Source organism: Saccostrea cucullata, unplaced genomic scaffold, assembly GCF_032062105.1.
Source record: "Saccostrea cucullata isolate Sc308-1 unplaced genomic scaffold, CSIRO_AGI_Scuc_v1 ctg930, whole genome shotgun sequence".
Taxonomy (NCBI): domain Eukaryota; kingdom Metazoa; phylum Mollusca; class Bivalvia; order Ostreida; family Ostreidae; genus Saccostrea; species Saccostrea cuccullata.
In genome coordinates, this window is record NW_026926945.1 from 123,055 (window position 1) to 195,143 (window position 72,089).

General features: G+C 32.1%; 4 protein-coding genes across 4 annotated transcripts; 1 reads left to right on the forward strand and 3 right to left on the reverse strand.

Annotated features, from left to right (window-relative positions):
* Positions 1 to 2,508: 2,508 nt before the first annotated feature.
* Positions 2,509 to 3,299, reverse strand: LOC134272969 (uncharacterized). The gene has a single exon (XM_062755137.1). It carries the CDS (start codon positions 3,263 to 3,265, stop codon positions 2,570 to 2,572), a length of 696 nt encoding a protein of 231 aa, XP_062611121.1. The 5' UTR covers positions 3,266 to 3,299; the 3' UTR covers positions 2,509 to 2,569.
* An 18,432-nt stretch (positions 3,300 to 21,731) lies between these two features.
* LOC134272970 (uncharacterized) lies at positions 21,732 to 22,634 on the reverse strand. Its single transcript, XM_062755138.1, has one exon. It carries the CDS (start codon positions 22,532 to 22,534, stop codon positions 21,875 to 21,877), a length of 660 nt encoding a protein of 219 aa, XP_062611122.1. The 5' UTR covers positions 22,535 to 22,634; the 3' UTR covers positions 21,732 to 21,874.
* Positions 22,635 to 41,850: 19,216 nt separating this feature from the next.
* Positions 41,851 to 42,649, reverse strand: LOC134272971 (uncharacterized). Its single transcript, XM_062755140.1, has one exon. It carries the CDS (start codon positions 42,574 to 42,576, stop codon positions 41,944 to 41,946), a length of 633 nt encoding a protein of 210 aa, XP_062611124.1. The 5' UTR covers positions 42,577 to 42,649; the 3' UTR covers positions 41,851 to 41,943.
* A 16,730-nt stretch (positions 42,650 to 59,379) lies between these two features.
* Positions 59,380 to 60,463, forward strand: LOC134272972 (uncharacterized). The gene has a single exon (XM_062755141.1). It carries the CDS (start codon positions 59,587 to 59,589, stop codon positions 60,235 to 60,237), a length of 651 nt encoding a protein of 216 aa, XP_062611125.1. The 5' UTR covers positions 59,380 to 59,586; the 3' UTR covers positions 60,238 to 60,463.
* The last annotated feature ends 11,626 nt before the right edge of the window (positions 60,464 to 72,089 follow it).

The following is a 72,089-nucleotide window of genomic DNA, read 5'->3' on the forward strand; positions in this document are numbered from 1 at the left end:
TCAATTAATTTTCAAATGTCAATTTTAAATCTTCGGAAATCTATCCTTCAAAATGAAACTGTCCAGATCTTTTTAATCATCAGTTTGAGCTCATACTACATGTAGATCATGAAGGACCAGAGTCTAAATAACTGTACTGACATGGCCTATTTAAACTTTACTTTAAGGATGTTTTTGTTCATTATCAAACATGACTCAGTGTTTATATTAGGTGGTTTTAGAAGACATGCAGACAGACAAATCGGCACAAAAAAATGCAGAAAGAGAAGGTGGACAAAATACACATGGAGTGTAATGATATGTTACACAAATAAATACAAAAAAAGTTTTGTTTTCATAAATCAGAAATAAATCTCATGGATTTATGTTTATGTAGATAACAAATGAATAAAGTAATCCAGAGGAAATGCAAAAAATAGAAATTTCGTAAAATGAGTGCCAATATTTCCATTCACAATTATACAGAAATATATCACTAAAATAACTTATTGAAACTTCAAAATATACAATAAAATATATTGAGATTACAAACAGTATTCAATCTCAGAGAAATCCATTAAACAATATAAATTTGGAAGCAGAGCAAATACGGACCTCCGAAACATCACAGGGGGGATCAGGTGCTATGGAGGAGTGAGCATCCCTTACTGACCGGTCACACCCGCCGTGTGCTCCTTGTCATGATTGGGAAATAACAGAAAAATCCATCGACAATACAGTGTGTTATTAATGGTCTACTAATTTTTTTTTATAAAAATACGTCAGTAAACATTGACTTAATGATAAATTGTATTTGCTGACAAGGTCATTGTATCGACCATAGAACTTACGAAATGATGACTTTGAACGAGACTGCTGATATTCTTGCTTCATCAACTTGCTGTCAATAATTATCTCGTTTTAGAAATTGTTCATACGTAGAGCATGCTCATGCGTATCGAATAAACTGAGGTATATATACTCCGTAATGAAGGTGATAAAGGTATATTGCTGCATAAGTAAAGGAAGTTGACGATAGAAAAGTTAAAGTTATCACGTTTATCATATAGCTTGGTTGTTAGATTACAATTAACGTCTTTTTCAAGTAAAATATCCAAGTATTAAACAGATGTGTTAGACTCTGTGGTATCTTTTATCTCAAGCTCACCAATATATATCTTATCGACGTAGGAATGGAAATTACCATTGTTACCAATTGACAATACGTCGTCGATATACCAGTATCTAAATGCCGAGTTGAAGGAAACAGAATGTGTTTTCTTCTTTTCACTCATAAGATTTTGCACAAATTCTGTTTCATATGAATATAAAAATAGGTCTGCTAATAACGGAGCGCAATTGGTACCCATTTGAATTCCCATTGATTGTTGGAATACCTGGTCTCCAAAATCCACATATTAGATATTGAAAATCAGAAACTCAAGCATCTCTTTGATGTTAATTTCAGAGTACTTGTGTGCAATCAGAATGTGTTTTAACAAAATAATTTTGCAAATGACCAATGACCAGATACGAAAATTTTCGAGTTCCACTTTTATTCAAAAGCAGCTGTCAATGATATCAAAAAGCCTGGACTTTAATTTATTCTGGGGAATGGTAGTGTATAAAGTTGAAAAGTCTTAAGTTTTTAAGCTGTTGATCTTGGTAAAATCTTGTGATTTCAAATTGCCCAAAAGTTCTTTGGAATTTTTGAGTATCCACATCTGATTCACTCCACTTCTTGAATATATTGTTGCACAGTACTCTTGAAGTTTTTCCTTCACTACTGGCAATATCTTAGTGAGGAGTAACGAAAGAGGATTGGTTGAACATTTACTGGAACCCGCAATGTATCTTTATAAGGATTTTTATGAATCCAATATATATATACAGGGGTAGTTCAAACTCATTTTGGCTCTGTTGAATATTAAAAGTATTTAAAACTGATATATGATTTTTAAAAAAATTCTTCCTTAGAAAGGGAAGTATGAGTATAAGTAGGATTACCACTTGAAGAATTCAATCCAAGAATTTTTGCGATTAAACTCAAAAAACTTTGCGTTAAACGCTTTAGTATTTTTTTTTCTACAACAAATTAAAACACAGAGGTACTTTTAGAATTCAGAGGTATTTTTGTAAGCATTTTCAATTACTCAACACCTGATTTTCAGGTTCTGAAGACCAGATGCTTGCTGTCGTTTGTTTAACCATTACTAAATACGGATTTTGCAGTTTAACCGAAAATGATCATAAGTACAAGGCGGGTGTGATAAGTTGACATGGGTTCTTTTACCTTCATGGCACCTGATCTCACCTTGCTCCGATATTCTGAGAGATTCTTGCTTATTCTGCCCCCGATTTGTACTGTTTCTAATGAATTTTGAGCTTGATTCCTCTTTGTCATTTTATTTTTTTCTCATAAAGAAAAAAAGTCTCAAGAGTGTAAAAAATATTCAACTCTTATGCAAATATTCATTCCATGAATACAACAGATTCGAATAAAATAAGCATACTTCATGATGATTAACAAATAAATATGATCACAATAAAATTATATTTCAACAATAGTTCAATGAATAAATCCAAAGGACTATTCACCAAAAAAATTAGAGAGTCTTTTTATGGCATTTTTGACTACTTCCAAAGTCTTATAAACCCTAATGCAAAACCGTGCACAGATTCCAATACAAAACAGAAGTCCCTTGGCATTCATTGCCTGATGTGAGTACGAATTACCCACTAGTGTCCACGACACAAAACTGTCACAGTTATTGTGAAACACTGAGTACTGCCTCTCCCCTAGGCGTCTTTTTGCTCGTTTCACTGCCTCGGATTTTTCTTCCTCTGTCTTGGGGTAAGAGTCAGATGTTATATGATAAACACCGGAACTAAAGTCTAAAGTTTCATCACTGCTCGTAACTTCTACCGATTCCTGAATAATCTCGGCAACTCCTTTTAAAAGAATTATCATAGAAATCCTTTTTGGAGCATAGTGAACAATTGTCAATTTGTTTTCTGTTGCATCTGTCACCAAAAAGTGATGATTGTAGCTATAGTCAAATGTCCACCACAGAATACGAAGAGAGCGAGGTCTGTGAACCCTGATATGGGAAGCTGGCCCTATCTCTCCACTTTGTACCAATTTTCGTATTTCAGATGCATCCTTTAAACGTTTTTCATGGCACTTAATACACTTAGACTTTTCCTCTGTAAATAATGTATGCTTCACAAACGTATAGAGAATTTTGTCCATGATACAACCAGCATAACCAAACAACTTGTCCATCGCTTTAAACGATAAGAACTGATCAAGATGTAAACATGTCTTGTCTTTTATAGTTCTGTTCTTGATCTATTCTTAGAATTAGGTTTCCCCTTTCTCGTGGGAGGCGGAGCTTAAGGATTTTAATTTGATCAATGAAACTTTCTATAATGTACAGCAAGTGAGAGAAAATCAGAAACCTTGACTTCTTAAATATTTTTGAACATTTAATTTTCTGTTAAGACTTAATTGAATAAAAATCGATGAAATAAAACTCTTAAAGAGCACACAGTAATATAGATACATGAAATTTATATATAGATTCATAATTATAATTTTGCTTAAATATTTGTTTTCAAATTAATTTTTTATTTCAATAATTTCTAATTATTAAAATATATTTGAAAGTTTTATTTTTCTACAATTTATAAAACTAGCATTCAATATGTATTTTTCTGTAACAAGTAATGAATTTGTTACTTTCAAAGATTTAGGAAAATAATTTTCCAAATATAACATGTATAACGCGATAAATTAAAGTGTTGAGCCATGTAAATTGATAAAACCACATACATTTAATTTTCAAATATCAATTTAATGCCTTGCAAGAATTAGGGTTTATCTTTTTTCTTGGTTTGACACACACACACAAAGATTCAATTAGCCTCCCTTTCACTTTGCTTCCGACGCCTATGTAAATTGATATAACCACATACAATTAATTGTCATAAAATTAACTCAGCCTTGCAAGATAACTTTATCGATCTATTTCAATTGAAATAAATACAATTTGCTCTATTTTAACGATACATTTGATGTGCATTATTGCATAATATAACGTAGGGTAATAAAACCTAGTATATTTGTTTCGGATATATTTTCCCAGGAATTCCAAAGACAACAATATATAAACATATAAATATATTATTACTAAATCTGACATATTTACAGATCGAGTCTTATCCTAATCCGCGGAGTAATTCGTCACTACGTATATATACAAACCACAGTGGTTTTATCAGGCACTGTGTCAACTAGTATGATTAGTGTGTAGTGGTATGTGATTTTGATGTTAAACACATCGCGCGTTTGTTTGTATAATAAAATTGTCTCATGATACTTGTGTCAATTTAAGTAATTGTATTGTGTGTAAATTTTTATTTTCATTGTAAACTCTAATTTAAAGGGAATTAATTGTATCATTATAGGACACTCATATAGTAAATTGTGATGCAAAACGTGTTGAAGAAAAATAAATCTGAAGAATGATTTAAACTATAAATACTTAAAAAATAATTAGAGGACTTATTCGCGTGTAAGTGATTGATTTCATTTACGTCATTTGACCAAAGACATTGAGTGTTGTATGTGTAAGCTATACACACTCCCCTCAAATTAAGTAATAGCTGTGAAATATTTTGAAAATACCGGTAATGATTTCAAAATCGTGCATGAGGATTTTTTCCCAGGAAACCTTTTTTTTATTATACCACACTTGATCATGTTGATGAAAATATGTATTTTACAAAAAAGAAAAAAAAATTTTACCACTCCAAAATGAGTAATTTTATGCATTACGAGGACATTTTTATGCAAGAAAGAAAATTACAACTCAGCAGAATACACTTTAATGAAAAAATTAAGATCCTGGAGACTCTTTATCAAGCAACACATTTTTTTCACCCCTACATTGAGTCAACTCGATATATTCCAACTTTAAGGAGGCTGGGGGTCAACAAATTAACCTCAAATTAACCACCAGATTTAACTTATTTTTTAGATATGGTATCTTAAGCTGTCAACTATCATTTGGCAAAGAAAAAATTGATGCATTTTAGTTATTAAAATTGATCATTTTTGTATATCTTTATATGGAGCTCTTCTTTTAAAGGAGATATACATAGTCTGAAAATGTCTGCCACCCCCCAGCCTCTTTAAAAACAAAAAAAGATAGCATACAGTTTAAAATATCTGAATACTTTTTAGAGAAAGAAATCGGTGGTAATCTAACAACTAAATAAGTTATAAGTAAGAAAACCTGACATCAGCTTTACTATTTTCATCCTTCAGATTCGATAAGTGAAAGCATTTCTAAAACAAAGCAGGATACTGACAAATAAACTGATGACACAAGACCTTGTAGTACTCTTTATATTCAACATTCGCAAATTCGAATGTCGATTCAATGCCTACAAATACAATTCTTTGTTATGTCGAATGTTGAGTGACGTTTTTTTTTTTTTTTAAATTTTTATACATATTCTTAGGTCATTATTTTCACAATGAATTGTCTTAAGATTTTACTCTTTATCTGAACATGACAATGAGCGGCATTGAACTGTCAACAGAGGATGTTCTCTTCTCCATGACTCCTGATTCCATCTCTTTTTTCCAGTTGTCGTGTTTGCCCTGCTCATAATTTTATTTATTTCATTATTTTCAAGACTTAAATCCTTATTCTGCTTGTACCAAAGGATAAAATTAAGATGCAAAATAAACAACTTGTTTGAGCAACCCCCAGGGCCTCTTTCAGAATTTGTTCAAACAAAAGTAACACGAGTACTAATTATCAGAATTGAATATGACTTTAAAAAACCCGTACTTGCGGGAAGTGAAATTTTTTTTCTGGAGTAAATATACATTATTTCTCCATACTAAATACTAATGTTTACTGATCTGATAAGTTCCATGAATCAGACTGTAAAAAAAAAACAAAAAAAAAACATACGACCAAAACCTATGACATGCTATCATTCGTTAGACACTCCATGCTTGTCCATGCTTCTAGATTTATCACTGAACCTTGAACTACTTGTATTTCTTTGGATCTTGCAGGTCATGGGGGATTCCTTTGCTGTTAATCATAAATAAATATGTATGTTTATATATAGTCTCTGCCTGATAATTAGCAATACCTGCCAAATTGCAATATATATGTACGTATACGGAATATAATAAGAGTCTTAGAAATCAAAGTAATTTTCTAATCGTGGATCAAACAGAAATAGAGATTCCGCAGAATTAAGACCCCGTGGAAAAAAGTACATTTACAATAGTTTATTACCAACCTTTAACTTTTTGAGAAATTGGAAATATATTCTAAAACAATTGATACACTAAAACCTTACTTATATCACAACAAGGTGTTTGAGGGGTAAATGGCTTACTGATATTAAGGTCACTAAAGAGTGATAAAAGTTTGTATAATTACTGATTGTATCAAGTCAAGCCATGCCAAATTATAGACACATTGTGCTGGAATATTTTAAAGACGTATTAATGTTTTCACAAATCAAAAGCAGGATATTGTTTAGAATTTAAACATGCTTTGTCCTTTTCTTTTTTGAAAAGTTTTGTTTTCCTAAAACTTAAAATTAGACAAGATCTCTTTTTATTAAGGACATTAAACAATAATTTGGGAAAAATTAACAAATGAAGTAATGTATTACAGTAATCTGTTCTCGGTCGCTTGAAATAATCTGACATTTCGACCCTCGCATTATGAAGTTTCACAATTGGCATACGAATTCATGTTGATCGATCAAAAGATCTTTAAAAAATGTCAAGAAAATATATACAAATGTATGCAAAAAAACCCAAATCACCATAATCATCTTATAGTCTGTGTTAGTGTTTATCATATAATCGGTTACAATTGGCGCAGTGATAAATCGCGGAGGAAAGTTTAATCCTCGCATGTTTGAATCCCACTGAGGGACCTGGTTTTCGGAAGGGACCTACATCTGTATATGTGAAGACTGATGTGACAATATGGGCAGTCAAAAAAATCCATCGCTGCCCCATGGCCATAACTGCCGAGTCAGGGCTGAATCTGAAAATTTAAGCGCCTGAATATCAATGAAAAAAAAATAGCGAAGGGACGTTAAACAACACAATAAACAAAGTCTATGACTGAAAAAAATTAATAAAAAATAAGATTCACTGTTTGTTGTATCTTTTTTTTCAGTATTGCGGTTTTTTATGATTATCATTTTCTTGACAAAAATAGATGCAAAGAAAATTGAATTCCGTGAGGAATAAATATGTACACGGGTTTTCCGAAGCACGTTGGGCAGGGTTTGTATAGACCCAAGAAGAGCATGCAAACCCTACCAACTGGTACATTTTAAAGAGGATCATGCATTAAAAAGCGCGTAAGAATTGTTATAACTTTCTATTGACGCAAAGATAAATTTAATTTAATTTAATTACATTTCATTTAAAGCTTGAAACGACGATTTAATTTTCCTTAATTTGAAAGCGATCACTAGCCATTGTATTTTATCAAAGGCCTTGAAAATATTTAAATGTTTTACGTCAATCAATTCGTTTCACATATCTGACAATTCACATTTTTACTCATTCTATGCAAATCCCGTCTTGTTACATACGGCCACCAAAGAATGTGTCTTCTTTCTGGTTTAATAATGGTTTGTAATTAGAATCTGGTTTGTGGGATGTGTTTAAATAATGACATGGTGATTCAATTTTAAATTATTTCAACTCTCCCTTGTATCCTGGTACAAGAAAAAAACAGGACCATTTACATGAAAAAGGTAAAAGAAGAAGTGCGAGGAAAACAAAACAATTAAAACGATCAGGTGGTACTTAAAAAATTGGTCATAACATACCAAACTCCTTTTGCTAGGTCGCTTTTGGAAGGTTTATATAGAGGTGTCATTTTCTACAATTTAAGCATTTTATCGTGCAAGTCTCACAGAGATTTTGCACCTTGAAATGCTTTTACAATATCCTTGTGGAAATGACCTCGGTTTTTACTAGAAAAAGTAAGCGATTTTTGCGTAGTATGTTATGAGCATGAATAAAGTATGAATATAACAAAGAGTCTTAAAACTCAGGAGTCCATTGACAAATACAAACCAGAAGCAGAGTAAAGACAAACCTCTAAATGTTACAATAGGGGTCATCTATCAGTAAGCATCAAATCATATTTTTTCTGTTCTTCTATAGGTTGTACAAATTTATAAATGTGAACTGAGCATAAACGCTCTTACATGAAAAATAAAACACTGAAGTAGAGTGTTTTATGGGTTCTTGGTTCTTAACAATTTTATATTTAAACAAAAATCACACATTGACGAAGTCGCACAGTAACTATATATAAGTAAAGAAATACATCGCCGCAACATTACATAAAATTCGTGTTAATAACGCTATCAGTGCTACTTGGTACTTTACACCGGGGATATAAATAATAGAATTAACGTCTTGACGTTCCATCTTTGAACCACTTTTCATATTTTACCACGTATTTGTTCTTGGCACTAAAAGTGGGTCCACAAGGTATATAGCTGCGTATTTATGTACTGAGGGACCGGAATAAATCTCACTATTTTGCACAAAAATTTTCAATAACACTTTATTACTCAAAGGAGTATAGCGTGATATTTTTTTAAACAGGAAAAAATGTTAATATACTGAAAGGAAAAAGAAACGCAGGGTAACATAATATTCGAAATCTTTTGGACCGCTTGACCGACAATTACGAAGATTGGTCAGATGAGAATGTTACTCACTATGTTTTCAACAAATCTCGTACCATTTCATGCACATAAGGTATACATATTCTTTTTCAATATTTACAGACGATATGAATTTATTGCAATTTTGGTACAGTTAACGGAAGTTCCAGGGGTCTAGTTTTTGAATTGCCTAAGTAAGAACAAGGGCAACAAAGGATAACTGAACAGTTTCTCGTGAATTTCCCCCTGTAGAAGGAGTTACTCGTTGTCAGATAGGGTCTCCAATGGTTTCCAACCAACGGTGACTATGACGTTAACGCGAAACAGAGGGACGTAAACATTGGGTTATTCGTCCTGCCACCTGTTTAATCGCCACCTAACTACCACATTAACCGCTATTAATACCGTAGATTATCATAATCATTACATTCACCCCAAAACTGGAAGAAAATAATCGCAAAATTTGAGTTTTTGAGCCGTTTACGTTTGTGTTCCCTCATTGGCGCATGCGCGCGTCGTTTTACTAATTATCCGATGTAGTTACCCATGCTTAATATAGCCAAGGTTCGCAAACTAAACACTAACATGAATTCCATGCACAGGAGAATCAAGACTGTGACAGATGCACGGGGGAGATATTGAAGATTTATGCGAGTTTTCGATTTTCACTTTATGGGGGTATCGTCAAATGAGTTTCAATAACTCATCAATTATAAGACAAAATCAAATGGGATTTTTGTAACATTTTGTTTAAAGATGATTTTAAAAGTAAGATAGAAATACTGAAAAAAAATAAAAGGAATAATAAATTTAATACACCTCAAAATGTTTACCTTGCGTTTCTTTTTTCCTTTCAGTATGTCTCTGTATCTCTTCATTCTCTCAATATCACGAGTAAATGCAATACTGTTGTGAGAAAAAAAATGAATATCATTATGATAACATTTCAAAAGCATGGCATTGATAGACTTTAAAGACTGGATGATTCCTTCAAAAATATTATTCAAGAACAATAAAGATGATTATTATACTTTTGTTAAAATGTTTCCTATAGTTCAGAAGGTAAAATAACTATCTTTTATAGTTCACGCATAGCAAAGCTATACCCCGGGGTATAGTTTTTGCTATACTCATCGGAAAATTATTTGGCAAATTTTGCCGCCAATTTTGATTCCAGCGATAAATCTATTGACTGATGATGTCATAATGACTTCAGTAGCATTATGAAGTCATCAGGATTTCAGATTATTCTTGCAGGATTATCTTACTCCAAACAAATTCAAACCTCAGAAATTTTATCATACATCAGTATAATAAAATGCTTATCAACTGGTTGTGAGTGGGATAGCTCTTTTATCAAACCCTTGACATAGAATATTCCCCGAGGGCTTGCCTGTCGCGGGTTTAATAAAAGATCTATCCCACTAACAACCAGTGGATAAGTGTATAATACAAAAATAAATGCATCCATGCCATTAAAATCGAAAATATCTTATTTCTTTTTTATTAAATACTATAAAAGATTTTAATCTTAAGTAACTTTGTTTGTTAAAAAAAAAACAACTGTATCAAATTTCCTTAACGAGGCCCGATCTAGTTGAAAATTACGAAAACGGAATGATAAAAATTTTTAATTCTTTAAACATGTTGAAATATACTTGTATGTTTTATGCTTCGAAAAATTAGAATGAAATTTTGTTACCTTGCCTTTATTGTAGTGAAATGGGGGCACTGTCAAGATATGGACCATTTTTCGTGTTTTTATACACAATTACATACTAAAACTCTTCAATAAACAAAGAAATTTACAAATTAAAAAAAAAATACATGATGAAATTCTTTGTTTTTCACATATATTATGCAATTTTCATTCTTCTTATAAAAAATGAAAAGAAAATGGGAGGTAGCCTTTATTGCAGTGAAAAGGGGGCATGTCAAAACACAAAATTTGGATTTATTCTATCCAACTACGTATTTTGTAGGTCGCAATGGGTTTACATAACACCAACACACGATTGCAATACTGTATTAGTTTCTAAAAAATAAATAATTCTTATATTATGAAATAATTTTCTCGCCATGCTTTATTTTTCCCTTAACACGCGACATTGTTTTACGTTGAAAAAAAGGGGTAGAGGGAGGAGGAGGGGGTAAAGGCGACAAATTGCGATTTTTACTTATATCATGTAATATATAGAAAAATAAAATATTTCGGGGGTTTAATTTAAATGATTTATAGACTTATTTTATTTTTAAAAAAACTGAAGATAACCCATGCATATTTAAGTCCGCAATAAAAAGAGTGTGTATAAACACTTCAACATGTTCGAAGAGAAAGACTAAAATCGTTTACTTTTAGTTGCAGTGTTTGTTTTTTTTTTAACTCACAAATTGAAATAAAACAGGATAAAATTAATGAATCTGTACCAAAAAATTGATCCCTAAAAAATAACTAGGTTCCAAAGTTGTTTATTAATTCAAATATTAAAAAAAATAATAGAAATGCCAACTCTCAATGCATAGTCTATAAAGCTACCAGGTAAGCAAGATCGGCGAAACATTTTAGCGCAATTTGACGTCATTTTAATTGTGACGTTATTGTGTTCAATTGTGATGGCAGTCAAGGGTATTGTGACGTGCCTGAGTCGACGCTGCGTTAAAACGTATGCGCAGATCAAGTAGATCGGGCCTCGTTAAGTGTCATCTCTGTTTTTTTTTTTTATCAACGTAACGATATTTTTGTCAATGCTATACGGATATAAGATATCTTCACATTTCATGCTGTACCCATGCTCTGTCGCACGGTTCGACCAATTAATATAAGAACCTTTGAATGATTTTAATGCCTTCAAGATCAAAATCAACATTCCAGCTGTTTTTGATCTGTAAAGCTTCTTTTAGAAATGAAGTGTTTTTGGTAGTTTGTAATTCTTGTAAATATTGGCTGTTTATGTAAAAGCGATGGTGCGTCAGTGTATTGAAACACGAAACGCGTCCTCCTCAACTCTTTTGATTATCTATACATAACTTCTTAAAACTTTTCTACTTTGTTAATTAATTAAACTAACGAAAATAAAATAAATCTTTGAACACTTTTGACTTTTAAACTGAAATTGACCATATACATTGTTATAAAATCATCAAGTTCAGCTTTAAGACATGACCACAGTTTAAATGATTCCGTACCGATTTGGCCTAGTAAGGATGTTTTGTTCTATATACCGGGTTAGACGTGAATCAGTGTTTACATTGAGGGTTTTTAGACTTGCAAAAGGATCGGATCGACCAACAATTTAAAATATAGACGGTGAACTACTTTGATATGAGCATAGTTTAAATGAGGACTAGTATAAGTTTTGTCAGGAGGCAAAAGTATATAGTAATATTATAACTAGTAATATTAATTTTTCAATCAATATGAGCTCCTTTAGAATAAATTGTTTAACAGACCTGCATCTTTTCTGATTATCAGTTTTAATCTTATTTGGATGTAGTACTAAAGGAATTAATTGATTGCAAAAATTACAGAACTTCATGTTAAACTTTAAGAGGTTATTCATAAAACTATATACTTGAAGAATGGTCACCAGCTTTAGGTCTGTACTTGATTCGATAACCAGGAGAACAGTCTGCAAAACTTCCAGTCCGAAGATTATACTATATATAAAAGTAAGTTGATGGTACAAGAATATCAATAATCTCGTTAGAAAGTAATATTTTGAAAATTTTAATATCGCTACAATGACCGTGTTAGGTCGTTTGTTGACTGACCATTTTATACAATCCTTTGTATCTTACATATCTCTAAATATAATTGTTCTACCCTACCCTAATGACATTGATTTTGAGTAGGCCCCCTAAATAGAATAATCAGAATTAGAAATTTGATTTGACTTATAAAGTTTTTTTTCTAATCTCTTTTTTTTTGGGGGGGTGGTCTTATAGAGTCTATCTTTTAATATTTTTACCGATTTTGTGCCTTTTGGAGAAATTGGGAATTTTTTTTATTATATGCAAATAATGAACATTAACCAAGCTCAAAGGTCAATTTAACAACATAATAGATAGATTGCATATTCTTATAAGGTAATTGTATCGACCATAGAACTTATTAAATGAACACTGTAAAGGAGACTGGTGATATTCGTGATGCATAAATTTGTTTTTCAATAATCTACCTCGCTTTAGGAATTGCTAATACGTAGAGCATGCTCTTGCGCATCAACTGACGCCTTTTCTAGGAAAGTATTCAAATATGAAGCAGATTTGTCAGACTCTGTATTATCTTTTATTTCAACTTCACTGGTATACATACGTATATTGTATCGACATAAGAATGGAAATAACTATTGTTAATTGACAATGCGTCATCGATATATCTACAAATGTCGAATTGAACTTCTTTTCAAGTATAGGATTTTGAACAATTTTTGTTTCATATCAGTACAAAAATAGGTATGCTAATAACGGAGCAAAATTGTTACACATGGGAATTACAATAGATTGTTGGAAGATCTGGTCTTCAAAAGTCACATAGATATTGTATTTCAGGAACTTAAGCATGGAAGGATATGGAGATAACGAACAGTATTCAATCTCTAAGGCCATAAAACAATAGAAAATAGGAGCAGAGCAAACACTGACCCTCGAAACACGAGAGGTGGGATCAGGTGCCATGGAGGAGTGAGCATCCCCTGCTGACCGGTCACACCCGCCGTGTGCTCCTTGTCATGATCCAAAAATAACGAAAAAATCCGTCGTCAATTCAGTGTAAAAATAATGGACTAACAGTTAGTATGAAAAACGTCAGTCAGCATTTGACTCAATGATAAAGTCTATTTGCTGACAAGGTCATTGCATCGACCATAGAACTTACGAAATGATGACTTTAAGCGAGTGTGCTGATAACTGTTTTGTCAATATTTTACCTTGTTTTAGAAATTGTACATACGTAGAGCATGGTTTTACGGATCGAATCAACTGAGATACATAAACTCCGTATGCATGTGACGAAGGTATATTGCTTTCATAGAGCATGGTTGTTAGATTATCATTAACGCATTTTTCAAGTAAAATATCCAAATATGAAACAGATGTGTCAGACTCTGTGGTATCTTTTATCACAAGCTCACCAGGATGTATCGTATCGACATAAGAATGGAAATTACCATTGTTAATTGAAAAAACGCCGTCTACATATCTAAATGTCGAGTTGAAGGCCACAGCAAGTGTTTTCGTCTTTTCATGCTTAAGATTGTGCACAAATTTTGCTTCATATAAATATAAATACATAACTAGATCTGCTTATAACGGGGTGCAGTGGGTACCCATTGGAATTCCAATAGATCGTTGGAAGACCTGGTGTCCAAAAAAAAAAACATAGATATTGTCAATCAGAAACTCAAGCATCTTTTTGATGTCGACTTTAGAGTACTTGTGTGCACAATCAGAATATGTTTTAACAAAATAATTTAGCAAAAGACAAATGGCAAAGTAAGTAAATTTACGAGTTCCATCTTTATTGAAAAAGCAATCGTCCATTGTACTGTTTGTTATAGAGTATGAAATGTCCACAGCTCAATGCTAAAATAAACCAGTCATGTACGCTTTCATTCCTTAACACTTTGTAGTCAAAATGTTTAAATAAAAACTGGTTAATCGTTATTGCAGTAGTATATGATTATTGAATAACCATCATTCTGATCGTTCAAGTTCCAGATCCGTAACACATATCGTGCGCCTTTGTATTGTTGGACAAGACAAGTGAAAAAAAATTGGACAATTTTCTACCAGAAATGGTTTTCGATCATTATGCATGTAAATTGTACATGCAAGCAAGTGTTCCCAATGCTTTAGTACAATTCAGACCAATTAAGAGAAATTAAGCGATGGCTCTCATAAAAAGTACAAACAATACATATCTGCGTACTGGGCACAGACTCGTTCCATTGAATAAATGTAACATTAAAGTGGAGTTATGTATGGGTCTTTGGTTCTTGACAATTTTACATTTATCCAACGTCACACAGTAACTGCAGTATGTAAGTGCGGAAATATACCGCACAAACATTACGTAAAATACGTGTGAACAACACTTTCAATCAGAACTTATTGGTCATAGCTTTACACGGAGTATATGAATAATTAGAATTACGCGTTCGTCCTAAGAAAACTCTTACTAAGAATTAAGGATTTGTAGCGTTCCATCTTTGAACCACTTTTCATATTTTTACCCCTAAAAGTGGGTACAAAAAGTATATAGCTACGTGCTTTTATACCACGACTGAAAGGACTGGAATAAATCCTATTATTTTGAACAAAAAAATAATTCCATCATGCAACTCAAAGGAATGCAGAGCAATATTTTTGTAACAAGCCAGGGGTTTCGTTCTGTATCTCATCACTCTCTCAATTTCACAAGTATAAATGCAATATTGCTGTGAAAAAAAACTAACTATCATTTTGATACAATTTCAAAAGCATTATATTGTAAGACGTGAAGGACCGGACGGATTCCTAAATAAGTATTAATCATGAACAATAAACCTAGATGATAGCTGAGATAAATATATTCATGCCATTACTTGAAATCGAAAATAATTATTTTATTAATTACTACAATTACTACAATAGATTTTAATCGAAAGTGAAAAAAATGCTAATGTACTTAATTTCATTATATGTCATTTACCCTGCCCTAGTCTGCGGAACAGTGGTAAGAGGTAATTTTTGTTTAACATTTATATTAGGGTATTTTTGTCAATGTTATACGGATATAAAATATCTTCGTACTTCATGCTGTACCAATGCTTTGTCGTAGGATGCGACCAATAAATAAAAGACCCTTTGAATGATTTTAATGCCTTCAGGATCAAAATCAATAGTCCAGCTATTTTGATAGGTAGAACGTCTTTTAAAAATGAAGTGTTCGTGGTAGTTATGCCAACTATTGTGTAATTCGTGTAAATATTGGTTGTTTATGTAAAAGCGATGGTGCGTCATTAGATGCGCTTCCTCTTCAAATAATTTGATTATCTATACGTAACTTCTCTAAACTTTTCTACTTGTTAAGTTTAAATAACGAAAACAAATCTTTAGACACTTTTGACTTTTAAACTGAAATTGACCATATACATTGTTATCAAATCATCAAGATCAGCTTTAAGACATGACGACAATTTAAATGACTTCGTACCGATTTGGCCTAGTAAGGATGTTTTTGTTCTTTATAAGACGTGAATCAGTGTTTACATTGAAGGTTTTGATAATCGAAAACAGAGAGACCAACAATTTAAATGCAGACGGTGAACTACCTTTATATGAGCATGGGTTACATGAGGACTTATGTAAGTTTTGTAATGGGGGCAAAATTATACAAGTAATATATTTTCAACCCATATCGGTTCCTTTAAAATGATATGTTTAACAGACTGTATTTTTCTGATTTTAACTTGAATCGTATTTGGATGTGGAACTTGGAATAAATTGATTGCAAACTTACTTAGTATACTGCAAAATTTCATGTTCAAATTGAAGACGTTATTCATAAACCTAATATATACTTGTGAATGGTCACCAGCTTTAGGTCTGTACTTGATACGATAACCAAGAGAGATTATATACAAAAATAAATAGATCCCATTTAAAGTAATATTTTGCAAATTCTAAGATCCCAACCAAAACCTTGTTTAAATGTAAAGGCCTCGTTAGGTCGTTTGTTGACTGACCTTTTTTAAATACAATTATCATGATTATTTCATCTCTAATCTTTAATAATTGCCCTTTAATAGCACCTCATCCCACCGCTGAGGTTTCAGTGATTTCTCTTCCAAACTTATATCAATTTAGCATAGTGTGTATACTTGCTTTACTTAAATTTGTAAGTTAAAAAAATTCTTGATGAGGTGCAAATTTACTAGTGAAATGATCCTTTTACACAAGGCTTTTTGATATCATTGACAGCTGTTTTTTTTAAAAAAGAACTTCTACTTGCAGCTATCATTGGTCATTTGCAAAATTATTTAGTTAGAAATATCAAACACAAAAACTCTACAAGAATCTGATTTTAAAAAGATGCTTGAGTTCCTGAATGACAATATCTATGTGGCTTTTGAAGAGATCTTTTTTCCCATGGGTACACAATTGTGCACCTTAGCTGCATTTTTATGTACTCATATGAAGATATTCCAAAATCTAAGACATGAAAGGATTTTATATATTTCCTATGGGTTTCAACCCGACATTTATAGATATATCTATAACACATTGTCAATTAACAATTGTTATATATTGAGATAATGAAGAGTATTAGAGTCCTGACACATCTGTTTCATATTTGGATATTTTACTAGAAAAAAAATGTCAAAGGTAATCTAACAACCAAGCTTTATGATAAACTTGATGACTCTAACTTTTCAATCGTTAACTTCCTTAACTTATGTAATAAATTTAACATATTCACCTGCATTCAAGGTTGTCTCTCAGTTGATGCGCAATAGCATACTCTACGTATTAGCAATTTCTAAAACGAGGTAAATCATTGACAAATAAGTTCATGCAGAACGAATATCAGCAGTCTCGTTGACAGTGATCATTTCATAAGTTCTTTGGTCGATACAATGACCTTGTAAGAAAATGCAAATCGTTGGTACCTCTGTGTTTTGAAAATCTATAAACAATTTTGTATTGTTTTAATCCGACTTTGATATTGAATAGTTTGCGTAAAAAATAATTAAAAAATCCTTATTTCCTCCAATAGACACAAAATCAGAAAAAATATTGAAAGTAGGCCTTTAAGACCCCCCCCCCCCAAAAAAAAAAGATAAGAAAAAATCAAATCAACTGGTAATTTAGGGGGCCTACTCAAAATGAAATTTAGGGTAGGGTAGAACAATATTTGAGATATATAAGATACAAAGGGAGCCAAAATGTGTTTATTATATTGCATGTAATACAAGTATCGTCGTTGGTTTTGATTCAAAGTTGTTTACATCATTTGACCCCCGGGGGCAAGCAAGCGGGAAACAACTGTGATTTACTTTTACAACTGCAAGCTAATTTTTACTTTATTTTCAATTAATTAGATTAATTGTTCTGCATCTTTATCTTGTGTAGGTCTCATTAAAAAGAGAAATTGTATCGCCACACACAGCTTGATGAGGTGCATGGAATGTCATGTTTGGACACTTGATTTGACAAGCAGTCTACTGCAGCTACTAAAGAAAAATATTATTTTATAAAATAGATTTGCAAGAATTTTTTTTTCGACAGAATCAGTCTTGCTGCTACATATGATATTATGAATTTAAAAAAACCACATTCTTTCAAATAATATATATTGAGGTAATGAACAGTATTCAAGTCATACAAATCAACAGCGGAGAAAACGCGGACCTCTAAATAAACCTTTACATTGCCTAGTATTGACTATTTTAATAGATACAATCCTCCATAAAAATTAAAGATGAATAAACGTTGGTAATGTCTTGAAAATCTATAAACAATAAAAATCCGTGAAGAGGGCGTAATTACAGCATTATTGGGTACGTCATTACTGGTGACGTAAATGAAATTTAAAATACAATGTAATCTATTTAATGGGCGGAGATTAACCCCCTTCCCCGCAATCACGCATTTTAACGCATATACCATTTCCTTTTTCTAACGCAAATTAACGCATATACCATTTCCTTTTTCTAACGCAAATTAACGCATATACCGTTCCCCGCAATCACGAATTTTCACCCACTTAAAAACTTCATTTAATCATCAATTTAAAAATCCCCTAAAAAATAAGAAAAAATTATTTTCTTATTAAAAAATACATCATAATATTATTTACGCTAAACTTTAGAGAAACCTATACCACGCTATAAAGTGCTTGCGGGGATTGATTGATTGATTGATTGGTTGTATATTGTTTGATGTCCCTCTCGAGAATTTTTCACTCATATAGAGACGCCTGCTTGCGGGGAAATGGTAACGTCATATTTCTATGCCGTGAAAAATAAAGTGTACATGTATGTTGCATAACAATTCAGTAAGTTGTAAAGAGTTAAACTTGTACCTTTTAACAGGTGGCATAATTTGATGAAAATTATGAATCTTTGGAAAATTACGTTTGGCGATTGACGTAATAGAGAGAAAATTACTTTTTCAGATGGATTTTGAAATCTAGCATAAAGTGACTGAGGGGCAATAGGAAAACCATCTTTTCCTTCTCTCTTCGATAATGCCAAAGTAAAACAAGAACTATATACAAGATAACATTGTCAATCTGTACCGATTATAACAAACAAAGCAGCTAAAACACTGTGTTTTCTTCCAAGTCTCCTCATTTTAATTCTATTTTTTTCTTTAATTTAATTTTCCGTTATTTCCTTTGGCCGGGGAACACGGCGGGTCAACAGGGGATGCTCACTCCCCCCATGACACCTGATCCCATCCATGTTTTGGAGGTCCATGTTTGCTCTGCTCCTATGTTGTATTGATTTATGGACTTTTGAGTTTGAATACTATTCATTTTATCCATGTTTCATTTTGTAGATCGGAGATTAGATTTTTCCAATGGTAAATCCAGCTAATATCCATAGATCATTTTCAAAGAGGAGAATCTTAAAAAAAGCATTTTTATTTTAAAAACATTTTAATATTCCCAACAGTTAAATTTAGTTATTTATTACCATACCCGTAATAAATTACTTTTTATATAACTCATATCAAACAAGTTACAAAGATAAAAACTGGGTTCCAGTAAAAGTTCTTCTAAGCCTCTTTCCTTTCTTCTCACTAAGCTATTAACAGCAGTGAAGGAGGAAACTCTGAAGTATATATTAGATATTAAGTAGATCAAACGTTAATACTTACAAACATAGAGGAACAGTTCCAAAATTTCAAATCACAAAATTTTATCAAAAACTTAAACATATAACGTCAAGCTCAAAATAGAATATTACTGAAAAAATGGACCAATAAAAAGGTTAGAAACTTGTAAAGTATAGTTATGGCCTGCAGCTTTTACCTTATATATTAAATCAGAAAAAAAAGCCTGTTAGACGTGCGTATGTTTTACAAAAATTTAAAATGTGTTTTTCCTCCAGATACTATGTCAAGCATACATATTGTCACCCTTTATTTTTCAAGACTCGGGCATTTTTCTTTTGAAGGATTAACTCAACACGCAAGCAAATGTAGGCGAAAAGTCTAATGAATAATTTTGATGTCACTTTTTGTTAAGCCTTTTTCACTCAAATTGAGACGACAAGGACATGTACACTTCAGGTACGGCCCCCGAGAAGCCAGGACTGCAATAAAAGATCTTAATCTGTACGATTTCATTCGGAAAAACGGTATCCTAGTGTCCGTTTTACAAAAGAACTAACGGCCAAGACCACAATTTGATTAATTTTAAGTTTCTAATTTACATTAACTGTAAACGGTTTTAGTCTTCCTGAAAGAAATGTAGTACGATAATTCCACATTGGCAATATCAAACACAATCATTAATTTTGCTTGATTTTACAAACAATTCAAGATTTAGGTTTCAATGGTAATTCTTCTGTAAAATGGACCCCAAGTCTCTTAGAAGGATTCGACAGCGTGAAGCAAAGATCAACTCTCAAGAGCAAACCCGCAAGCCACTACGCCACGGGGGTGACTTTAATAGATGAAAATTGAAAAGATAGTTCATATTCATATTAAAATATCGAAAGTCATAAAATGAATATGAAAATTTATTACTATTACTATAAGACGGAAATTTAATATGTATTTGTTCCTGAAAGAGATTCATAAAAGTAAATTTAATTTTTAATTTTATATGACAGAGAAATTATTCTAATAAATTGATCTTATTTAATCGTTCAATAAACTTGCAATAAAAAGATGCTAAAAAAGTTTTATTTTGAGATGATGTAAATGTTAAAAAAACCTACATAATAATCTTTAGCAAAATAAGATTAAATATTGATGAACCTTAAAATTTGCACCTTCATCAATTAAGAGCAATCCGTACTTTGGAGACCAACAACTACTAATCAGAAGAACATGCGACACTTTGATTAATGATTTTTAAAAAAAAAAAATTAACACATATTGAGACACAAGACATGGGTTTAAGGCCTCTTCCAAACGAGCCGTCCCTGCGTCACACAGTGCATATATTGAGGGTCGGTCTTTCGCATGAGACCGTATTAAAGTACATCAAGAGTCTGGGTTTAATCTTGTAGTATAAACTGGAACCTTTAAATCTCTCTAAAAGATTTATTTATTCCTTTTAGACTCCAACTGACATCCCGTGATAGATGGAAATGAGTTTATTTACTCTACAGAAGACTTGAATCAGGTGCTTGTATGTTACGTAACTTTAAAAGATTACGTAAATTAGAACGCATGTCAAGGAGAAACCTGCCTTTACCGTATTTCTTACACATTTCTAATTATTTTATATATCCGTTGTGTATTTTTAAGAATTATTTATATATTTACATTTATTGCAAAAAAAAAAAAAAAAAAAAACAAAAAAAAAAATTTAAAACTAAATTTTTTCATTGCATCTTTAATTTAATTGTTTTTTTTTTTTAATTGTTTACGAAGCTTTTTTCTCATGTTACTGGAAGATGAAATTGAAGAAAATGAAATTCTTTGTAAACAGAGACTTCATCGGATATTTCTTTCCACGTAATCAATATTAATTGTAACTCTGATGCTAGCGAAAATGATTCTGTAAGAATTGTTGTTGTAATGGATAAGACCGTATGGCTGTGTTAAAACTTTTCTATCCCCTAATCATTTTCAGTTCAAGTATGCTTTTATATATATTCTGTTAATATAAAGGCAAGTTATGCATATAACTATATCTTCAAAATATTAGGTACATTTTTCATATTCTTATATACTCGGTACATGATTATGAGTTATATCAAATGTTAATAAATTCACTTTTTCATCATGAAAAGAATCGAAAATAGTTATTGGATAAAAGAAGGAAAAGATATCAAAACTACAAATATCACTCAACATTTATTATGATACATATCAAATAAACATCAAATAAATTTCGGAATAATAAGCATAAGATAAAACAGATAAATATGAATATAACAATAAATTATATCACAGATATGATTTCAGTATGAATAAATGCAGAGGACTATTCACCAAAAGCATAGGAGAGTCGTTTTATAGCATTTTTGAATAATTCCAGCGTCCTGTAAATCTTTATGCAAAACCGTGCACAGATTCCAATACAAAACAGAAGTCCCTTGGCATTCATTGCCTGATGTGAGTACGAATTACCCACTAGTGTCCACGAAACAAAACTGTCACAGTTATTGTGAAACACTGAGTATTGCCTCTCCCCTAGGCGTCTTTTTGCTCGTTTTACTGCTTCAGATTTTTCTTCCTCTGTCTTGGGGTAAGAGTCAGATGTTATATGATAAACACCGGAACTAAAATCTAAAGTTTCATCACTGTTCGTAACTTCTACCGATTCTTGAATGATCTCGGCAACTCCTTTTAAAAGAATTATCATGGAAATCCTTTTTGGAGCATAGTGAAGAATTGTCAGTTTGTTTTCTGTTGCATCTGTCACCAAGAAGTGGTGATTGTAGCTATAGTCAAATGTCCACCACAGAATACAAAGAGAGCGAGGTCTGTGAATCCTGATATGGGAAGCTGGCCCTATCTCTCCACTTTGTACCAATTGTCGTATTTCAGATGCATCCTTTAAACGTTTTTCAACGCACTTACAATCAGACTTTTTCTCTGTGAATAAAGTTTGCGTCACAAACATATTCAGCATTTTATCCATAATTTAATCAGCACAAAGCAACAACCTGTCACATTGCTGGAACTAAAAGAAATGGTCAACATGTAAACATGTCTTCGCTTTTATAGATCCCGATCTATTCTTAGAATGGTTTTCCCCTTTCTCATGGGAGGCGGGGCTTAATAATGAATTTGATCAATGTGGCATAAGATGTCCGTTGAAAGCAATAATACTGTATATACATGTATCAGATAAAATCGGGTTAACTTTAAAAAACACTGTGCATCACGAAGCAATTAAAGTAATTATTTATACTTTTATCTATAATAGAGCAATAATAGTTAAATTACGACCAGAAAGTGATCACGTGTAATTTTTTAAAAACATTATTTCTGTAGTAGACCAGATTTAATTGAGATTCGGGACAGTAATTTTCCACTGCGTGTAATACATCGTAGTGTGTGTTTGAGTCACAGTCTATGTAACGGGGGAATCCAAAAAAAAAACAACAAAAAAAACAATCTTCTAGAGCAGACATTGAATAAATTAACTGAATGAGGCAGTTAAGATATGTTAAACAGATAGCAGGCTGAAAAGAGCTAGCGGCATTAATGAAATGTGAAGTAAATGGGATCAGAAGTATGATTATATACATTTCAGAAGAAAATATACATCATTTACCATTTTCCTTTGTTGTGTCTGGTCTTTTCCGGTTTGTGTATTTATGTATGTATGCAATAGCTAATGTGTTTTACATGTTGTGTATTAAAACTTTCCTCTGATAGCTCCATCTAACGTAGAGACTTAATGTTAAGCAAATCCTACTCTAATTAAAAAATAGTATAATATATGCTATTATGAAATACTTATTATATACCATTATGCGTCATTATTTGAAGAGTACGAACTAACTGTTAACGACTAGAACTAACAATATTTAAACAAAATTACATCATAAACGGATTGTCGACTTGTCAGGGATGAATTTCAAGTTTGAATTCCATTTGACAAAAAACAGAGTAATGTTTGTAAATGCTATGCAAATACCTCTATATAAGAAACATTCAACATTATTTAATTTTTTTGAAAACAATGATAATTGACCAGGTTATATTCAGTTAATTTATTGCTAAAACATTTTTTTTATAAAATCAATTTCAATGTACAAATATTGTAAGACTTCCCTGACCTTATTATTATAGTTCTTGCATTTGATCTTCACTTAAATTTCACCATATACTCTTAACTGAAATTACGTTTAAAAAGCCTGACAGTTTCTTTAAAAACTAGAAGATTAATTGTGCACCTGTGAAGAATTCATTTCATTTACGTCACATGGACACAAACATTTGGCGAAATAAAGGTAAGGCTAGCAGACTGCTTTTCAACAGAAGTAAATAATTACAAAGTATGTCGGAAAAACCGTAAAGTGTCAACCACAAACAGATTTAGGTATTACTTCTTATTGTAAAATACCATTTAATGCAAATTTGTATGCTGGTAATTAAGGTAATACTAGATCAAGGTGATAACTGAAAACGTCGTGAATAATTATCAACCACATGTTAGAACGGATGAAACATCACTTGTAAAGGCAAAGCATCCCCTTTCACACCCGCCATGCTCCTTGTTATGATGATAAAAAGGAAAAATCGACAGTCAGGTCATAGTGTAATGCCTAGGTCACATTTCCCGGCCGGTAGCCGTAGACCGGTGGTAATCGGTGGTAATCCGTGGTGTTAACGATGCCTAAACCTCGGTCCACATCGGCCTAGTAGTCCTTAAAGAATCAGTCACATTATCCAGCGATAGGTATAAAGGCCGGTTTACACTATGCATCTTGACACATGCATCTAAACACATGCTTCAATTTTGCCTCATGCATCTTCTTATTTACACTATGTGTCTTGATGCATGCATCTTTAGAATACTTTGTAAAGATGAAATTTATCTACTTAAAAAAATAACAATACCTTCAAATTTCATTTCCAGATTTATTTTAGCTGAACAAATCATTCTTAATTTCCTTAATATGATAATTCTTGGAAGATATAATTTATATTTAATCCAAAACAAAATTCTTCTAATATTATAATAATCAGATAAGTTTTTCTAATTGTAGTTTTAATCAGTATTTTCTGTTTTTTTGTATCTCGGGAAGCTATTTTTGAAACTATATGAAAAAAATAAGGCTCATGATTCAATATCAACTCTGACGTTTCTTTTCATTGGTCAGTTCCATGCATCTTGAAGCACGGAATAGAACAAGTTCTATTCCATCGTTCAAGATGCAACACCCATTTAATTTGACACAAGGGGCTTTTACACTGTGAATCTTGACACATGCATCTAAGATGCATGTGTCAAGATGCATAGTGTAAACCGGCCTTAAGATGGGCAACCAATGCGTTTTATGATAAAAATGGCGTGGTTGCCGGCCGGACTTACAAAGGCTCAGCGATGCATTGCTAATCAAAAAACGATGTTCCAGAATAATCGGCCGATGTATATTACTTCGCTCATACATTGGTGAACATCGTTCGACTACGGGCCATTGTTTGGTTGAACATAGACCGATGATCGGCCGTTATCTGTTGAACACCACTCAACCCCCCGATGACCTCAGATTCAACGGATATTGGGCGATGCTCGGCCATACATCGGCCGATCCGTGAAAGATGTGTTAATGATGGGTTACCGATGAGGAGCTATGAGCGGCATCGTTGGAGACATCGCTGATTTTTAACTACGGATTATTTCCTACCGATGACCCCACCGATTCGCAAAATGGCCTTAGTCACCGTCCGATCACTAATGGTGTCCGGGCGGCAACCACGCCATTTTCATCAAAAAACGCATCGGTTTCTCATCGTATACCCCATCGCTGGATAATGTGACTGATACTTAAATAATAGCCTTTAAGTCTGCATGAAAGCGTCAGTCAGCATTTGACTTAATGCTAGTCATTGTATCAACTAAAGAATTTACGAAATAATGACTTTAAACGAGGTTCCCCGGGATCATGAAACATCTTTAGCTTAAGTCCAAATATTTATTTCGTACTAAAATTTGATGAGGTCAAACAGACAAAAAAAAAATTAAAATATTTGTCAATATTGCTTCACAAAAGTGTTTTATGATTCATTTAATAATGAATAAATATTTTACAGGCGTTTAAAAATTTGACTTAAGTCTAAATCTGTATCATGATATTATGATCCCAGCTCTGGATTTTTGCACTGTTTGTTGATCTGTATTATTTGTATATTTTATGTGATTGTGTATACAATGCACACACTCTGATAAAGTGCAAACATTAATACTGCTTTTTTATGATTTATGTCGTCTGATTCAAGATGAATGGCATCAAATGTCTGAATGATTTATATGCCAGTCAGAGATATAATTATATGCTTGCTTTCTAATTAATTTGAAAAAGAATTATTTGAGAGAACGGCTTTTAAGCATTATTCTAGTAGTTAATTCTGAATAAAAACCACCATTTTCTCAAACAATCCCATTTTCGATATTTTGTTAACTATGAAACTCAATGGAACCTTAACTTTTATCGGATTAACTGAGAAAACTTCTCATGATCTATCTAATCTCGTTTTTGTGGTTTTGTTTACTGATCTAATACACCATCTTTGAGGAATTCACATAAACAGGTCTCCCGTGTTTGAGCGTGCAGTTCATAATAACATTTTAAAAACTTCATTGCAAAGATAATACATCAATCACCACAAAAATACATAAATACACATAAATACACATAAATACTCTAACTTTGAGATATCTTGATTTGTATGGACACCAGTTCATGTTATCTAGTGCAGTCCATTAACCTATATTATATTTGTATGGAATGTTTATTAGTTATTTACAATAAACAAAAAAAATGTGCATTGTGGTCTCTTTCCCCATTCATTGCGGTGCATATTTATTGCATATTTTTGTTTTCGCTACAATTCATAAACATAGTGTTTTCCAATGTAAAAATCAACAGAATTATTAAACAATAACTGTAATTCTCAAAGCAATATTGCCTTATCTTATCAGTTATTTTATGTACTAAAGTCTTACGTGAGCCATTACTTTCATGTAATGATTTAAGAAAATGGAAATCTCGGGGAAGAAATTAAATTCTTTCAATATTCATCTGAACGTTAAATTTTCAATTTTTGTAAAACTATTTTGTTAAAACAGTTTAACGATCAATTATGGAGATAACGTATCGTTAACTCAAAGTATATAAAACATCAGAGGTGATATCTGGTGCCATGGAGGAGTGAGCATCCCCTGACGACCGGTTATACCCACCGTGTGCTCCTTATCATGATCGAAAATGGAAATATTAGTAGAAGAATTATTATATAATAAAAATGGCATAACAATAAGCATAGAAAAATGAGAAAAGAACATTTTACACATAAAAACGTACATGTATACCTTTTTTTTTTTTTTACCGGTTTGAATAGTTTAAGGGGGGATAAGACAACGATCAAATGTACAAACTAATAATTTTTGCATAGTATTTTGACAGTTCAAAATTGATAAGAAAATATATTTTTCTCTTATCTTAAAATATATTTAGACATAAAGTAAAAAGTAGGTTTTAAATAAATAGAATTCGGTGATTTTTTTTAACGTTAAACGTGCGGATAACGATAATCCAGTAAAGAAAACAAATTGTTTACACCTCAGGCCTGGGAAAATTAAATCAGAAAAAAAGTATAAAACGCCCCTTTGTCGCCCGGTCACACTCGCCAGAAGAAATTGAAAATATTAACAATTGGACCTTTCTTTCAAGGGTTTTGTGATTTTAGATATTTGATAACACTCCTGCGTCATTTTAAATCATTTCATGTCTCAACTTACAATGCAAAATTATTACTAACTAGTTCATGACATACATGCCCTAATATCACAATGCACCAAAATGATTCGATTGTATCACATTTCAGTAGGTTGTTTTTATGACGCTTTTTCAGTTGTTGCATTAAAAGTCATTTTAAAAATGATTGATACACGAACTACCGGTAAGTAAAGTGTGTTTGTTCTCGCTTTCCCTATAAACACCCGCCTTTCGTCAGTAACCAGACTACCCGCATTGAAGTAGTACATTTGTAAGTCTAAATAGACATTTAAACGCAAATTATATTACAGAACAGACAAAGATACGAAGATATTCAAATATAATTAAAAAACTTATATGCAGCAGTTGTAAATTATACAAAGAGAAGGATTAAACATCACCGTGCATGATGCACTCATTCATTCTCAAATTCAAAACTTCAAAGGAAAAAAAAGTTCGGTCAGTGTTGGCATACTTTGAGATCTGTGTGGGCATTTAGATTACACTGGAATAAACAGATTTATATTTTGCTGTTGAATAGGAAAGTTCTAGATGATAAACAGTGATCAAATCTTAACAAATCAATGCATAAAAAGTTCCAAACCTATATGTTCTTTTCTCTTCCAAAAAAGGTGAAGAATGTTTTTTCTTTCATTTAATAAAAGTCACCAATTTATTTTTCCAGCCGACAGTACCCAATATAAAACAATATGCTCATTAATTAAGAAACAAAACTGCTTCATTGAATAAAACATTTAAAAAAATTTTCATTGACATATGAGACACTCAAACCACCAGTTCGCTTTTAATAAATCATTGATGAAGTTTGATATTTTTGGCCAATTGAATAAACTTATGATAGAACTATCATAAAATAGGTAGCAAAGTAAAGAATATCTTTTTCATTAACATGCGTTAGAAATAAATTGTATCAACTTGGGGTTGATGTTATTTGTTTTTAGATTGGAATTAAATTTCATTTAATCAGTGATGATGAAACCTTGCTATGTCTAAATATGTTTATTCAGTAACTTGATTTTTTGATAAAAAATATAGAGTTAACATTTCTAAAGAAAAGAAAGCTAACTAAAATTCATCCCTTAGTCTTGTTAAGTCTAATGTTATTGTATTCTGCGGGTAGATAAAATCTCCTGAATCCAGGTGGATTAAAGGGGGATTCCCTTCTGATGACACATTCTGTGACAAATCCCAGCCACCTCTTATAGGTAGGAGTTAAACTTGATGACGAGAGGCTTTTAGTTGTCCAGTGTTTATTGATATTTTATTACAGAAAGTCGTGAACTATTCAGACAATACACGAAAAGTCACGACGCGTCGCACGGATGAGTAAACGCACCGAGAAGAATGAATGAAATCGGAGTATAGGTAATTGATATAGATCAGACAGGTTTAAATATACATGTAAAGAGAACTCAAGCAAGTAGATGAATGAATTACAAGTAGAGCAATTGGATAAAGGTACGGATGTACTTACTATCAGACGAAGACAAAAACACTGAGAGGCATTTCAAGAGAGAAGATTACCTTAGATAATTTATATTGATACATTATACGATTCGAATGCATGTTAGAAATACCAAGAGGTTTCACAAACAATAAATTCAGAATTTGATTTTACTAGGCTAGACAGTTTAAAAAAAATATTAATCAAGAAATGAAAATATTCAGTTTTGTAAAGCAAATGGCAGAAGTAATAGTGCAAGATTTTACAAATTCATAAACATAATACCCTATAGGTACTTTTATTGATTGATACGATAACCTTGTCAGCAAATACAATCTACAGACCAATGCTGACTAATGCTTTTCTACTAACTGTTAGTCTATGTTGTTGCACACTGTACCGACTACTGATTTTTTGCCTACCATAATAGGACAGGGGCCACATGGCGATTGTAACAGGTCAACAGACGAGCCTCATTGCATGCTTCATGGCAAATGATACCAACTATGGTGTTTTAGAGGTATGTTTGGCGTGCTTCCGATTAGTACTAGTATTACTTAATGTACTTTAATGGACATTTGAGCTTGATGTCTGTTTGTAACTCACTGTCTTACTAAGGACGGCATTTATGAGTTAATGCCTATATTTTGATAAATCTCTGAAAAGCTCTCTACTGACAAAAACCCTAAGAAAGGTTACGATTTTAAATGGTGCGAAATTGAGATGGACAGATCTAGAAATTCTCCTATTTAGTTATGAGCTTGGTCTTTCCTTTTATATATTGTAAAATGACCCTTTTTGCTGTTTTGGGGGCACGGAGAGACCCATAAATATTCTCCAACCTCGAAATAAAATTCCCGCAAACTAACCTCGAAAATTTGACTCCACGAGAATATGTAATTTACAGGAGCCTTATATAGTAAAATTAGTATAATTGACAATTTTCAAACTTCATATACATGTATTTTTGCAATTATACGAGACTGATTAATGAATATAATATTTTTCTTTAATTGCAAGTAATTATTTACACACTCAATTGTCGACGGATTTCTTCGTTATTTCCCGATCATGATAACACATGACAGGTGTTGCCTGCTGAAAGGGAATGCTCATTCTTCCAAGGCACCTGATCCCACCCTTGATGTTTTGAAGGCCTATGTTTGCCGTGATTCTGATTTATATTGTTTGATGGACTTTTGAGCTTGATTACTGTACGTTAACTTCATACATTTCACTTGACAGTAAAATTGTATTTGATTTAATCAGCAAGAGAGTAGATTCAGTCAGAAATTACGAGCAACGATATATTTTTTTTTTTTTTGGTTGAAAGAAAATGTTTTTGTCTGAAAGCATTACTAAATATAGATGCAAGGACTAGTATGTAAGTTTATGCTTACTTAAGGTGTAAATATAATAAAATGCAACATTGATTAATAAAAATTATAAATTTATTTCAGCATTCTACTTTAAAAATATGCATGATCTTTTTCATGGTAATTGAAAATAGTTTGTAAGAGGTGGGTTTGAAACAAACAAATGAGTATGGTAATGCTTAATCAACTGTTATCTTAAAAATCAATACACAACAGCGACGAAAAGATTTTCCCTTAGCTAGTCACACAATAGATATCCAAATATCTGTATACTTTGAGTTATTTTTTGTCTTGAAAATAACCTGTATATATCTATGTATCAGGATTTTACCATACTAATGGCACGTCAGTTGTGTATACGTAAAACACATGAAATCAGAGAGAAAGAATGAATGCCTGTGTCATCTATTCCAAATATGTGATAACTAAAAGGTGTCAATATTCTGATTTATAGAAGGTAAAGCGCGGTCTGAGGTTTGCAACTTTCACATAAAAGAAAAAGTATCGCAAAATAACCATTGCTAACTAACAGTTTATGTTGACTATGAGCATCACCACGGTTATCAAATATCTTACGATGTGATTTTGCTCGGAAAAAATTAGAGGCATGTAATTAAATTCTGACATAACTAAATGAGTGAACATTTTAAATCAAAGTAAAATTGCATTTATTCAAAATCATTTCGCGTTATTGTTTTATGAGGGGGTATGTATGTTTGACAAAAAAATTCTCTGAAAATAGTGCATGGTAGAAAAAAGTTGTCAATAAAAAAAATAATACTTACCGACACAATTTATAGTAAAGAAAAGCATCTCATTTATTTTTCTTGAACACCATCGTTTCAGTGATTTGATTTTTTTTTTGACAGTATACATGCATTTTTAAAATTAGATTTGACAGATTTGAATACTGAATAAAATCACTTTATTAAATTTTTCTAAAAAAAAAAAAAAAATGTCCAAAAGACGGACAGAAATGATAATATTTTATTCACACATTGTGAAATTTTCAAAGCTGAAACACTGCCCTGCTGACATTATAAAATCCATTTTTGATAAAACAATAGTAGATATCATAGGAAAAAAGTTAATCAAAGCATTGCAAATAACTTAATATAATTATTCATGAATACATCTATATCCTTACATTAAGGCATTTTTTTTGTCTTAATTATGCATATTTTACCTGTCAAACTAGACGTTTTAATTGTAATTAAGAAGTAACATGCAACAAAATAGTTAAGACTTAAAATGTTTCTAAATGTTTTCATTCCATCAACAGCTAAAAGCAATTGATATACATTTAAATGTTCAAAGACTGTCAATTCTGTCGATTGACGTAAAAGTCACCTTTTGATTAAAGTACACTCTATTCAAAGTATTGCATAATCAGATTTTAAGAAGTATTCAACGCCGCAGTGCAATAAATAAGAAGCATGTCGATATTTATTACCTGAAATGATAATAAAAAACATCTCTAACAAATCAGTATGAAATTCCGTCACGTTAAATCCTAAAAACAGAGTCGGGGTGGTTACGTTTTTGTTACGTATATGTGGATAGATATAAGGACCCGTAGAATAGTTATCGTCGTGTCTGTAAAATTTATGTGTTGTAGTTAGAAAAGTACTTTGGTGAATCACTTAATGGAATTAGACAATACACGCCTATGTTCTTAGATGACTTACATCGTTAACCTTAATTTCTGCCAAATCTTGAAGAAGATTATAGCATGCATGTTTGTGTGTTTACTTTTTATTTACAACTAATTGTATAGCAATTATAATTTTACTCTCACCGAAAAAAAAAACAATATTATCAAATATGGTAGACACTAAAATGTGTGGTTCTTTTTTTTTTTTTAGTAAGTTGTAATTATTCATGATTTTAAAGACTTTTATAACCCGTTTGTTATTTTCCAAAATTAATACAAACCTGGTTTTCCTCTATTCATATAACACTTTGATGACCCTGACACCTGATGTATCACTTAATGAGTCAAGATATTTATATGATGAAATGCAAATATAGTATTGAAAAAAATATAGCAATTGTATATTTTCTGTCATGAAGAGTTATTTTTGGTTGATAGACCAAAACCAAGTACTTTCTATGACATGGATTTCAAAGGCTGTCCATAGTATCCTTACTACTTGAATTCGTTCAAAATGTTAATTCATTGATGCATCCTAAATGATAAGAACGAGAAGCTATCGATCTAAAAATGTATGAATAATTCAAAAATGTGAAGAAGGCATAAAACGCCGACCCCTGGAAATTCCGGAAGTAAGAATATTATATATATAAGTCACATGGTTAATCGCATGGGCCAAAGTTAAAAAAGGTCAAAATGTGAATTAGTTGCTTATCTAAATTTAGAAATGGCTTTTCCCTTTATATTAATGAACTTGATTTATTTTACTTCGTATTACACAGTGAAGGTCGCTCGACTGGCGCAATGGTAAGAGTGTCAGCTCTTGAGTCGCGAAGTAAAAACCGTTACTGGTTCAAATTACTGTGGAACGTGGAGACCGGTCCTTCGGATGAGACCGTATAAACCGAGGTCCCGTGTCGCAGTAAGTGCTGGCATGAAAAGGATCCCTCCCTGCTCAATGGCCCTAAGTTCCGAGTATAGATGAAAAAATTGCAGCTCTTCATCGAAAAGTTGTGGCGCCTCCATATATGAGTGAAAAAGAAAAAAACTCTAGAGGGACGTAGAAATAAACACAGTACTTGTGTAGTTCATCAAGTATTCCTCTTATTATCCCTCTTTTCGTTTGAAATTAATGTTTTTTAAATAATTATGTTGATAAAAAAGATATGTGCTGATTTTAAATAATTGTAAATATGTTGATATATATGTAATATGCCACTTTCAGCACATACACAAATTCAATGTGCTTGAAGTGCAACGTATATGTGAATGATATTTAACAATTTTACCATTTCTTAAAAAATGTAAAAGATTTATAAACATTTCCTTAAAATTTTTCATTATACCTTGAAATCGTGAAATCAATTTTGACGATCTTTAGAAGAGCTATTTTACCTAGTGGAGTAAAAGGACATCTGATGTACAATTATACAAGGAAAAGAAAAAAAAAATAATCAGAAGTGAAATTTCAGATTGTTTCCAGTTACAATGTAAAGTTTAAATCTATAGAATCTCAGTCTTGACACATTGGTCAACAGAGGTGTGTCGGTCCACGGATGAACTGGCGTAGCTCCTGGGATGACTACACGGGGATTAGTGGTTACGCACAAGGAAGAGGAAAAAAGATGCTATATTTGTATTCCTCGTCTGATCATGATTGAACTGGTTTGAAGTATATGGTCCTAAATCCATATCCTTATCCAATTGCTCATCCACCGGAAGAATTTGAATTAATACTCGTTTTGTCACCCTTTTTTCCCTTGAAAGGATGCGAAATAAAAGAATATGCTTTCAAATTAAAACATTATATATTGAGTTTTGATTTACCATGATTTACATGTTCTGTAGAAAATATTGTCAAATATTGTACTAAAAGATAAAAAAAAGACTAAAGCCACAAAGATATTCAAAAAACAATATAAAAGAATACTCAATGCTAAGTGATTTGATTTATTTTCATCAACTAGTTGAGAGCTACTGTCGAGGTGCTTCAGTACTCTTTATTCTGTTAGAAAGTATTCTTCTTTTATTTGCATGTTGTTTACGATAATGAGATAACTTTTTACGCACAAATATTTTACTCTTAAGAATAAAAAAAATTGTTTACCTAGCCTTGGGAAAGAAATTTTCCATGAAGAACCTCAACAATCCCTGAATATCTGCAGATCAAAATTCTGGGATTTGTCTGCAGTTCTGATGTCATTTGATTGAGGACACTTACAATTGTTGCAACAGAAATACAATTTAAACCTAACGTTAACCAATGATGTTTTTCTTCATTTTCTTTAGATTTAATATATTTTTAATCTATCATACGAAATCGTTATGCATATAATATGAAGCATGTCAAGAACCGTTGATTTACAAGTTAAACTCAACTTTTATTTCACTTCACAGGTTCAATCGTAACTACGTATCTCCCCCGTGTTCTTGCTAACGAGGTGTATTGTGACGACGGATTTTTCCGTTATTTCCCCATCATGACAAGGAGCACACGGCGGGTGTGACCGGTCGGATGCTCTTTCCTCCATGGCACCTGATCCCACCTCTGATGTTCTGAAGGTCTTTGTTTGCTCTCCTGCTATTTTGTATTGTTTTATGGACTTTGAGATTGAATATTGTTCGTTATCTTCACATCCTTCATTTAGAACAATTGTTTTAGAGAAAGTCAGAGAAACATACTTAAAGCGGTAAGTCAGTGAAAAAACTCTTACCTATCTGAGTTCTACTGACATCAATTCACAAGTGAAGTCAAATATACGAGGGCTGTTCAATAAATAATGTCCTCGGTGCTCGGAAAGAAACAAAAGACGCTTTTCAATGCTTTAGTCTTTATGATTTAACTTATTAATCTCTTTTAATTAAAACACAAGTCCGTAACATTTTTTTATCCAATTTCTGATTGTTTTTAGAACTCTTTTTTGAATATGACCCTTAGTATACTGGAAAAAGGCAGATCCAATGATTTCCTGGACTTGTTTCTTCCTTCTGAAAGGTGTTTTTTTCAAGTTTGGAAATAGAAACAAGTCAAAAGGTCAAAGATCTGGTGAATATTGTTAATGTGAAAAAACATTAACTTTCTATTTATCCCGAAAACCCCTTTACTCTTCAGGGCGTGCCGGTTTGGATGCTGTCATGAAGAGATTCCTGATTCTGGGTCCTTACTTTAAAAAACCATTCGATTTTTTTGCCAAAAATTTGCTTTCTAGACTCCTCCTCAAATTGAACTGCCTTCCTGAATATGAAATTTAACAACAATACTACTAATATTTAAGAAAATTGCATATAAATCTGTCTTTGTGCTCTTGCAATTCTTTGCTCTTGTCAGACCTTCGCTGTTTTTATCAAGTACATCTTATGGTAAATTTTGTTTTGCAATAGATTCAACTTCCATTATCTGTTTGAATATCAAACCAAAGTGGATAACTACAATTACTGATATTTTAAAATAATTATTAAGACATGCGTACAAGCTGTCGTTTTCACTAATTTTTCAAAATATAGGGTGACCTTTGAGTACTAAGTTTTTTTTTTTTTACCGTCAAACGTTTCTTAAAAACAGTATAAACTCTACTCCCGAAATGATGTCTATTTCATTTGCTATGTGTCTTAAAGTCAATCATACATCATCAAATATTATTTGTTGAAATTTTGCAAACAGTACATAAGTTGTTATATTTTTTTGTTAACAAGGGCGGTATCCATTTTTGATGCCCATTATATAATTTTCTATCATTGACATTCACCTGCTCATTTGTCTATAAAACAGGCATTGGTTGCTGAAAATGTCACATATTTCAGTGAATATTTCTTTGGGATTTTTAACAAGTTTTACAGCAGCTTTAATGAAGCTTTTATTTTCACTCTAGTTTACTGATTCTTTACCATTCATTTATAATGCAGTGTCTCGAATAGCCCTTGTTTTCCAGCTTATCACAATGAAACTATGTCATGAAAAGTGGTCACATAAACTGTTATAAATTCATCAAAGTTTCAATAATGAGAGAAATTTAAGTCAATCATATCAAGCTATCAAGTTTCTAACTCAGATAAAAGACAACTGCGTTTTCATAATTCGAAGTATCGTTTAATGTGTGTAAATGATTGCATGGTTGTTTTAGGTTCAAATGAACCAACTTTCTTCATTATCAGAAATTTATTTTTAGAACTATATGTACAGTTTTATGGAGTATCTATTTTGTTTAATGTTTTACATTTCTTCCAAGAATTTTATATTGGTGCACTGCAAAATAGATAACGAAATGCAAAATTCCCAGATATTCCGTCTCGCGAGCTCCTTAAAGAATGTATTCAAAATAGACCTTACACAAATGTTTAACAAATATCAGTTGTTAGGGCCGTTAGGGATGCTAGGGATAACCTAGAATGCTAGCAAGGCAAAGCTAATAAAGTAGAATAAAAATAAAGGATAGAGTATAATTTCCATACTGTAAATTTTATATAATTATGAGAATCTTTGTTTGAACATATAAAAACCAAAACAGAGTCAGATCTACGTCACTTGTGGAGAAAACGCACAGTATTCAATCTCAAGGTCCATGAAATATGATAAATAGAACAAACCTCGAGCTCAATTCCATTGAAACATAACGGATCGGGGGCAGAGTACACATAGACTTCCATCAATATCTGAGGCAGTATAGGATACATGTGTACTACGGAGAAGTAAGCATCCCCTGCATACCTGCCACGTCAGCTCTGTACTCCTTGTCACGATTGTGAAAAAATAGAAACATTCTTACTAACATAATCTTTTGTCTGTAGCTCTTTCTATGCAGCTGAACAGAATTAATTAAGAATTTCAATGGTTTTTTTTGCATGTTTCTTCTGTTTATGCTTTGATAGGATAATATATATTTGGAGGGTAAATTAAGCAAAACATACGGGATGCACATCTCCTATCTGTATCTCCCTCTACCACTAAATTAAAGTAACTGACTTTAACAGAATATTTTTTATTTGTATTTTTGTTTTCGTTTGTATAGATACGTTATATTTAGCAGTTCGGTATTTCCAATAAAAGCAAGGACAATATTATCTTTTCTTTGAAATTGAGGGTAACAATATTTTCAGCACAATTCATCCTTTATTACTGAAAAATAAATGGATTAGCCATTCACAGAATCTTTATAAATAAGGACATTGTGCACCTCATCTCATATCACATGATCATGAGAATATATATTGAGTCTCCAATCGCAAAAAATAGATAATAATAAATAATTTGCTTGCGAAGCCAAAAGGGTAATACTGGGTGTGTACTAAGTGTTTGTTATTAGCAAAATGCTCTTTTGATATGTCTTTTCTTATATCCAAAGAAAAAGATCGTGTATTTCTCCTTTTGAACTCGTTAAATATCCTGCCTTTTATTCTTATGCATGATTAAATATTTGTAAACATTTCAGTACATACATGAACAAAGATGTGAAGGTGTAAGGGAGTTATTTTCCTACTTCCCTCCAGTCTGCTATACAATCTAAAATCTCTTTGTAAGGTGAGATTTGGTACCCTGAACGATTGGTAGTGGCAAAGGACCAGGAAGTGTTGAATGTATCTATTTTTTGTGCTTAGTAAACCCATACACTGTATCAATTCATCGAATCAAACGATGGAGAAAGTTCTTGCTGTCTATCTCTAGAATTGGTTCAATACACAAATGTTCTTTTAGGGAATTTGTTTGTAAAGATTCTTTAAATAATTATTATTTACTCAAACCTTTAAGATTTTGAGATTTTTTCATCAATTTCATAATCAATAAAAGTTTGTACTCTTAAATCTAACATTTCATATACCAGTTGACGTATTCACAATGAGATGAAACATTTTAATTTTTTTAGGAAGTATGGTATTACATTTTATCTAATTATGTAAACTATATCCCATCATCTACGAGTAAATCACGTGTAAAATTGAATGAAATATGAATAATTTCTTAATCTAAATTTTATCATGGTATTTCCAACTAAAATCAGTAAGTGAAAAAGATTGACTTTGATGTAATTGCTTTGTTATAGCTAAATACACACTCTTTGTAATGGCTAGAAACGTCAAATATATGAATGCACAAAAGGGGTAAAGTGCAACCATCGATACACAATTGCATTTGTGTTTATCATGTTCTAAAGTTAAAAATATATTTCTTAATCTATCTGTGAGCAAAAATTCTGTTCATTATTCTTAATTTTCAAAAACATTTACTTTTAACGAAGATGATAAATCGTATCCTAATTTATCGCGAGGAATGGTTGCATAAAAATTCGTGATTTTCGCATTTTTTTTTTCCTTTGAAAATTTGAAGGGTGACAATTCACAACAAAACTAGCAGGCCGCCGAGTAGCGAGAAGGCGAATCGAAGTTTTGCACAAGGAAGAGAATGAGGATGATATTTCAGTTTCCCGGAGTATTTCTGAGATTGACCTCATGAATTATTCAAATGCAATTTCTAGATTATTTGAAATATCTTTATTGCTAATATGTACATGTATATTACCTCTTATAAATTGAATGCCTAAATAGGTATAATTTATGAACAGGTCTCTTTTCTCTCAGAAGAGTTAAACAGATAATATCTGTTCTGTATAATACGTTTTCTTAAACTGCGCAATCTTTAAACTAACGAACTTGTTGACCTGGCCTAGGGTAGAAAAAGTTCACTTGTTCAATTAAAAAAAACCCGCAACAATCGCAGACTTACTTAGATAAATTTATGGAAATTTACCGTAATTCGGATGGCACTAGGCATCGTAAATACATCTTTTAACAGAAATTGCTGTGACTCAGTTAACAGGAAAATATAAATCTATATGTAATCCCTAATTTGAGAAAGATTTAGTTACATTGCAATCAGCTTACGATGTACATTGCATGTAACACATTCAGGTTGTCTAAAATTTTCATTGAAATAATATTAAACAAATGTTTTTATTTCTCAAAAAAAAAGATAACTTACAGCACACACCTTTCTGATTTCTGTTCCTTGAAATTAGGTGTTGTCAAGTTCAAACACAAAGGAAATATGTAAACATGGAAAATACAAATATTTTGCAAACAGATTAAGAAATGAATTGCTGATATATGAATGCTTTATTCATTTGTACTTTAATCTATACATTATCTATTTTGTTCATCTGACTTGAATCTCATATTTAATTATGAGATATATGTCTCTTAGTTTTAATAAGATCTGAAATCTGAAATGTAAATTTCTATGCTGATTGATTGAATGTTGTTTTAGTCCCTATCGAGAATTTTTCTGTCATAAAGAGACGTCATTTTTAAATTCAACTTTAAATAAACGTTCATGTATGCGTGGCACTCAATCGCTGGTTTTTATAGTGCTCACGCCTCACACGAGACCTCGGTTATTAACGCTTCACACCAAAGAACTTATGTCGAGCATTAAGTATCAGTACACTACGTCATAACCTAGTTTGTTTACGTCTAAGGTTCGACGGAGCGCAGCGAAAGAGAATCAAACCCGGACCTCCCGATCACGAAGACAACTCATCTATCAAGAACGGTAAATCTTTTCTAATTTCTAGATATTTTCTTTCATTAAAAAAGTGCATTGAGCAATCCATTAAGGTCTCTTTACTTCCATATGCAGATCCATTTAACTTTTTATTCATAATGATTATTCTTTTTAACCAAAAAATATTAGAATATATTATTCATTTATTTCTCATTTCTTTTTACAAATGATGCATCGCATCAGTGTTCACAGACAGTTTCATTTTTTTAAATTAAAGAATTAAAACTAAAAAATCCCTTCATGTCATTATTTTGATTTTTTCCATGATGTCATATTTTTTTCTGCAATTTCTTGAAATAATTTAAAGTGAACTCGATATAAAGAAAATATTCTTATCAAAGTTGATTAAATCTTAATATTGCCGTATCCTTGTGTTAACTCTACTGGTTAATATATACACGTTTTTCTAATAACTATATTCGTGAGTCCAATTTTTGAAGATCATACCTTTATTGAATTTGACTTTGTTTTTTAGGGAGAAATGAAAGGGATAACGTAATTGTTTGTCAAAAAAGATCTCAATGGTGTTACTTTGGGGTGAATGCAGGAAGTTTTCTAAAAATGGAACATTTTCTCTGAAAGTCTTAGGGAAGATTAAAATCATATTTTTTTTTACAGTTGTGGGTCACTTGCTTCCTGCTTCTGCTGTAAAATAAAGAAGTGTTTTTTTAATATAGCCAGGAATGACAAAGTATAATTTAACAAGTCGTGTCCTTTAAAATGTCAAGGACCTCGATTTATTTGAATGGTGAAGGTCACTGCTGTTGTTTTCTTTTTCTGTTTTAGAAATTTGACAAAAAATTATGCTTCATAGAAATTTAAAAAAAAAAAGGAAAAAGTTTTAACTTTGATTTCAAACAAAATATCATTTTTCTCAGTTTCCAAGACCCACATTGCACAAACTTGTCTTTTGTACTTGTAAAACTACATCTATATACCTTCATCACCTGCATACGGAGTATATATATCTCAGTTGATTCGATACGCAAGAACACGCTCTATGTATGAACAATTTCTAAAACGATGTAAATTATTGACAAGCAAGTTGATGAAACAAGAATATCAGCAGTGTCGTTTAAAATTGTAAGTTCTATGGTCGAAACAATGACCTTCTCAGCAAGTACAATTTATTGAGTCAAATGCTGACTGACGTTTTTCATATAAAATTGTTAGTCCATTATTTATACAGTGAATTGACGACGGATTTTTCCGTTATTTCCTGATCATGACAAGGAGTACACGGCGGGTGTGACCGGTCAGCAGGGGATGCTCACTCCTCCATGGCACCTGATCCCACCTCTGATGTTTCGGAGGCCCGCGTTTGCTCTGCTCCTATTTTGTTTAATGGACTTTGAGATTGAATACTGTTCGTTATCTCCATATCCTTATCTAATAATCATTCTATTTATTATAAAATACTCTCATTTGATATCTTTATTTATCAATGTCCTTTTTTTACAATTAAAAAAAAATCATAGTTATTGTCTGGTTTTCTTCAATTTCTATCTACAATGTTTTTCTTTGCATTCATATCACTACATCCTGGACATCATAATTTTGCGTTTAATAGAAGAAAGCTAAAAATAAACACAACTATCGCAAAGGCAAAACAATCAACATTGAGTCGATCAAACGAGAAATATTCAGTAAGTAAGTTACATTTTTTTTATTCAAGCACTAAATACAATTATTCTGAAATAAGACAGATCCATGGAAAAGTAAATAAATTATTATATTAACACGTACATGCATGTATCTTAACATACGTGAATTATTTATTTGCTTATGACATGAGAGCACAATTTGTTTTATTCGAATAAATTCTAAAAGCACTCTCAGTGTAGATTTGAACATCATTTGTTTGTTTTTTCATCTGTTGAATACTTTCTAATATGTGAGGTCATTGTGTGAATTTACGATGATAATTAGTAATGCTATACAATTTCTCTGAATAAAATCGGAAGAAAATACCAGCCAAACCATACTTCTTGTTGTTTACTTTTACTTTAAAAACACATCATTTGATATTCGATAAACCCTCTGTGCAATTTATATGAATTTTTAATCTATAAAAATACTAGAATGATAGTGTTATGAATTTAATTGAAGAACTTCTTGGAAAATACTCAGTGGGAAAGATTCTAGTAAAATAGTGTATATGTGTTCGTTGCATATATTAAACCTTAGTAATTAAACTGTAAAAAATAACAGAGAAAACAAATACAAACATACGCAAGGAAAACATAAAACAAATCTAGAAATCTCTGGTCTTTAGCTTAATTTTTTTTAAAGAGGAAGTAAAACACTATCGAATATACTTCCTTATAAAAATAAGTTCCCTTTTGCACCATTATTGAGGATATCAGTGAAGTATTTTCAAGCTTCGCTCAGCAGGTCATTTCAAACATCAAAAGTTGAAGATTTTTCTGAATTCATAAAATTGTTATATACTTCAGATGCAAACGCTTTGTGGTCAATGGGCATAAAAATGATAATACTTAAAAATATCATAACAGTACATTTACATAAAAAATCAAAAGCTATCATTATTACCTTAAACGAACACCGTTTTTAATAAACGTTAAGGTTCTATAAATTTTAATGCAACATTTTGCACAGATTCCAATACAATAAAGAAGTCCCTTGGCATTCATTGCCTGGTGTGAGTACGAATTACCAACTAGTGTCCACGAGACAAAACTGTCACAGTTATTGTGAAACACTGAGTACTGCCTCTCCCCTAGTCGTCTTTTGGCCCTCTTTACAGCGTCAGTTTTCTGTTTGTGTGTCTCTGGGTAGCAGTCACACGTTACGAGGAACACCCCAGAACTAAAATCCAGGATCCCCTCCTTATCCTCCGGTATCAGAGTCTCCTCAATAATCTCCGCTACCCCCCTTAACAGAATTATCATAGAAATCCTCTTCGGTGCATAGTGAATGATTGTTAATTGCGTTTCCTTTACCTCGGTCACCAAGAAGTGGTGATCGTAACTATAGTCAAATGTCCACCACAAAATACGAAGGGAGCGAGGTCTGCGAACTCTGATATGGGAAGCTGGCCCAATATCACCACACTGCACCATTCTCAACACTTCCGAAGCATCGTGTAACCTTTTTTCAACTTTTTGTGAGACAAGATCTGTTTTTCTGAATACAGTCAAGTAATCGTATGCAGTATGCATGTCGATAGTATATTGATAATTTTTCCTTGAACTTACATAAAAAATATCTTTTTGCCTTGTGGTTAAACCTTAAATCATGAAAAACATTTGTCTTTTATAGTTCTTACTTTATTTTTAGAATGAACTGGATTTTCCCTATTGCTTCATGGAAGGCGGGGCTGAATGGCCTTCATCTTCGTTTGCGTTTAAAAGACAAGGATTAATAAAAAAAAAAAAAACGGAGGAAAAACAAAACAAAACTCAAGAATAAAAAGGGAAAGAAAATAGATGAGTCTTAAAGCTATAAGTTACTTATTTTAATTAGGCCTTTATGACTTACATATCCTCCAGTATGTACATTGTAACTATCGCTTTTATCTACTTTAATGTTTGTATTGTAGAAAGAGACAAAAAGAAATGTTACATGAAAGCCAACAACAAAATTTTAAAACCCATTATCGAAGTTTTATTGACTAAAATAATCTAGGTTCATATAGGATATACTCAGCAATATAAAAACGAAGCTGATTCTTTTACGATTTACAAAAATGTAATCTATTTTGATTGTTAACCAATCAGATCAGCTTATTCTTTTCTCTTAACGTTTTTGAGATACATAGACTGAAACAGTTTTGTAATGAGTAATTAAAAAGTAAAAAAATCTTTTAAAGAGTATTAAAGGTGAATTTAAAGCAACTATAAAATATATTAAAAGATATAAAAATAAATTGAACAATAAATAACAAAGGGATAAACAAATAAGTGAATAAATAAATAAATCAAACTTCTTATTGACATCACATTCGCAACTTATGAAAACCTAATATTTATAGAGAGCGAATTATTTAATGTCGTAATTTATTGTTTAAACCCCACTTTATTTATAAATACTTCTAAAGCCTATTGAACTATTTTGGTCAATAAGTGTTACAAATGTATAAAAAAAAGTTGGTGTAGAAGTAGTGTTGTTTATACTGTTTATACTGTTCTCTATCTCCACATATTTCATTCCAAAAAATCATTCATTTTTTCAAATAACAAAAGGTTGAAATTTAATATCTTATCTTCTTAACCCTATTAAAATATATTGCTATTTTTACAGGTAAAAATTCAAGGTGCAACGTACATGTCCACGTTTCATCTGCTGTCTTCCGGAGAAGAGATATCGAATTTCACAGTTGGTAGTTTACAGGCATTCATAATGAGATACAAGTCGGATTGATCGCTAAGGGCATGTTGTGTATACACACAGGGCAGCGATAATAATGACTGGGGACTTCCTGGTCTTGTGAAGTACTTGTAAGATTTAAACACTTCTCAGATTGCTATCGATTTTAATTTCTAACAGAACAAAGAATACATCTTAACAAATCATTCACCAGAGTGTGTTTTCCTCATATTAAAAGCGAGATAATAACACATAACTGTATTGTGTTCTGGTTTGAATTATTAAAGTTTGATATAGTTATAAGAGGCTTCTAAGCAATAATATAAGTATCTAGAAAAATGAGCTAAGACATGGACTTTGATGCTGGTTATTGTAATGATCGTAAAAACCCAAGTGCTACACATAGTACTTACTGCAAATTATTTCTAAAACTTTTAATTCAATACAAAATTAAAAAATGTGGGATATCTTGTCAAAGTTTCGAAGTTTATCTTTTCAAACTTGCAATGTCAATAAAAACAAAATTCTTGTACGATACAATCATTTCATTGTCCAGTGTGATTGGACAATTTCAAATTTTAAAACCAACACAGGAGAGTTTATACGTATATAGAAATGTAAACACTGTATTTCAATGTTATGTGAAATAACGTAAAATTAATCGGGTATACGAAGACAAGTTAGTCTTTTCCAGAGTTATGGGGAATCACCTTCCATTCAAACTAGTTGGAGGCGGGGGCTGACATCATATGCCTTAATTGTTGGATTTTATGAATGAAAAAAGGGCTTGGTAGGTATTCGTCCATTAAACGTTCACGAATCTTTACGAATTCATTCCACTGAATGATTTTCTTCACTTGTGTGCCTTCAAGTCAAAATCTAAATATATACCTTATAATGAAAAGGAAAATCTTCAACACTCAAAAAGCTGTTTTAAAATATATATCTTTTTAGAATAAAGAAATAAAAACACAAGAATGCAAAGATGGATTTTCTTTTTTTAATAGCATTAAAATGCCATTTTTCTTTTATATTTTTTAACCATTCTAAATTCTATCATTAACCTGACACTGAAGAAAAAAGTTAATCTGTTTTAGTTTTTACACAAATCCATAAAACAATACAAAAAAAAGAGCAGAGTAAATACTGACCTCCAAAACATTAGAGGTGGGATCAGGTGCCATGCAAAAGTGAGCATCCACTTTTCACAGGTCACATCTGCCATGGGCTTCTTGTCATGATCGGGAAATAAGGTTAAAATCATTCCTCAATTCAATGTGTAAATAATGGAGTAACAATTAGTATGAAAAATGTCTTCCAGTCAGCATTGATTCAATGATAAGTTGTATTTGCTGACAAGGTGATTGCGTCGACCATAGAACTTATGAATTGGTAACTTTAAAAGAGAATGCTATTATACTTGTTTCATCAACTTGTCTGTCAAGAATTTACTTTTAGAAATTTTAAGCAGCGCATGCTCTTGCGCATCGATTTTTGACATATTCTGCTTCATATGAATACCACAAAACGTCTATTATTAGGAAGATACAATTGGTACTCATTGGAATTCCAATAAATTGTTGGAAGACATGGTTTCAAAAAACCAAATAGATATTGTCAATGACCCAAGCATCTTTTTGATATCACCTTAAGAGTACTTTATGTCCAATCAGAATGAAGTCACCAAATAGGGTTTTCAGCAAATACAACATTTATAATTAAGTCAAGTGCTTATTAACGTTTTTTCAAACTAATAATTGGGCAATAATATTTACATGCTGAATCATCGACGAATTTTTCCGATTTTTTGGCGATCATGACATGGAGTTCAAGGTGCGTGTGACCGGTTGGCAGGGGATGCTCACTCCTCCATGGCATCTGATTCCACCTCTGATTATTTAGAGGCCCTTATTTGCTCGGCTCTTCTGATGTTTTAGTGGACCGTATTTGCTCATCTCCCGATTTTTTAATTGTTTGAATTGACTTTTGAGCTTTAATACTTGATTATTACCTTCTTATCATTCAAGGATACTATAGACGTATAAATTTAAGAAACTTGAGTTGATCTAAATTCAAATCTAGTTGCTGTAAGTGATAGCAAAGGCACCTTACATATTAACACATACCATGCATATCTGAATAATTGCATGCAATCTATCTTTAGGCAGGTTTATTTGAAACATGAAATCATAGTTATCATGAAGACACCAAGTTCATACAGTAAACAACTGATCGTAAGGTCTATTTATAATTCAAAAGTGTGTGCAAACCTATCTTCTGATTCAACCAAAACATCTTCTTTATTTCTTTTCAAAACATTGTTATCTCGATCAAATATTAAATCATTTCATTTTTTTTTTTTTAGTTTGGTAAAACAGGTTTTTTCAGACACCGTATATATATGCACCTAAAAAAGCCACATTAAAGTATTTGTTGTAAGTTAAAATTATGCACTATGGTATCAAATTAAAACAGTTTTGCTTAAAACCTTCTCAATTATAATTATTGTTGATGGTAAAATTTTTTAACCGGAATACGGACTCATTAATTTTGATGGAACTATCAACCAATATGGAATTTCAAATCATATCGTTTCTAAACAGAAAAAATGCTACAATTTAATTGGATTGTTTTCCCTTGCAAGTAGAAACAAAATCAGACAGAGGAACACTAAGTTCAGTGACGAGAACTGCGTTTGCTAGTCTAGTCAAAATACATTCATTTAAAGGATTAGTAGTAATCAGCATCAGCTCTTTTCCGACATAAAGAAAACTGTGTCTAGTTTATTATTGGATTGTCAATGGGACACTAGGGATACGATTGAAAGTTTCAACTTGGCTATATATATAACTTCAAAAAGTAAATTTCAGTAAATAAGTGTTATATATAGCTGGATGAAAAAAAAATTGAAGAAATGTTTAAATTTCTCTCTTTTCAATAGCTTTACAGTGCACTCAATATAATATATTAGCATATACTGCGTGTCTCAATAAATTAACATAGTAGAATTCGCTACTTTAAATTACAGAACTCTAAACAACAGCACTGCTGCCCTTTGTTATTTGGACACCCGGGGAAAAAGCTAATCAATTATAAAAATTCACAACAATCATGGCAAGAAGTCAACAAGTCCAGTTTCTGAACTGTACAACGAAAAAAATTTATTTGAGAATTTATTTGAAAATTATTGACTCAAAAAGCCGAGAGAGAGAGAGAGAGAGAGAGAGAGAGAGAGAGAGATGTTTAATAATTTTGATCGTGAATATACATGTATAGTATGATTTATCATTTATTCAACGACTTTTGAAAATATGTGAATGTCCATTTGTACTATGTTATTTGTATTTTTAAAAGTGATTTTATCTAACATATACTTAAAAACATTCTTCATCCTTAATGTTGAAAGTTAATAAGCTCAACGTAATGTCAAATTAAAATAGAATAAAAAGGAAGAAAAAATCCATAAGCGGCTGATGAAATAGAAAGAAAAAAAAGCAATTGCGTAGTAATCACCTGATCATGCAGCTTAAAGTTCCAGATGTTTAGGGGAATTCCAAAGTTAATCAGAGTTCTACAAGTAAATAATAAACAACTAAAAACAATTACAGCTGAAAAGTTACCACGTGTATCGCAATCATTTGATTCACACGATCCCATTAGCTTACTGTAATGTTTGTGTTGTTAAGTGTAGAAATCAAATGTCAAGTATGTTCTCAATATACGAACTTGTGGTGATAAGTGCATGCTGTTTATATGCAAGTGTGTATCCTTAGTAGCACTCTCTCACGTACCATTTCTGATATACTGAACAGATTTGTTTTTATTTTAATGTTTACGAATAAAGCATAGAGTACTAATATCAATAAACTTAACATCGGTATCTAAAAATGAAAAAAATAAACCAAAATGATACATAACTCACATGAAAAGTTCCTTTAAGTTTTTACTTTGTAGAGGTTTTTGACAACGTCGTGTGTCAATTTGTCTGTCTGTAGTGCCGCATAACATGCTGATCCCTTTTCTTTTTTTTTAAAATTGTGCCAGTAATATAGATCCTACATTAATCTCTATTGCTTCTAAAGAGAAAAAAAGAATCGATACTATTGAATTAAGGATTTAAAAAAAAAAATTATGTGAGTTATTGGTGTTTAAATTACACATAATTGTCACGCAGGCATATTTCATGAAGCACTAGAAAAATATACCTGCGTGCAAGTGATTTACACACAAATAATTCACTCCACACTTAAAAAATTCCTTATATTTACATTTTCAATGTCTTAAAGCATAAAAATATACTCAGTTTTTGAATTTCATGCAGCCCTATATCTTTATGTTTTTACTAAGATCTCTGTAGCCTCCCTTACCAAAGTAAAATTATTGCAGCAATATTGCTGCTATATTGCGGCAACATTGCAGCAACATATTTTTGTCACCAGAAATAAGCTTTTTGGGTTAGTGAAATATCACTGATAGCTGCAACAATTTGTGGTGACATTCTGGCAATGCTGCCAGGAAAAAAAATTTCTGTCAGTATTGCAAGAATGTCACCAGAAGATCTAAAATTACCCATTAGGCATTTGTGAGCATGCTCAGCCATTTTATTTAAAAATATTTTTAATATATTTAACTAAGCAAAAAAACTAGAATGAAACTCATTTTTGAATAAATGGAAATTCCAGCATGATTATGGTGTATTTCGCTGCCATGGCAACTGAAACGATAATTTTATAATCATTTTCTGAAACTACACAATACCTGCTTTCAGAATATATATATACATTGGTATGTACAAATATTATAAGAAATACTAAAACAATGCATCGAAATCTTAATATCAATTTGTTTAGAAGTTCTTAAAATCTTTGCCATGGAAGGAGTTAAGTACCTATTTCTTACTGACTCTGTAGCTTATTATGCTATTGATTTATTCCTCAGCACAGTTTGTTAATTGTTAGATTGATAGATCATTATTTCTATTAAATACCAATTTATATAGGTAGTACTGCAGTGCAGCAACATTGCCGCAACACCTTTCTGATAATATTGCCGCAAATCTAATTTGAATGCGAAAAACGATATTGCCGCAATATTGCTGCAATGTATTGCCAGAATGTTGCTGCAATATTGTGGCAATAATGCAAGAAGATGTTGCCAGAAGGTGAGTATTTAGGTAAGGCTCATTATGGCGTCAAGTTAGAGCACGTTTCTCCGTGTATGTCTACGCGTGAGTTTACAGAAAAACGTTATTCACATCAATTTCTACGGCTGTTTTACAAGAAAAACAAAGCAAATGGAAAAATATTAATTATATTACATTACCTTCGAATAATGAAAACTTGCTTTTAATGAAATGTTTTAAATAAGAAGAACGATTAATTTTGGCACTTAAAAAATACATATATATGTCCCTTGTTTTAAGTTTTTGAGAAACAAGGCCTGGCGGTAAAATAGATATTGCATGTTATAAAAAAAAATTCTAGGCCTGTCTTTCCAGTTTTTATTAACGCTGGTAAACATGGTTAGATAATGTAGTTCTTATATTTGTTAATTGTGTTTTATAATTTTTTGTAAAATTTCACAGCATTTCCAAGACATTATTTTTTTTTCTTTTGATAACACAGGAATTCGATACATCTCGTAAAAGTTTGATATAAAGTTCCTACCAATGGTTTATGTGTCAAAGCTTTGCAGGGCAAAAGCACAGAATGAAAGTTAACTTATAATCAATATTCAACAATCACAATTGTGAAATTGTCATTTTACCGTTTTTTATAATGGAAATCTAAAGGCCTTTCACAGGGTTTCTCTCCTTTGAAATTTGACTGTGTTGCAGAGTTTACGCGAAGCACTAAAATTTGGCGGTATTTTCGCCATTAAATTTGCAAATGAATCACTTTTCATGATAATTACAAAAGAATACCTGCACACACTTTAAAAAAAATATCACAAATTCGTTACACAAATGGTATGGTCGCACGTATTGATAAATAATAAAACCACATGTTCTGAAGAGCAGAGGAAATTCTGGTCGATACAGTCGAACTACTTACCATTTTGGAAAGTAAATTTGCCGTTATTTTTTTGTCAGTTTTCTTGATCGAATTATCGAATTACATAATTCTTGAGCCGTTACTCTATAGAGAAGACATAATTAAATATCTTTAAAAAATAATACAAAGTTTTTTAATTCAACTACTAATTAACTGTTTCATGGAAGTGTGAAAAGAACTTATTTGTCTTTGTTCCTTCATGCGTAAAGTCCAGCGAGGGTCTAGAAGATAATTGATTATCCAAGATGAAGCCCTAATTCAGTGCTCTACCTTTTAGAATTGAAAGACGGTAGAATTGTTTGATTAAGGTTTCAGTTACAGAGAATATAATTATACATTTGGATTTTCTTATTACATGTATCACAGATCTTACTGTGTCTGGCAAAATGTTTACTGTGTCGCACGCATAAAATTTGAATCCTTACTGTGTCGGAGAAAAAATTACCGTGTTGGGACCAACACAATAATACAGCTGATGGAGAACCCCCGCTTTCAGTTCTCATTTGATTTAAAATGGTGGGAAAGTCCGCGCAAATGAAAAATGGACTTATAATGGTGAAAATATAGAAATAGTGGACCAGTTTGTCTATTTAGGCATTGTGTTTAACTATAACTGTAAATTCCTTAATGCCCAAAAACAATTAGCGGCACAAGGTCGCAAGGCTATGTTCGCTCTTAAATCAACAATGAAGCAGCTTTATTTAAATCATTGTACTTTGTTTTCTATTTTTGATACCTATGTGTGTAGTATCTTAAACTATGGATGTGAAGTTTGGGGATCCCACAAAGGCCAAGACATTGAAAAGGTTCATCTTGAGTTTATACGATATGTACTCGGTGTCCGTAAAACTACAAACACGTCCATGTTGTACTTTGAGACAGGACGTCTACCCATGTACCTTATTCGTATTTATCGAATGTTTAAATTCTGGTTTAAATTATTACAGTCTGAAAATTGTATATTAAGAGCTGCTTATGATTGGTCTTATTGTAGTTGTGAAAATGATAAGCAAAATTATCAAAGTTGGGCAAAGTTTATCAAGGAGCAATTACATTGTTTGGGCCTTGGGTATACAGTAAAACACGTTTAGTACGAACACGGATATAGCGAATTCACGGATATAACGAAGTGTTTCTGGTTCCCCGGCAAAATTCTTTACAAATCTTTGTAAAATTTTACGGTTATAACGAATTCTGATATAACGAATTTACGGATATAGCGAACTAATTTTGAGTCCCGTTGAGGTTAAATATAATGAATTTTATATCTTCTATAACGAACTTTCAAAGATTTCAAAATTTGAGTAATTAAACTGACTTTATTTTCTCTCAGCATTTGTATATAAAATTCAAATCATATTAAAAACCTTAGTTATCGAAGATATGTTTTGTGATATTTGCTTCCCTAACATATTTGATAGTAACACTTGAAGGAAAACATGCATATTGTGAATTCGCTATATATGGTGACACGAATTCGTTATACGGATATAACGAATTACGGATATAGCGAATTAGATTAACAGGTCCCAAGGACTTCGCTATAACCGTGTTTTACTGTATGTGGAACGACCAAAGGAATCTGAATAGTCGGATCTGTCTGCCAATCATTCGTCAAAGACTTAATGATCACTTTATACAGACCCTATATAGCAAAATGCAAATAGAATCAAAATGTTATATTTATAAACATTTAATTGACAATTTTTGCTTGCAATATTATTTAGAAAAATCGATACCAAAGGTGTACAAAAAATGTATTTCTAAAATGAGGTTGTCTTCGCATAATCTGTTTATTGAAACTGGTAGGCATAAAAATATAACAAGAGACAAAAAATTCTGTAAAATATGTACTACAGAAATTGAAGATGAATACCATTTTTTACTTGTTTGCCCAATTTATTCAACATTGCGTACAAAGTTTTTGAAAAAATATTATTGGTATAGGCCATCTATGTACAAATTAATACAGTTGCTAAGTGTGAATAATGTAAAAGAATTATGTAATTTAGGGAAGTTTATCTATAAAGCCCTCGCGCTTAGAAATGATTTAATAATGTAATGGTGTGTCATTTGCTGATTTGTTACTCCTATATTATTATATGATTGATATGATTTTATCTGCTTTATTACATGTCATTCTCCATATGAACTGTAAAGACTGTTAAAATGAGTTTATATGTATATATGTGCATGTTTCATAAGGGTTTACAAGACTGACCAGCCATTATTAATTTCTTTATTTCATTTGTTTATATTGTATAAATGCTATAAGACGTATGTCTTTTGCAATAAAGAATTGAATTGAATTGAATTGAATTGAAGTTGAAAAGCCTGAACGGATGTTAGAGAAACCAGTAGGTTCAGAGGACTTGGGAAATCAGCCCTTTCCTCGGAGTTTCTTCAACCCATCAATGACTATGGCTCTGATATTGGTTTATGCCTATGACCTCCTTACCACTTTAAAATGTTTATGACTTCTTTTAAAAATGTAGGAATATCTTTTTGTTACTCCTTAGAAAAGGTTTCTAAATTAAAAAAAAATCTTTTCTTATGGCTATAAATGTTTTTTTTAGCCATTTATGTATCCAGTGACTGTTTCATCCCCGATTATGGTTCTAGCGATATTCTTTACATTCATTGTCCCTGTGCAGCCCCATTGCTACGAAATAAATTAATATTCTTTATTCATTGTATAAAATAAATTACCTTCTTTTCATTTTAATGATTAGGTTGAAAAAACGTTTTTGTAATTATTCAAACGATGAACCTATTCCACTGAATCACCTGTATTGTGTATATGAAGGATATAGAGATAAAGAACAGTATTCAATATCAAAGTCCATAAAACAATACAAAACAGGAGCAGAGCAAACACAGACCTCCAGAACATCAGAGGTGGTATCAGGTGTCATAGAGAAGTGAGCAACTCCTGCCGACCGGTCACACCCGCTGTGTGCTCCTTGTCATGATCGGGATATAACGGAAAACCGTCGTCATTTCAGTGTATAAACAATGGACTAACGGTTAGCATGAAAAACGTCATTTGACTCAATGATATATTGTATTTGCTGACAAGGTCATTGTATCGACCATAGAACTTGCGAAATTATGACTTTAAACGAGACTTCTGATATTCTTGTTTCATTAACTTGTTTGTCAATAATTTACCTCGTTTTAGAAATTGTTCATACGTAGAGCATGTTCTTGCGTATTGAATCAACTGAGAGATATAAACGCCGTATCGAATACATTGAGAGAAACGAAACCCGTATGCTGATGATAAGGATATATTCCTACCTAAGTATGAGTTGTCGACAATTGAACAAACTGAAGTTATAAAGTTTATGACAAAGCTTAGTTATAACGATACAATTAGCTTTTGTCTGATAAATCCTATCTGAAAATAAAACACATTTCCAGATAACCGTAACAAATAGTTTGTATGCTGATATTTTACTTGAAAAAGACATTAATAATAAATGTAATGATTTTAACTTTACAATCGTCAACTTCCCTTACTTATGCAGCAATATTCCTCCATCACCTGTATGCGGGTTTATATCTCTTAGTTGATTCGATACACAAGAAAACGTTTACGTATTCACCATTTCTAGAAAAAGGTAAATTATTGACAAACAAATTGATGAAACAAAATTACCAACAGTCTCGTTTAAAATCACCATATCTCGCTCTGTGAACGGGAGGTCGTGAGCTCGAATCTCAGCCGCAACTGACCTAAGTAAAAAATGGGTAGCAACTGTTCCTTCGCCCTGCGCTCGGCACTTAAAGTGAAAGTTACATATCCTTCGGATGCGACCTTAAAAACGGAGAATTTGTATCGCAACAGACGTTGGCACGATAATGATCCCTCACTGCTTAAGGGTGCTGAGTGCCGAGTAAAGGTAAAACATTAAGCCCTTAACAAAATAATACCATAGTTAACTATAGTTTACTAGCCTATAGTTTACAATCAAACTTTTCAAAGTGTTCACTTTAGTGAATCAAGTTTTCAAAGTTATCATTATAGTAGATCATAGTTTTTACCATAGTTAAGCAGTTTTCATGGTGAACACTATGGTAAAGCAAAGTTTTTATAGTGAACACTATGGTAAAGCAAAGGTTTCATAGTGTCAAAGTTATCACTATATAGTTAACATTTTTTTTTGTTAGGGTTCTCCGGTATATGGTGACGTCTCTTCATGAGTATGAAATTCTCGTATGGAACGTAAAACAAAATACAATAAATCAATTGAAATCATAATTTCTTACTAAAGTTCTCTGGCCGAGGTGTTGACCTTATCAGCAAATACAATTTATTGTTGAGTCAATTGCTTACAGTCATCTTTCATATTAATTGTTAGGCTATTATTTACAAATGTACATTGAATTGTCAAAAGATTTTCCAGTTATTTCCCGATCATGAATAGGAGCAGGTATGATGCTTACTCCTCCATGGCACCTTATCCCACCGCTGATGTTTTGGAGGTCCATGTCCGTTCTGCTCCTAGTTTCTATTTTTATTGAACCTTTAAGCTTGAATGCCGTTCATCTTATCATATTTGTCATCGAGTCGACAATAACTATTGTTAATTGATATGATATTGTCGAAATATCTAAATATTGAGTTGAAGGTGACAAAAAGTGTTTTCATCTCATGTAGAAGAATATAAAAGTACGTCTGCTAACAAGGGTGGCACCCATGAAAATTCCAACAGCTTGTTGAAATACCCGATCTCCTAAAAAGCAGAAGTTGAAAACAAAAACGCTAGCATCATTTTAATAATAATTTCAGAGTACTTGTTTGCACATACAGAATGTTAATAACGAAACACATTTGCTCATGAACGATGAAAAGGTTAGTAAATTTAGACTGCTGGAAGATCAGGTCTCTAAACACAACATAACATTGTCAATCAGAAACTGAAGCATATACTTAGTTTCGTTTTTAAATGCTAGAACAGCCCCTCCCATGAGTAATTGTTGTCATCATAAAGTACAGGAATACGATAAATTGTTGCTCTACGTTCTTGGGAATTTCAGATTAGATTTCAATGAATTGTTAATGGTCTTATGATTTGCAGAGCATAATCAAAGGATTTAAAAATAGAACTCGAAACTTAAGCTTCAATTTCAACATCTTGTAGTCGCAATACAGTTGCAGGTGCATAAATTTAGAATTGTGCAGAAAGAAAGGGTGAATTATTTGAGTCTGCTGAGTAGCAGATGCAGCTGTTAATTTAAAAAAAAATGAAAATCAAATAGACTTTTATCTCTTATTTATTATCGGTGAAAGTCTGGGGCGGATGTTACCGACATAAACAAGAATGAAATAAGCAACCATTTGCTCCGAGTTTCTTGTAGATTTCTTTAACATATCAAGTTCTTTTACATATATCTATATTACTGATGTTTATGCAGCTGACGTAGGTCAGTCTATGACTCTGACTTGCTCATGACATTGCAGGACAGGGATTAATCTGAACAAGTTAATTTAAAGAAAGTTGAAACCTCCACAATGACAATGTTTTAAACCCTTCTCATGGAATTGTAGTGCTTAAAGTCTTAAGATCGATCAATGTTTGCAATCTTCACCTTTTTCAAGCAAGCATAATCACACAGCTACTTTGTTTATAAACATAATTTTACTGCTGACCACCGTCTTATTTATTTTGAAGTACAGTAAACGTCTTAAGCTTCCTCTTAAAAATTAAAGGTTTATCGTTGTTTCGAATAACAATGTAACTAACATAATTGTAAACTATATCATTCACTGTATTTAACTTTCTGAACATTTTAAATAATGTGAATGTAATTGTAAAGCAGGTACATGTTATTAAATATTAGTTATTTTGCTTAAAAGGAACTGTTACAGTTGTGCCACTATCAGTCTTTATAATGTTTTGATAAAAACTACTACAATTTATTTCGGATATCCATGTACTTTAAACTAAGAGTCCTCAAATTGTTTCCTAAGAAAAGCCAAAATGTAAAATATCAATTGAATCTTTTAGATTAAGACACTTAAAATGTTTCCTTGATAAACAATTTAAAAACTCATTTTCTTCTCTTCTACAAATATTATGAAGAAAATAAATAGAAAAAATGAACTATTAATCGATAAGCACTTTACAGACGAATGAAGGGGGAATCCCTAGAAACTTCATTTTCCTTTTTTCTTCTATATTTCATGAAACGTTTTGATTGAAATTTTTAACATGTTCTAAGGATGACATTCTTCAAAACCACGTATCATTCTACAGTACTTTTTAACTCCAGTTCAGGAAGGTGGGTTTGGTTTAACGATCGACCAATCCTTCCTACACTGGATTCCTTAACGTCTTAAAATTCCTTACAAACAAAACATTGCTGGGTCCAGTAAATGCTCTGTCAAACACATTTCTTTACACATCAAAAATATTTTCCTCTGTAAAAATTTATTGAGTTACAGCATAATCAAGACTAGAAAGGGATGAAGATAACGGACGGTGACAGATCTAATAAAAAAAACTACAAACAATAAAGTTTATATGAAATAAATGGAAATAACAAACAGAATGTAAGCTCAAAAGTCTTTTTTAAAAAAATTCAAATCTTGGGCAGAGCAAACAGGGATCTCTAAAGTATAGGGATTATGTGCCGTGGATTATAATCAAGAAGTTTTTATCACCGGTAGAATTTAAGCCAAACAATTGTTTATACTATCTTCTATTTGTTCGAAGTGTTCACGAAAAAGGATTGATTGATTTCTGACAGATAATGATGTACTTGAAAATAATAATAGTATTGGTACAGGGTTACTGAAAAAAAGACTAACAGTGCTTCAATTGTGAAACAATTAAAATGCTTCATACACAGATAAGACGTGTACTTTTACATTCATACTGCGGGTGTGAACGGCCGGCAGGGAATGTTTATCCCTCCGTGGTACCTGATCCCACATCTGATGTTTTGCTGTGTTTCAATTTTGTTTTATTTAACTGACTTTTGAGCTTGAATACTGTTAGTTATTTGTGGTTAGATAGTCTGCTCTAGAGTTGCGGAGTTAAAGAGTTTCGAAGTAAGGAGTTGATCCTTACGAGGTTCCGTGTTGCAGTAGGTGCTGGCACGAAAAAGATCCCTCCCTGCTCAATGACCCTGAGTGCCGAGTATAGGACAAAATTTGCAGCTCTTCACCGGCAATTGGTTGCGTCTTCATATTAGTGAAAAATTCTCGAGAGGGACGTTAAACAATATTCCATCAATCAATCAACTGTTCGTTATTTTCATATGTTTCATTCAAGTGATGAAATATGGAATGTTACCTGTGTTTTTTTACAATGTAGATGGATAATGATAGCTTATTGTACTCCAAGTGATGAAAATGTATGAGTTTTTAATTCAAAATAAGACTTTAGTACACGTGTATTATTTTTCACATTTTCAATTTAGTATTTGCGTATAAGATTACTTTGAAAAAAATGTCTATAATGGTAACAATGGAATTTTATGTCAACAATAAAGAGTAGACAGTACAATACAGTTTCTTAAATTGAACTTTATCAGAAGGAAAGATTTATCAAATATATGATAGGTCCTCTTCTAAAAAAATATATTGAAAATATGTTTTTGTTAAGTACAGCGATTTCATGAAATGGGCTTTCCACTTCTGACACTAAGAACTGTGTTTTAAAACTTCCTCTAATTAGCTCAAAACACTGCTACATTTCGTCGAAAAGTACTCACTTTACCTTGAAGTAGCGCTGAACTGTTTTTGACAGTATTTAACATATAATTATTTTGTTAGATATCACTAAACATTTCTGAATTTTAATTTGTTACAGCCTCGGGCTGAAAATTATTTTTTCTTTTTTCCTAAGAGTTGCTTATTTGATTTGATTAGAAGAAGAGCAAGATGAAAAAACAGTTATCGTTATATTATCAGCGAAACATTTTCTTCAATATTTTAAAAATTTTTACAATATATTTTATGTCGGATTTAAAAATTATTGATGATACATGTTGTATTTTTATAAACGTATTTTTCAGGTGACAACCTATCAGAAAACAGAATGTTTTAACACACGTTTTGGGGTGTGCTATGTAAAAAGAAAATATATTAATATATTTGTTTTTCTGTTTATCAAAGTAAATTTATGTATATAGAGAAACAGTAAAATCAATTTCATGTAAATTCATAAAAAAAATTTGTGTGAACACGTCATTTAAATGTATTACTTTAAAATCAAGTTAGATAATATTAATTTGATTTGGAATTATATGCTTGTTTTCAGTTCATGACAAAAATTTGAATTATAAAGACTGAGTTTGATATCTTTTCTTATACACTTGTAAAACCCTGGATGAAGGATATGGAGACAACGAACAACATTCAGTATCAAAGGCCATAAAACGATACAAAATAGGAACAGAGCAAACACGGACTTTCAAAACATCAGAGGTGCCATGGAGGAGTGAGCTTCCCCTGCCGACCGGTCACACCCACAGGCAGTCTGCTCCTTGTCATGATCAGGAAATAATGTAGAAATTTGTCGTCAATTCGTTGTATAAATAATGGACTAACAATTAGTATAAAAAAGGTTAGTCAACATTTGACTCAATGATAAATTGTATTTGCAGACGAGGTTATTGAATCGACGATAGAACTTACGAAATGATGACTATACGAGACTACTGATATTCTTGCTTCATCAACTTGTTTGTCAATAATTTACCTCGTTTCGGATTTTTTCATACGTAGAGCATGCTTTTGAGTTTCGAATCAACTGAGATGTATAAACATCGTATGCAGGTGATGAAGGTAAATTGCTGCATAAGTAAGGGAAGTTATGGATATGAATATTATGAACCTTAACATTATATAGGGCCTATATGTGAACTTCATATATACCTATATTGAAACATATGGAGAAAACGAACAGTATTCAAAATCAAAAGTCCATAAAAAATACAAAATAAGATTAGAGCAAACACAGACCTCTAAAACACTGAAGGTGGGTTTAGGTGCCATGGAGGAGTGAGAATCCCCCGTGTGCTCCTTGTCATGATCGAGAAATAACGGAAAGACAGCCAATTCAGTGTATAAAAAATGGATTAATAATCAGTATGAAAAACGTAAGTCAGCATTTGACTCAATAACAAACTGTATTCATATGAGATCTTAGATAAAAGAATTGAAATTATAAGATTCGGGGGGTAATTTTGATTTTAGCGTTCATTGTTAGGCTCACTCCCCCATGGCACCTGATCCCACCTCTGATTGTTTGCTCTACTACTATTTTAATGGACTTTTGTGCTCAAAAGTGTTTGTTATATCTGCATAAGTATTCAAATAAACACACTTTATATACAAAAAAGAAATCAACTTCAATATATCTCCATTATCACAAAATATTAAAATGTTCTGTAGAAAAATTAAAAAAAATTATAAATGCGCATATACATAATGTGTTTACATGCACATTTCACTTGGCGGTGCACACACAAAAGGACAGTGTATTACAAAGTTAAAACAGAACTGTTTTAAAAATGGGCCAAGGTCGATGAAAGATCTAACATTATTTAAAAAGCTAAAAAAAAATTGTATGACATTCCTGCGTGTCAGTCATCCATGTGAATTTGACCAACGGTCTCTCGTTACATTTTATAACAAAACCGAGTAACCTCAAAAGGGAATTCATAAATCTATTTATAGTATTTAAAAACATCAACTATTTAAAAACGTCCTGTTGTCGATTTAAACAGACACAAAACAAAGACTTTGCACGGAGAGAACGGAATTAAGTTTGGAAAGGTTTTACAGCTTTATCGATGCTGATAAAGACTTACTCGAGGAAATCTATCTTTTCTTGGGACTACAAGGTTGAGAAATGCCCCTGTAGGAGAATTTGGAATGCGGAGGACATGAAAAAATTGGTCCAGATTGGACTGGTAGGGCCAGCATCTCATATAAGGGTTCACAGACCCCGGACGCTACATTTTTTGTGGTGGAAATTTGACTACAGCTACAACCACCACTACATGGTGGTGTCTGCTACCACGGAATCACTGACAATCATACACTACGCTCCCAAGAAGATTTCTAGAATTCTTTTATTTCAGGGTGTGGCTGAAATCAAAGAGGAGACGGTGAAAATTGAAAACAACACCGACACGTTGGATTTTAAATCTGGAGTTTATCTTATCATGAAGGACAAGTACCCCAAAACCCTCAGACAAAGGAGTTACTGTGTAAAGAAGGCCAGGCGTAGACTGGGGGAGAGGCAATACTCTGTGTTCCACAATAACTGTGACAGTTTCGTGTCGTGGACTCTCCGGGGCAAGTCAATCTCTATCCAGGCCATGGAGGCCACGGGACTTCTATTGTTTATCGGCCTACTGGCCAGGACTTCTATCAGGATCTATCGGCTTTTTAAGTCTGTTATAGACGGGGTAAATGACTTTATAGATTCTTATGGATAACATCAATGTAACAATTTATGATATTTATTTTTCTATGTATTGTATTTTTAACTGATTTTGCTTTTATTAAATTAATTTATTTGATTGATGCATTATGTTTAATGCCCGTTCTAACGTGTATTAAATTAAGGCACATTTCAGTGCACAAATGTTTATTAACACAGATGTATTAAGTTGCACTTTAAATGGGTGTAAACATCAAGAATAAAGTCTCAAAATTTTGTAATTCTATATGTTATTCATTTTTTAAAATTTCCTCTTCAGTGTTTTAAAGGGTTTTTCTATCTCTATATATGAGAAAATGATAAAATTAAGATATAAAATCACAATATTATTTTTCAATTATTTTTCTCAATATTTATCAAAAACTCTTTAAAACATGATGGGATAGTAATGTTTAATCTTGTGCGTTTTCATGTAATAAAGAACAAACTGAAATGTGTGAAAAAAATGCCAACTGTGGTGTGAGATGATAAATTCACACCTGCAATAATTACATCACAACGATGCGAGACCATTATCATTCATCACTGAAGGCATGATAAATTGTTTGCAAATTGAATTTCTCTAGTGTTTAAGGAGAGTACATGTATGTAAGCGAGATTTATTACCGCACTGAACATAAACGTTTATATTTTATAGCTACTAATTAGAATATCTACTTAATTTATATAATGCATTGTCAGTATTGTTTGATGGGGTGGCAGCAATTCCCAAATAGTGTATATTTAATTACTTTAGAATTCATTTCGTCTCAACTGTTTTACCAATCTTGAAAAATATAAGCAATAATCCGGCCTTTTGTAAATATATGAATCTAACGTTTTTAATAATCAATGTGTTATCAACTAATAAAAGTACAGAATGGACAAGGTCATAAAAATTTCACGTCCAATACCCTATTTAAATTGTAACTTCTTTTTCTCCAAAAATAAAACAGAACCACCATAACAAATGGCGTTAAATTGAAAATGTAGTATGACAGTCACTAATAATAAATACTGAAAAAATTATGTTTCAGTTTGCAAGCATGAAATGCATTCGTGGTTATGCAAAACTTGCAATGTCATAAATTAGGTATTCATGCAAAAGCAAATATCATTGAACCTTGCACTTTTATATCAAGACGCAGACGTTCTTACTAAGTGAAAAAGAAAATGAAAAAAAAGTGTGCTAAACGTTGCTTTAAGTTTCTTTTGGAATTTATTTAACGTCCAGGTTATTCAATACACGAGGGAATGTTCTATGAACAGATAAAACAGAACGAGGAAGGAAAGAGAGAAATCAAGTGGTAATGCAAGAATGTAAACAAAATTGTTTTCACTTATCATTGAATGCTGGAATACTGCTCCTTATCTCCATTTACGTTATACATAATTGACATGCTTTCCTCCGATGCGTCTGATGAAACTTTTGAAAAATTTAATTGTTTTAATTGAATTAAAGTCATTATCTTTACATACCCATATGAAGGTAACAAATGATCACTTTTTACATTTAAAAAGTCTTTTGAAAAAACAAAAATCAGGAATGAGAAAACACGGACCTCTTAGACAGCAGAGGGAGAGGGACAGATAACGCGGATGAATCCCCACCTACCGGGCACATCTGCCGAGTACCCGACGCTATGACCGGGCTAAAGAATCCCAAGACATTATCAGGAAGCAAACATGAATCACATAATTGCCTTGAGAGACTTCAGTCCGCACTGGACTCCGTGATATAACGAACTTGACGACAAGATCATTGAATCGATCATAGACCTTGCCATGACTCAACATGTAATTTCCTTGTCTCATCATCTGATATCTCAGAAGCCTTCTCCGTTTCAGAAGCTGTTTTGCAGTGCACTGCCACCATACATTGGATCGACAAATTGGATTGGACAAAATATAAAAAAAATAGGCGACAAGGGCACTTTGCTACGCAATGGAGGGCCATTGGCAAAAGAAAAATTGAAATCACCATGCGTCTTGTTGTCAGACAACCATTAATGGATCTCTAGTAAAAGCTTAATAAATTATGAAAAAATACATCGGGATTGATAGCATCTCTTTTTTAAAGCTCATTGGTACATATCAAGCCAACATATGAATTGAAAGAACTCTATCAATCGTAAAACGATATCGATAAATTTCATACAATAGGAAGATAACGCATAATATCATGTCTTGAAGCCCATTAAACAGCACAAAATGGGAGATAAACAAATATGAACCCACAAGTATATCAGAGGCGTGAAATGCAAAAAGAAATATTTATAAAGTGAACAAAATTTAAAAACTAATAGATCTTGGTATAAGTTACAGATCTGTTAACAATGTAGGTATAGCGTCCTCCATAAGCGTATGAAGTCATCATTTCGTAATTCTATGGTTGATATAATGACCTTGTCACAAAAACTATATTGAGTCAAATGCTGACTGTCGTTTTTCATGCTAAGTGTTAGGTTCTTAAAAATACACCGAATTAAGGATGGATTTTCCCCTTGTTTCACGATCATGATAACGAGGCAGGTGGGACCAGTCGGCACGGGATGCTAATTCCTCCATCGCACCCGATCCAAATTTAGATGTTTTGGAGGCCCGAGCTTGCTCTACTCCTACTTAATAATGTCTAATGGAGATTTCAATTTGAATATTGCACATTATGTTCACCATTCTCCACAATAAATTAAAGTCCATGCTTTTTCATATCACCGACAGCTGCTTCTTCTAACCTCGTCATTGGTCATTTGCGAAATTATTTTCTTTTACATTCTGATTGAACACACATGTACTCTGAAGTTGCCATCAAAAAGAGGCTTGAGTTGAGGACAGCAGAGGTAACTATGATTAATGAGTGGAGGATCTAGGATTCTGATCGCCACCTCTAAAATTAATAAATGACAATATCTATATGTTTTTTTATAGACCAGGAATTCCAACAATTTATAGGAATTCCCGTGGGTACTGATTGCACCCTCATATTAGCATTCCTTTTATGTATTCATATGAAGCAGAATTTGTACAAAAATTCTTATGCATGAAAAAAAGAACACTTGCTGTGGCCTTTAACTCAATATTTAGATATATCGACGACGTTGTCAATTAACAATGGTATGATAATTTCCATTCTTTTGTCGATACGATATATCACGGTGAGCTTGGAATAAAACATACAACAGAGTCTCATTCATCTGTTTCAAATTTAGATTTTTTACTTGAAAAGACGTAGTATAATAGTAATCTGTCAACCAAGCTCTTTGATAAACGTGATGACTTTAACACTACAATCGTCAGCTCCCCTTACTTATGTTTATGCAGCGATATACCTCCATCAACTGTATACGGATTTTATATATCTCAGTTGATTCGAAACACAAGAACATTTTCTAAAACGTGGTAAATCATTAACAAACAAGATGATGAAACAAGAATATCAGCAGTCATCAGTTATGTGGTCGTATCAATGACCTTGTCGGCAAATACAATTGATCATTGAGTCAAATGCTGAATGACGTTTTTCATACTAATTGTTAAGCCATTATTTATACACTGAACTGACGACGGATTTTTCCCTTATTTCCAGACCATAACAATGAGCACACGGCCGTTGTGACCGGTCGACAGGGGATGCTTACTTCTCCATGGCACATGATCCCACGTCTAATATTTATGAGGTCCGTGTTTGCGCTGCTCCTATATTATATAATTTTATGGATTTTTGATCTTGAATACTGTTCGTTATCTCAGTATGTTTAATAAAGAATGATGAATGCTGCCTTAACTGCCCTTAAATATCTCAATATTTCTGCAATTTTATTAAGTACGTTATAGTCTGTAATTATTGTCTGTTTAATCGTCTTACTCATTTACATGTGAATGCCATCTCTCCCATATTATTTTCCTAAAGACAAATAGAAAAACCGTCCATGTGACGACATTACATAAGCCGGTGAACACAGCAATGCATCACAAACTCCCATTCATACCATTACCTGTATTATGATTTACTAAACACTTTAACCACATCATACTCCTCAAGAAAATGTAGTTGTTGTATATTTAAGTACATGTAGATCATTTTGAAGCTGTACTATTTTCATTATCAAGCGATTACTTCCCAAAATGAAATGCAAAAGGTTAAGATAGCGAGAAGTAATAGCGAAAATCTATCAAGAATACAAACACACAAAGAGGGCATAAAAGACGGAAATTCCAGAGGCTGGAGCATGGATCAGGTGCTTTGGAGGAGTTAGCATCCTCTGATTGGTCACAACCGCTGTGAGTTCTATCTACTGATCCGGTTGATTGAAGTTTCAGGAGTTAAATTCACTATTAAAACATAGACTTTACAATTGATTTGAAACACGTAAAAAATACCAAATGTTAAACTGATTTTGACAATGTAATGTTCCTTCTAGTTGATTTATACATAGGGTTCTGTGTCTTTTGTGAGCTGACCTCACCTATGGAATTTCTGTGAGTTTGTGCTTCTGCCCTTTTCACACAAATGTATTTTTCGTAGTCCTTTGAGATAGATCGTGCTCGTTAACTTTACCTTTTTATTCGAATGAAATTTTTTGTGGAAATAACATTTTAAATTCTGTTTTTGTACCAAGAAAATAATAATGATAACATATAACAGAAGTTTGAAAATGTTTTGCATCTGCTGCTTCATTATCTAACTAGAATGATATATATGGAGATTACGAATAGTATTCAAGATCAAAAGTCCAATAAATATCAGAGCGAAAACGGACCTCTGAAACATTTCAGAATGTGGGATCACCCGGATCAGGTGGAGAAAAAAAGTTAATTTGTGCAACAAGCATTGTTACTTTTAGGTTAATACTTATTTTTTGTCGGATCCACCGTCTTCTCTAAATTAAGAATTGCTAATTTAAATAAGATTTCTGTATATTTTCTTTGGAGTCTTCTGATGGAATAGTGTACGAACACAAGGCTCTGTTATACTGCTGTTCTTGTGAACATGAATGAAATGTTAAAGTATTATTTAGTCTACAAAAGATTACGTTTTTTGCAAATAAAGCAGAGTTCTGTAGAGGAAGTAAGTGTTTTTTTCTTGTTCCTCTTTAAACATGGAAACTACTACTTAGGGTGACATTTCTCTACCGGTATAACACAACTCCTTCATAGCTTAACGAAGCTGTGTTTACATCCTGAATAAATAAAAAAATCAATATCAAAGGCATTATATTCAGTACAGACTTAGATGGGATTTTTCATTTTGTATGTATGGTTTTTACAACAACAAAGTTTCTGGAATAACATCAATTAAATATATTTTTTATAAATATCTTTTGGAAAAAAGAAAATGACTGTATAACACCAAATTACAGTTTTCAAATAGAACTTCTCTTAAGATTTAAGTTATATTTTATCAAGCGTTAACATTTTATGATAGTTTGTAAATATCGTTGGTAAGTTTTAAGAGCATAAACTGTCAAATAACTCTACGTACTGCTTTTTTTTTTTTCTACATGCTACAGATGTGTGGAGCCCGTTTTATTTATTATTATTGATATCATATTGTAATAGATTCAAGATTTTAAATTGAACAATGAACACACATATATTAATTAAAAATGATAAAAATTTAATCCGTATAAATTTGACCTACTTTCGGAAAAATGTAATATACTTGCACACACCTATCTTTAAAGAGGGCCATGGGCTACAACGCCCACCTGGGAAACCTTGGTAAAAAAACATTTTCTTTACTATCCCAGGAAGCCTCCACTTAATATAAAGGGTTTTTTTTAGCCAAAGAAGTGTTCCGAAGGACATTTTAAAAGATTTTCCATATATATTTCAATTTAAAACTTTGATTTTTCTGTTGCGGCTCACCCAAACTCCAGTAGTCATAATTTTAAAAATTTGGAATCTCCGCTATGTCAGAAAACGTACGTGAAATACGTCCACTGATACAAAGAACAGTATTCAAGATAAAAAATTCATTAAGTAACATAATAGAAAACACGAACCTCCAAAACATCAGAGGTTGGATCAGGTGCCATGATCGAGTGAGCATTCCTTGCCGACCGGTCACACCCACCGTGTGCTCCTTGTCGGGAAATAACGGAAAAATCTGTGTCACAGCAGTGTGAGAATAATTTCCTAATAATCAATATGAAGCAATTCACCGGCAATGGTATTTGTCATATCAGTGAAATATTCTGGAATTGTAAACAGTATACAATCAATCAATCAATCGACCATAGAATGTGCGAAATGACAACTTTAAATGAGACTGCTAATATTTTTGATTCATCAATTTGTTTGTCAATAACTTACTCCGTTTTTTTGAAATCATTCAAACTTAGAACACGCCCTTTTGTATCGAATCAACTAAACTCCGTATGTTGATGACAAAGGCATATTGCTATATAAGTAAAGGAAATTAAAGATAGAAAAGTAAAAGTCATCAGGTACATACGCGTCAACTTTTCTGAACCAGAGATTCCTGGGAAGGTTTTTTTAATGACCCAACGCCTATTCTTATATTTTCGTCATCATTTCCCATTATGAGAGGACTAGGCTATTTATCTAAAACCTTTGAACTACCTTACACCCAAGGATGCATTGCACCGACGTACGTAGATTAAATTTGGTAGTGTTTGAAAAGAAGTTGAAAATTTGAATACCGGGTAGCGTACAAACGAACGGACTGGCAAAAACACAGACAACAGACTACGGATTATCAGAAAAGGTCACTTTAGTTTTCAGGTCAGGTAAAATAAAATCAAATATAACAAGAAAAGTGTAGTGCTATAAACTACAAAATAGTGTCAAATGCTTTTCAACAAAATATTTGTATAGGGGGTAAAATAAAGAATAACCGAAGAATGAATCATCAAAACATAAATTTTCCTTGTCGACTGCATAACATCACAAAACGAGAGCTACTGTTTTATTCTCGGTTGATAATCAACACATTAAGCGAAAATACCCAGCCCACTGAATTAAATTTAGAGATGGAAGAAATGTTGAAATGATTTAAAATGTTTACTGGTCGATTTGAAAGAAAAAACTTCTACAAATGCAATGAAATAAACAAACATGTATCGTTTTTTAAATTTCCTTTATTAATAGCATGAAACATATGGTGACAACAAGCAATACCCAAGATCAAAATTTCATAGAACAGTACAAAATAGAAGAAGAGCACACATGAACCTTCAAAACATCAAAGGTTGTATAAGGTGTCAAGGAGGAGTGAGAATCCCCTACCCCGGTGGTCACACCCGCCGTGTGCTCCTTGTCATGATCGGAAAATAACGGGAAACCCCGTCTTCAAGTCAGTGTATGAATAATGGACTAACAATAAGTATGCAAAACGAGACAGAATTTGACTCAAGGATAAATTGTACATGTATTTGCTGACAAGGTCATTATATCGACTATTGAACTAACGAAATGACGACTTTAAACGAGACAGCTTATATTCTTGCTTTATCAATTTGTTTGTCAATAATTTACCTCGTTTTAGAAATTGTTCATTAGTAGAGCATGCTCTTGCATATCGAATCAACTGAGATATATAAACGCTGTTTGCTGCTGATGAATGTATATTGCTGCATTGGTAAAGGATGTTGACGATTGTAAAGTTATAGTCAGTTTGATTTTTTGGTTGTTAGATTACCATTACTGTTTTTTCGAGTAAAATAGCCAAACATGAAACAGATGTGCCAGACGCATCTCAAGCTCACCAGAATATATTGTATCGACATAAGAATGTAAATCACCATTGTTAACCGACAATAAGTCGTCGATATTTCTAAATGTCGAGTTGAAGGCCATAGCAAATGTTCACTTCTTTTCATGCATAAGACTCTGCTCTGATTCATATGAATACAAAAATAGGTCTGCTAAGAACGGTGTGCAATTAGTACTCATAGCTGAAATTGTCAAATTGCTCAAAGTTGAAATTCCCATAGATTGTTTGAAGAACTGGTCTCCAAAAACCACATAGATATTGTCAATCAAAAACTCAAACATTTTTTTTGGACGTCAACTTCAGAGTACTTTGTGTACAATCAGAATGTTTTAATAAAATAATTTTGCAAATGATGAATGACAAGGTAGGTATGTTTACGAGTTTCAATTTTTAAAGCAGCTGTCAATGATGTCAAAAAAGCCTGGACCTAAATTTATAGTGGGGAATGGTTGTAGGCTCTTGAGTATCAAATAAGTCGGGATATGTGAATACCATATGCAGGTCATAGCTGGATATTACTATACAATAGGACAAGTTGACGTTGGAAAAATTAAAATCATCTCATTTGTAATATATTTCAGATGTCAAAACATATGTTGACGTTGTGAAAAAGCCATTGTTAATGCAACTTAATATTCTATGCTACTGTTCTTTTAGCAATCAAAAGTTTACCATTTTCCTATGCATATGGCTAGAAAAGTTTTATTTTAAAAATATGTCATGATTTTTAGATCACATGAAAAGGTTCAAGTGAGGCTTTCTTAAAAAAAAGGTACCGGTGTTTGTCGTTCATAACTCTGTCGTTTTCATAATACTTCCAATTAAAGCTTGTCTAACTTAAGCAGATAAGAAACAATTAAAAGAATAAATTTACTTCCTACTGGCATGTATACATAGAAAAAACAGCTATGTTTGGAAAACAATACAACCCAGAAAATGTTCCCCTTTTCCTAAATCGATCCCATTAAAGAGACTGACATTGTTATTTTTTCATTGCAATTAAAGTACATGTAGATTTCAAATATTGTACTCTTCAGTTGTCTAATTGTGTAATGGTCATCGTTTTCACCTCAACAACAATAATTTGTTAAGATATATTGACATTTAAGACTAGTGTCACTATCATGCGCAAACTTATTTGTATCATTTGATGATAAATTAGTTTTAGAACATAATTCTATAATAATTCAATGACAACGTGTCCAGTACAGTGGTAGATTCTCTTATTTGACTAACTCGATCAATGTGTCTGTCGCCAAGCGAAAACGTCAACGTCAGAAAACAAATACAGGAAATGGGTGTACATGAAATTCCTCTGTGCAGAATGATAGATAACCCTTACGTTTTTCAATAGTTAAAATTGTTGTTTGTTGTTTGCGGCCCTTAGATATTTTTATTTTTCTGATCCGGGAATGAAATGACTGTGTAATAGCAAAAAGATCACTGTTGATAGGGAATATCCAAATGTACGTTTTTATATACCTGATAATTTTAGTAAAAGAATTATAGAAGTTACAAGACTTCCCATTTTGAGCCCTTTTTGGAAAAGTTTATGGAGAAATGAATTATAGTGTCTTTGATGAAATAGAGATGACACTTTATGCTCTGTCGAGAAATTTTTTAAACCTTTACATATAGTTTACAACGTGAAAACATTCGATTTGACACTGTCAGAATACTTTTCGAGCGACTTAAGCAGGATGAAAATTACAGTCAATGCAACATACTATGATTAATATCATTAAAACAATTTTTGTAAGTCTTAAATTTATATTAAATGAAACATCATAGTTAGATATTTTTTTATGAATATTTCCCATTGTGACATGGCTAGGGGTGTTCTCAATGAAGGACAGACGATACAAAAAAAATTGTCATTTTGTGTATGCAATAGCCATCATGGTTAATTCAATAAGCTAATTATCCAATCAGATCGAAGTACACCTATACTGAAATCTTTTCTTGGTCAGAGGAATCTCAATTAATCACTTCTTCCCATATGAAAAAATACTATTAAAATTCAATCGGAGTATTCAGTTGACTACTAGTTGACGGTCAACTGACCGTCAATTGACCATTAGTTGAAATTTTGCCATGCAAATGAGGGAGCGATCAACTCATTTGCATAGAGTGGACCACTGTTGAATACTCCTCTATTTTCTTTGCAGTTAACCGCTAGTTGAATACTCCTCTATTTCCTTTACAGTTGACCGCTAGTTGATTACTCCTCTATTTCCTTTGCAGTTGACCGCTAGTTGAATACTCCACTATTTCCTTTGCAGTTGACCGCTAGTTGAATGCTCCGTTAGTCAGTGCACGTAGGTTGCATTCATTAAATATTTGAAAAAAATGGAGGGAGATTTGAAATCTAAGACAAGCAGTGTTCTTGAAAATATGAAAAGTCAAAACAATGGAGTTTATAAATTGACATAAATGTACTTGTAAATCTAAATGCATTATAAATGAATTGAGCTGGCTTACTCTCATAAGTTGTTACATGCCTTCTTCACTTTTTGTGCAGAAAAGGTTATATATAGAATTAATAGAATTAGTCTAAAGCAATGGTATATTTTTACCAACACAACAAGAAACACAACAAAACACTTGATGCATGACAAGTTTTCAGAATTTTTAAATTCAATATTTAAAAAAGTACACAAAAATAGGGACCTATACTGACTACAGTTTCTTGTATTCCTATTATCTGTTTAAAAATTAAACAAGCTTAGTAAAACAAATCTTTACATTTTATATATTTACAATAGTACATATTTCACACACTGAATCCTCACGAAGAGAATCATGTTTCAAATCAAAATTCCCACCTTCTACAGAAAACACACGTGTACTGATTCAAATATTACTTTTTGTAATTATGGTATAACAAACCCAATCTATGATAATGTAATTTTGAACCCAACATAAATGTAGCGAGGGAAAAAATTTTCAACAAGTCGGAGTGTTCAACTAGTGGTCAACTCTTGCTTTCATGAAAATGACAAAGTATTCGCATTCAACTAATGGTCAACTGGCCGTTTCATGCAAATCAGTTGATCGTTTTTCAGAAAAGCATTCAACTCTGAGTGGTCAACTGTTTTTGCATTATCAGTTGACGACTTTTGCATTTTACAACTCACATATAATATTCTAGTAAAACGTGTTTTCGAATTGTAATTTTTTCATTCAACCTGTGTTTCAAATTGTCATTTTTGTATTCATGTTACATGTATGTCTATTGTTGGGCGGTTTATCAACCCCACCTTTGCAAATTTATTGTCATTTGTTCAGTCTTTTTGATAAATCAATGTTTGAAATTAATGTCATCATCTGATTAAATATATTTATGGTAAATTGAATAAATGACATTTCTCACAAAGATAAGTTGTTCCATCTTTCATTGCAAATGAACTCAGACTCACTGGAGAACAAAACTAGCGGTTGTTTCATGTTGACAAATTAAAGGTATATTATGGAATCAAAATATGAAATGAAACTTAAAGTTATTTAGTTATGGAAAAAATTTGGGTGACAAAAAAACTTTTGTCATAAAAATTGAAAATAACATTTTGAGCCATGTGTCAATTAATAAAATGAACAGGTTTCCCGGTGTAGTTTTTCATTTTTCATTCAAAGTTTCAAAGCAATGGCAGTTAAAGTGAAAAATATTTGAATGTATTAATAAGAATGGTTACAGAAAAGGTAGACGTTTGAACATTATAGAAGGTTTACAATTTCTTAATATTTTTAACTCTATTTATAATTTGCCTCATTTGCAACAAAAATATACCCAGATATACATGTACGAGGCATCCATTTCTGTTTGTATCATCTGTCCTAAAATCTAAAATTCCCGGTGAATAAAACAACCATGATTCAGAACACATTTCGGTAGGTGATTCATAGCAGTGAGGAAAATAATCACTAGAAAATTATAAATAAATTCAAGAATTTTCCGTTGAAGAAAAGAGAGAATTATTTGAAGTACCTGCATAGTATCAAAATAAAATAAATTCATCAGAAAAAATAGACAGGAGGGGAAAATTCCAATCGTGAACTGAACATTTCGATATGTCATCTGTCTTCGTGTTCATGTATTCTTTTACTATCATCTCCCTCTCTCTCTCTTTTCC

Excerpts from the sequence above, each read along its gene's own strand:
- LOC134272970 (XM_062755138.1), bottom strand. The coding sequence starts at position 22,534 with ATGGATAAAATGCTGAATATGTTTGTGACGCAAACTTTATTCACAGAG.
- LOC134272972 (XM_062755141.1), top strand. The coding sequence starts at position 59,587 with ATGCTGATAAAGACTTACTCGAGGAAATCTATCTTTTCTTGGGACTAC.
- LOC134272969 (XM_062755137.1), bottom strand. The coding sequence starts at position 3,265 with ATGGACAAGTTGTTTGGTTATGCTGGTTGTATCATGGACAAAATTCTC.
- LOC134272971 (XM_062755140.1), bottom strand. The coding sequence starts at position 42,576 with ATGCATACTGCATACGATTACTTGACTGTATTCAGAAAAACAGATCTT.